Source organism: Adelges cooleyi, unplaced genomic scaffold (assembly GCF_023614345.1).
Source record: "Adelges cooleyi isolate 19-005CV unplaced genomic scaffold, UGA_ACOO_1.1 ACOO_flye_CR_arks_rails_tigmint_CR_PRNA_308, whole genome shotgun sequence".
Lineage (NCBI taxonomy): Eukaryota > Metazoa > Arthropoda > Insecta > Hemiptera > Adelgidae > Adelges > Adelges cooleyi.
Genome location: NW_026095979.1, coordinates 606,489 through 678,577, shown reverse-complemented (window position 1 = coordinate 678,577; position 72,089 = coordinate 606,489). Strand labels below are relative to the sequence as shown.

The window sequence follows — 72,089 nt, the reverse complement described above, 5'->3', positions numbered from 1 at the left end:
AGGTCACAGGTTTGCTGGAACTTTTAAATCTGAAAGTGATAAAATCGTTTTCGAAAAAACGCTTCGATGCAAATCGGTAGTTAGTATTTTCAAGCCAGTACAATCCAAATCAAGCACAGTGTAAGCCAGCAAAGTTAGAAAGTATCAAATTGAATCGTTCGTTTCAAACACATGTATTTACAAATAAGCATCAAAGCGTTAATTTGAAAATGATTTTATGCGAGAGGACTAGTACAGTAGAGTATAGGTATAATGGAATCAAAGCATAGAGGGGACGGAGAGGTCACAGGTCTATAGGAATTATTATAAATAAAGGGATAGAATTGAATACAATAACTTAGATAAACGCTTTGATGCTTATTTGTAATTACAGTATCTCAATTTAATACTTTCTAACTTTACTGGTTTATACTGTGCTTGATTTGGACTGTACTGGCTTGAAAATACTAACTACCGATTTGCATCGAAGCGTTTTTTCTAAAGTGATTTTATCAGATTTAAAAATTCTTGTAAACCTGTGACCTCCCCGTCCCTACTATGCTCCGTCCCCACTATGTCCAACCCCGCTGTACTGGTTTTTGTTTTTTTTTGCAAAAACGTAGTGGACCAAATAACACATATACAATGTCTTGATAAATTTGGTTGGAATGGTCGACGATTCATGTTTCAACCATTTGTACTCCATAGTTACTTATTAGTTAAATACTTATAACGTTTATATCTACTAGGTGTCGGCTGTATCCTGTTACAGTTACATAGTTAGCAATAACTTTTTATGGAGATTTTAAAAATTGTGTTTTTTTAATAATAGTATAGGGGAGCAGTATCACAAAGTTAAATGTTCAGGATATTTGATCTAGTCATAATATAAAGTATTATCATTCATGTCTTTTAGTTATTATTAAAATATATCTTAATTTGAACATAGTAATAAAATAATAAAATATTTGATACCAAATCAGAGCTATAAGTTGATAAACTAAAAAATAGCACGAAGCAGATTATCTAATATTGGATAATTTAAACAATCAAGCGCGAGTATAACAATATGCAATACATTAGTGATCCTTTAAAAAAATTGTGTAATATGAATATAATTTTGGAACGGTAGACCGCATAAAAAAAACCACTTAATCTGGATCCAATAAACAACAGTCCTCTTCATAATTTGCTTATGTTATCAGTTATTATCGTCTGCTCGTTTCTCACTTCTGGTACACCGTGTTTGTAGTAAAAAATTAATTTAAAAAAAAATTAAAGTAAAATCTAAAAGTGGTACTTGAGTATTAAAACCTAATAGAATCATTCTGCATCTACAAAAAAATGTTTTAATAACTTGATACATTTTTTTTAAGATTTTAGGAGTTTTTGTTAAAGTATACGCAATCTGCGAAAACACAGTTTTCCGGAAATTAAAAAAAAACTGTAGTGCCGATTTTTTTTTTCGTTTAATATGTTATGGATACATATAAATACTAGCTACTGACAAATTTTCCACTTAAAGATCTTAAAATTACGGCTAAAAAACTAAAAAAACAAAATAACTTGTACCCCCCTTGTATATAGACACAAAAAAAACACACATCATAATAAAACCAATACCTTCGCTGCTCTGCATCGAAGCTAAAAGTAAGAACAGTGAGTAACTATTTAACATTGCTATGCAAGTACATGTTTCTATAACTTTTCACTGCTCTATTATATTAAATAATACATGGGATTTTTTTCTTACAGATTCAAATTTTTACCAACTACGAAATATGTGCCCCCAAAGCCAGTTTCATTCCCGTGTTGTGTATGGGATTTATCACTTGGATTACAGATGAGTTAGTCAAGTTATAAATGACGACGCCGTAGTCAAGTGGTCCATTGATCTATAACTGTTGATGATGATATTTTGTTCGGCACCTCATTTACGGTTATCAATGATTTCGACAGACGTAGTATTTAAATTTTTTTTTTGTTTTTCTGTGTTTTATTAAGTTGCGTTTGTAAATTGCATTTTTGCATTTCTGAAGATTGAGATAGTGGCGAAGATGGGCAAGACGAATAGGGCGCAGATCGTTTGTTTATAGGTTGTGATTGTAAGGTTTTTCCTTCGATAGGGGTCAGGATTTCAGGTGGATTATAAATATCCATAGGAGTAATTTTGGATGTATCGAAAGATTTCTTTTAAGGAGTTCGATAAATTCATGTACAATATTTTATATTTGATTGTTGTCTGTTGATGTAATGTTAATTTTTCAGAGTCATCTAACTCAGTTATAATTATTGGCGTGTTCAGTTTTAGTGTCATCCGTAACGAAAATTCTAAATTGTATGTCTTTATAATTACAATAGCCACTCCTTCTACTACAATATAAAATATGTATTATGATCATCATAATATACCTCAATTAGAACACTTATCCTATTTATTATTTCTCCTAGAAGCCTCGACGCGGAGTCTACAAAGGAATAATTTTTTTTTTTATTTTACAATAATTATTATTTTTACAATAATGTGTTTTTTTTTGTTTGGATAACTTTAAAAACACTGATCTGTTTTTTTTCGTATGTCAACATTATAGATAAAAAATTGTCCTTGTAAGGTACATTAACATGCATTTTATTTCAAATTTGACCCTTTTTCTTACAAATCGAGAAAAAGATTAAAAATACGTATACATTTTTCAACTTACATTAGTTTAAAATATGTATGAAAAATTGATTTGACATAATATTATTAATACCCTTGATTTTATCGTTTGAGTAAACAATACACAGTCATTTGGATTTGTATTTAAAATAATTATATTGCATAAGGTATCTCAAAATGTAACAATCAAACAATCATGTATATACATATATAGTTATTGATTATTTCACTATCAATGTAGGAACAGAATTTCTAAAATTAACTGTAACATAATTACTACATAATTACACCATTACTATGCTTGTAACTATTATATTTTTAATTAACCAAAAACTCAAACTTATTTTCCATAGTTGTTCTTCAATTATCATCATTTATTATAATCAGTAAATTGTAAAACTATTTGTACCTCAACACAAAATATCTTTATTGAGAAACGTTATTTGGCCATTTCCCTTAACTACATCAATTCCTTATAACCAATATATACATTTAAAACAAAAAAATTACCATTATGTTTAATAGTTAAAACGACATATCACGGACATATCGTAAAAATAAAATAACTAAAAAAAAAAAAAAGCAAAAAAGATTTTGAGGATTTATAAGAAATGAAAAAATTACCGAATTTGACAGGCATACTGTAGCACAAGTATGGAATGAAGTAAGCGAGAGGTATAACATTCATAAGTGTAAAGCTAGATAAATGGTTTTGTCGCAATTCCGAAAAACATCAATTTCCTTCGACAAGAATACTTAACGCAAGCTCATAGTTTAAATTCGTTAATTTTTCTTTTAGAAGATTAAAGCTATCCTTAAATTCTTGAAGATATTGCAGTATCATAGCATAGGTAAACTCGTTTATGTCAACACTGATCCAATCGCACCCATTTGAAGTACATCCATTTAACTCAACTAAAATTTCTTTGACTCTTACCGATATTCTAGGTATAATGCTATCAAAGTTGTTTTGGTGCTCATTTATTGCACTACGAAACTCTGCTACTACATCAGAATAAATTGTTTCAGTATAGTGCATAAACCTGTGTACCATATCAATTGTGTCCAATGCCTCTTCATACAAAAGTTTTAATTGGAAGAGATTCATTTTAGGCATTTCTTTGTTAAATATTACCAACATTACCCACATAAAGGTGTACATCCTCACACTGATAATTTGTTTAATCAACTTGTGATAACTTAAATGTCCGAAAGGTCGTAATATCCATTGGCGGTTTTTAATGTATTCCTTGGTTTTATTCACTTCGACTGCGTGACGTCTTATTGTTGGCCTCCATTCTATGGCTGAGCCTGTAATTTTCCTAAACAGTAATTCGTCTTCATCCCATAATGATTTTAGATACAAATAGTCGATCGATATGAATTGCATGATGTAATCATAATCTACAGCAATAGTTACAGATGTGCGAAGTTTTTGAAAAATGTTATATGCGACATTGGAATTTTTTGAAGCCAAATCAGACTCTGTTCTATTATTGGGAAGGTATTTATTATTTTTGCAGTATTTTAAGAAATTTGTAATATCACTTTGTAATTCCTCTTCTCCGAAAGGAGTTTTCCCAAAGACATTTTTGTTGCTCTCGTATTCAATGATTGCCACGAGTTTGAGAAAATAACTCCAAAACCATTTACCCGCTTTGACTTGGCCTCTTTGAAACATCAAGACCATAAGACCCGCTTCTTCTTTTAATTCGGTTAATTTATTCATTGCGACTTCTATAGCTCCTCCACTTCGCAACCCGTCCAGAATATTGGTCAAGTACACTAGTTTCGTTTTCACGATTGAAGAGCAAGTACATTTAATGTCTTCGATTTTCTTGTCAAATTTATCAAACACCATATTGCGAACTCTGGTATCGTTGGTAATCTGAACGGGAGTTGTCAGAATTGTAAGTTCTCTATCACTAAATTTTATTTCTCTCTCGTTGTAAGTGTCCAAGTTATTCACTGTATTAACGAATGAAAGAGAAAATGTTTTGTTAACAGAATATGACGGCGAAATCTATAAAAAAATATATATGTATTCAATGATAAACAATTATGTAGTCCTGTAAATATATTGTGGATAAATAGTGATACAGAAAACGTAAAAAGTAAATTGAAAGATATTTTCACCTCAAAACAATACGATATCACTCTTTAGTGTTAAAATAATATTTTATTTTTACTTATCCCTTTTTTGCATGGACAAATTGGAGGGTTTTTGTTATGATAGATGAATAATGATTCTATATACTTCCAGCCAACCTTCTAGTTATCAATCGATAAAAGGGGGGAAGCCAGGTCAGCTTAAATTTGGGTTTAATGCTATTGCTGGCTGGAAGCATGTTCAACTAATGTTTTATATAAATGTCTACTTTATCCGTCAGTTTATTGCTGAATTATAACAATTTAAAGTTATAAAAAAATGATAAAAAGTTGGGTCTTCTAAAATTTCTGAGTGTAAAAACGAACTTGATTATAGAAAATAAATTATAGGTACTTACTTTGCTTGTTGATCCAATCATCATAATGTTGACTGTTAGTATGAGATATAATGACAAAAAATTACAGTTGCGTGCGATCATTTTTAAAAAGGTTTACTACTTAAACGCAATTAGTTAAAATGAAGTTATGAATAATTTAGGTAAGCTATTTAAGTGCTGGGAATAACGTTTCATAATGGTAACTTAATATTGGTTCAGTCACTCAAAACATCTGTATCAAATAATTTTGTTTGTATAACGTATTTACTTAATATTTTAATTGTCTGGTAAAATCAGTATATTTAGACAAAATAAAACAGGCTATAGTTTATTTGTCGTATTTGATTTTATAATGTTTTCTAAAATCATGGCGTCATTTTTTTTGTTGTATGCATACGCTCTAAATACTAATATTGTTTTAGTATAACTTTGTAGTTAGTGAAATCTGAAAATATAGGAGAAAACAATTACCAAATACTCATTTAAGATACCCACGCAGGAATTAGAAAACATTGATATTCTATGATTATTTTGTTTTATATATCATAAAAATATATTTTATCAATATTAAATTTTTATATTATTTTACAAATAGTAAATGACACATTTAAAATAGTACAATGTATGAACACAGTTTGAGTTCCTATAAAGAGATGCAGTGCAAATAGGGAAAGAGCCTTAATTAAAGTTGGCGACTAGGAAATAGGGAGTGCATAATATGTGTATTGACCTAATCCAAATGAGATAACGATGTTGTCTTCAGGCTAAATTTCCACCACCATTGTATTACCATAGTTACCCATTTATTATAATTAGCGATATAATAAAAAAATATCATTAACTGTTGACTGTTGATTCCCTTACACGTAGCAAACTGTAATTTTTCCTTTTTGGGGGGATATCCTTAACAAAAAAAAAATTCAAAACAGATTTTGAGAAAATAATTGTTTATGGTATAGTTCCACCTAGATCTACCTTAGGTCTAAATTTTAGGCCTAAACCCCTAAAACTTTGCTTGAAACAGTGTAGTAAAAAAAAATGTATGAGAACATTTCAGTTATTTAAAATATATATAATTATATAAATTCAACTGTGTTAATCAACTACAAATAGTCATTATATTGTATTTGAATCGTTTAGAAAAATGTTAAAAGCCTTGTCCTATTTACAAGATGGATTTCTTTTGAAGATTTTACTTTTTATACTAAATTGAGATTTCATGTATAGGTAAAAAAAACACCGAAACTAATTATTATATGTAATAGATAATACCATTTATATTTTAGATAAAACTTGGGGAAAAAATGCAATACGTGTAAAGTACATAATATGTGCAAAGTTAAATACGTGATTTGGCCTTTTTTGTCACAATATAAGTTAAAGCCAACATGTAACAAATAAAAAAAATAATAAAAAATTCATTATGTAAAATAGATAATACGATTTGTGTTTTAAATAAAATTACAATAATGAATAAAAGAATGTCTCTAATTAAAATAATAAAAGACGTGAAACATATTTAAAGGGTTTTGTGAAAACTACTTTACTTTATCAGAAGAATAAAAAATGATAAAATAATTTATTTGGTCATTATACCCAAAACATTAATTTCCTTCGACCAGAATACTTAATGCAAGCTCATAGTTAAATATCGTTATTTTTTCTTTTAATTGATCAAAACTATCGCTAAATTCTTCAAGAAATTCTAATGTCATAGAATGGGTAAACTTTTTATTTATGTCAATCCTGATATAATCGCTTTCTTTTGAACTACTCCCGTTTAACTCCACTAAAATTTCTTTGACTCTTACCGATATTCTAGGTACAATGCTATCAAAGTTGATTTGACCTTCGTTTATTGCACTATGAAACTCGGCTACTACATCAAAATAAATAGTTTCGGTGTAGTGCATAAACCTGTGTGCCCTATTTATTGTTTGCATTGCCTCTATATACAAACGTTTTAGTTGGTACTGGTCCATTTGAGGCATTTCTTTGTTGAATATTACCAACATTACCCACAGAAAAGTGTACATCCTCACACTGATAATTTGCTTAATCAACCTGTGGTAACTAAGGCATCCAAACGGATTCGATATCCATTGGCGATTTTCAATATATTTCTTGGTTTTATTCACTTCGGCGGCGTGACGTCTAATCGTTGGCCTCCACTCTACGACTGAGCCTGTTATTTCCCCGAATAACAATTTGTGTTCATCCCATAACGGTTTTAGATACAAATAGTCGATCGATATGTGTTGCATGACGCTAACATAATGTCCAGAAATAGTTGTAGACGAACGCAAAGTTCGAAACATGTACATTGTTACATTTGAATTTTTCGAAACCAAATCAGACTCAGTTCTATTTTTGGGAAGGTAGTTGTTTTCTTTACATTTTTTTAAGAAATTTGTAATACCACTTTGTAATTCCTTTATTTCGAAAGGGGTTTCCCCAAAGAAATTATTGTTGCTCTCATAATCAATCATTGCCATGATTTTTAAATAAAAACTCCAAAACCATTTACCCGCTTTGATATTGCCTTTTTGAAATAACAGGACCATATAACCCGCTTCTTCTTTTAATACGTTTAGTTTTTCCTGTGCAACATCGATAGGATCACCTTTTTGCAATCCTTCTAAAATATTTGTCAAGTTGTCTAGTTTCGTTTTCACGATTAATGAGCAAGTACATTTTATTTCTTCGATTTTATTGTTAAATTTATCAAACACCTTATTGCGGCTTTTGGCATCGTTGTAAGTCTGAACAGGATTTGTTAGAATTGTAATTTCTTTTTCACTAAAATTTTTTTCTCGCTCATTGTAGGTTTTTAGAGCATTCACTGTATTAACAAAAAAAGGAGAGAATTTTTCACTTGTGTAATATGACGGCGAAACCTATAAAAAAAAAAATATATATATATGTACTTATATATTTTATAAAAATAAACAGTTTTTTTTAAAAATAAATTCTATATACCTATTAATTTTGAGAACTGTACTCGCTAAGTACATGCATATTTTTTTGTTGTTTTTCAACTTACGTATATGGAAAATTACTAAAAAATTTAAATAATATTATCTCAATTACCCTGTACATTAAGATATTTAAGTATTATAAGTATGGATAAGGTATGTTTATAATATTTATGTATAATTAACAATTGTATTACCTATTTAATTGTGTTAAATATATAATAACCCTCTATACTAATAGTTAAACTTCCAGTATTCAGACGATAAGAAGGGGGTCTGTAAGTTAGCTGAAATTTGGATATAATTTCATTGCCCAGTATTTTTTGTTTTTTGTGTTGGCTGACCTATTTCTTTTATCATTGTTATCTATAAAATCTCCGCAATAAATCGCTGTAAAGGTTTTAACGATACATTTTGTTTTATTCATTTATTTTGGTTGTTTCTAACGTTCTGTTTGTAACTATGGTGCGACTGAGTTTACAAGAACGCGTTTTGGTTGTTAAGACTTTTTATTGCCATAGTGAAAGTTATGCCTTAAGTTTCCACAAACAAAAATAGAATAATATAATTCTATGTTATACTATTTAGTATTTTGTATAACGTTTGTTAAATTGATAAAAAAGTATTATGTTTGGTTATTTTTTTTAATTATGTTATTTCTATGATATTTTTATAGAGATCTAATGTAGATTTAATTCAGGTTTTTTTATATACATTGTTTTTAAACATAAGTATGTTTAATGTTAAGTCAAAAGGATAGACTGAATATTACAAAAAAATAATAAAAAGTTCCTAAAATGGTCTAAATTATTTATTATTAATTATTTATTAACAAAATACAAATATATAAATATAATAATAATTGTAAAATTAAATTAAAAAGTTGATATTTTAATTAACCCTCAACTTGACAAGCCTCTAAATAGTAGAGTGAAAATTATAAAGTAGATATTTTTAGACTTTTTTGAGGCAGTTGAAACCAAAAATGTCATAAAAAAAGTGCTGGACTTGAAAGTTCGAAGTTATGAATTGTTTAATCTTTAATGAATCTTTAAAGATACATTGCCAAGAACTGATATTATAGTTCCAGATCTCCAAGGATACATTGCCAAGATACAGTTAATATTTTCGTATATACTGTTTTTAAACCTTCGGGATTTAGTAAAATTAGTCAAATTGGAATATATTGTACATGAACGTAATGAAAGACACTTGGCAATTTCGACAAAGTGATGAAACAAAATATAGAGATAAAGATGCGCTACATCATGGAGGTTCCTCACTTTACAAAAATTCAGCATTAGAACCATTGGTTGAATTTTATTTTATTAGTAAAATTTAGCGCTTTGCATCTGAAGAATGGCGCGTGGGAAAATTAAACATGCGAATTTAAACGTATATAGCAGCTAATATAATGCTGAAGATTATTTTGTATTATTTTATTCAATACATCACTTATATTTAAACAAACCACGAACAATTGAAGAATTTAAAGAAGAAATTTGTCGTGTCATTGGTGAACTAGGCCCGTAGATGTGTCAGCAAGTGATAGCTAATTTCGTGATCCGAACAGAAGCTTGCCAGCGAAGCTGAGGTGGACATATGCCAGATATGATATTCCACACTTAAATCGGAGAATATATACTACAGGTTGATATAATTTTTTTGTTCAAATAATTTTGTTTAATAAAGTACCTAATAACAAGATTAAATCCGGCGTTCTTAATGAAACACCCAATATTTAGTTGATTGTTCTCTATATTCCATACTATTAAAGACGATTTATTCGAAGAACTATGTTATCCAAATAATTTTTTAAACGAATATTGCAATAAAGGTTTTTTTTTAATTATGTTAACAATAAAATAAATAGCCTATGAAAAATAAGAAATTCAAAATAACTAGGAATTAATCATTTAATCAAAGTTTTTGTTTTTATTTCAACAAAAATTATTTGATTAAGAAAATGCATACGACGGGTAGGGTATTCGAACAAAAAATTTATTTTAATAACTATTTGGATAACGTATTGTCTAAATAATTTACAACTCTGGCTGGGAGCAAGTTTAACTAATGGTTTAGATAAATGTCGAATGGATCCGACCGTTTGTTTTTAAATTTTAACAATTTAAAGTTCTTAAAAAATAATAAAATGTTGGGTCTTCCTAAATTATGTGTGTAAAAAAGAACTTTTATGATTGTAAAAAAAAAATTATACTTACTTTGCTTGTTGATTCAATGTTCATAAAGTTGACTGTTAGTATGATATATAATGCCAAAAAAATGAAGTTGTGTGCAATCATTTTGAAAAAAAAATTACCACATAGGTAAGTGCAATTATTTAAAATGGAATTCTAATAATTTAGCTATGCTGTTTGAGTGCTGGGAATAACGTTTTATATTGGTATCTTAATATTGGTTCAGTCACTCAAAACATCTTTAGCAAATAATTTTGTTTGTATAACGTATTTAAATTTATAATTGTCTGGTAAAATCCAAACATTTAAAAGAAATAAAAACAGGCTAGTTTACTTAAGTATACTTAATTTTATTCGGTTTACTAAAAGCATGACATCAAATTTTTGTGTGAAAATGCTATAAACACTAATAAACACACAGCAAATACATATAATAAAAAAATCAAAGTCATATTAGCGCACGTATATGAGTATTTGTGAAATATGTCCAACAATTAGTGTTTTTAAATATTATTAAGATGTCTTCTGAACCAAAAATGTAATATTTCAAGATTATTTAAGCACAAATAAATCTGTTATATTTAAATAGGAATGTAACACATTATTATCACTAAATGTTCCTTCGCCCAAAATACAAAACTTTGTTTTAACATTCGAATTGAAATGATCTATAAATAGTTACAAAATGTCTTTGTGACAGCAGTTCAATATTTAATTATATTTTAGTTTAATTTTTAGTCTTATTCGCCATTAGTATAGTAAGAGGAAGATTCATAAGAAATATGAATACAAAAATGTATCCCTTATGATTATAATTTTAAAATACGAGTATATACTTAATGATATACCTAATAATAAAAAACGTAGGTATTAGCAGTTTAAAAAAAATATATAATTTTAATATTATCAAAATTATAATTATCCCCAACAAAAACCCAACAGTGGAAAAAGGCCAAGTTCCAGACAAATAAGAGCAGTGTTGTTCATAAAAGTAGGGTAAAGTAAGGTTATGAACTAAAGAAATAGTAGACTTGGCCACAATGTAGATATTACTATTTTGATAGGCTGACATTTTTGGGAGGGGGTCTGGAACTCAGCCTTTTTTCACTGTTAGGTTTTTGTCGGGGATATCACTCCTTTTTGCGGGCTTCATTATCGTGGCCGACGTTTTTTTTTTTACGAGGCATTGAAAGCATATTGTACGTCGTAGATTTTCTCTTGTTTTTACGTGTTATTATATTAACTACGTATATATATATATACAGGGTGTAATGTAAAGTTCTACCGAGCTTCAAATGAGACATTCAGGATGCTCTATGGATGCAATAAATGGTATCCATTTTTTTTTTAGTTTTAAATTTATTTGAAGTAGAGCTAATATATATATATATTAACTTTGTAGTGAAGCTATAAATTTATAAAAGTAGCCACTATGAATCTAGTTAAGTATTATAAACGAAACCTAAACGTTTAGGTATACAATTACACTTTTTAATAGACCACGTGGCACGTGACACGCGTAACAAGAACAAAGAATGCTGCTACACTGCCATACACGTGAACACGAATGACGTGGGCATTAACACCGCCCTGTACCGGCTGTAGCGCGGCAAAGGTCATTAATCCCCACATAGCGCATTAATTTTGAGAAAATTGCAATTTTCAGCATTTTCCCTTTACTCAGACTTTAAGACCCACCTTTGCGCCAAATTTCACGTTTCTACCTATACAGAAGTGTCTTAGAATTTTGATGATGAGTGAGTCAGTGGGTCAGTAACAAAAATAAAAATTTAGAAATCCCCTCATTTTAAAACAGCTAAATATTAAGGTCTCAATTTTAGACAGTGTCTTAAGCTATTTAAGCGTAATTGAGATTTCGACACTGGCATTGCTGGAACTTGGCCGGCGCACTGCCGTGCGCTCAGATAATTATTCTCTCAAAATGGTTTTCATCAGTACATTTTTTTACTAATTGATTTATTATTAATTATAAAAGCAATTACCTTATCCGAAATCGTATTCATTTAAATTGGACGACCTTCATATAACCCAGAAGTCACCATTAATCTCTTTTATCACCTATATTATTTTGTATTATTTATACACGAAAAGCCATTCCGGTTTCCGGTTAGCTGTACAGGGGTATATCCGGCTGTTCAGCATGGCCCGACGAATTCATTAACGTTGACTAATATAAAACCAATTGCCCCCCCCCCCTTTGACATTGGTCACTTTCAAACTACCTAAGATGTCGTTTTGCGTCGTCTAACAATATAACGCCAATTTTTGGGCCTGTGGCTCACGTCCGTGAAAGATGAAAAACTAAAACTACTTGTAGCTACAGCAAAAAAGGTAAGAACGGTAAATAACTATTTAACGTTTCTATTCGAGTACGTGTCTCTAAAACTTTTCACTGCTATATTCAAATAATAGATGGAATTTTTTTCTACAAAATGCGACTTCTTTGCACACGACAAACGATGTCATGCTTTTAATAGACAATACGAAATTTAATAAACGTAACTATATTCAACTTTGTATTGTTTTAACCGTCAATTAATTTTTTTCTTTACATGTACCTAAAAAAAAACCAGTTCCAAACATTATCAAATCAAATACGATTAATAAACTAGACTTTACTTTGTCTAAATATCTGGACTTTACCAGACAATTGCAATTGGCAAATACGTTATACAAACAAAAATGATTTGGTGTAAAGACGTTTCGAGTGCCTATAACAATAAATACTAGGTCACCATTGTTAAACATTATTCTCAGCATTCTAATGACTAGCTACATTTTGAACTGAAATCATTTATGTAGTAAAACTGTTAAAAAATGTATTTTTTTGTCATCATATTTTATACTAACTTTATGATGATTGAATCATCAAACAAAGTAAGCAACATTTATTTTCCACAATCTTAAAAGTGGAAAGTCTAAATCTTATAATTTAGAAACACCTAACATTTTCTCATTTTTAATAACTTTAAATTTAAATAATTTAGCAGCAAACATTCCAAACAAATCGACATTTCATTCCCAGCCAGTATATACAGGGTGGCCCAGGAAGATTTGAAAAATTAAATAACTTTTGTTCTACTGAATATTTTTAAGATTTTTCTTTACGGCGCATTTTTTTACCGCACTCCACCTCCCTTCCTACTCTTTAACCTTTAGTAACTTAAAAAGTAATTGTCCAAATGTGGTTATCGAGCAGTTAAAATTTTCAAGCAAATTATTCTTAACAAAATGGCTATCTTGAATTTTTAAATAAAAAGGTAATAAAAAAAATCAATTTTTTTTTTAAAAAAAGTAAAATAGTTAAGTGCATTAAAAACCGTGATGCTTAAAGCGCAAATGAGTATAAATTATTTTTAAAAGAAAAATCTTAAAAATATTCACTAGAACAAAAGTTATTTAATTTGTCAAATCTCCCTGGGCCACCCTGTTTTTTTAAACAATTTACCGGTTTTTAAACTTTGGACTCGGTTGGGTCCAGTCAAATTATATTGAATATATATTCGATAATACCCCTTTCTGCAATTATCCTCAAATCCAAATTGCAATATCACTGCACCCCCCCCCCCCAGAGGGAATAATATATATTTTTTAGACACAATTTTAAGCTTTACAGCGGAAAATTAGACTGAAAATAGGATTAATTAAAATACAGTAGCTATATATTATAATGTCTATAACATGTATAACAAAAATATGTTCTCTGTTTAGGATTGTAGGTTGTAGGTGAGAGTGTATGTTAGTAACTAGGTAGGTTTTAATAACGCTCTAGTTGTCGCAGTGACAGAAAATGTTTTATTAACATGAACGATGAATGACAATGCATAAAAGTTGATTTAAGACATAAGAGAAAATAACAATGCATAAAAGTTGATTTAAGACATAAGAGAAAACAAAAAAAAGACACGTAAATAATAACGACAACTAAAATAAACGCGACGTCGGTCGTACTGACGGGACGGTGGGAGAGCTGCGTCGGACTGTCGGACAACCGGTGTAATGCCGAAATGACTCTGACTATTACCCCATAGGATGCGACGTGTACGACGACCGATATAATGCCAGAATCACTCTAACTATTACACCACTGGCCGACGCACCAACCGCACGACGAGCTCCCGGGAAACAAGGGAGAAGTCAGTTTACTGCCAAGCGCAAGTCTGCCGCGGGTGGGTTTTGCTACAAGGCAAGTAAACGACTGGATGATTGACCATCGGTCACTCAGCCTTTTATACCCGACCTTTCGGTGATAATAAAGTGACGGACTCGTGTTCTGTACCGAACTTTGTCAGGTAGGACTAGTGTTCTGTGACGGAAACCGTCGCTTTATTATCGCCGAAACGTCGGGGATACAATTTCAGATTAGATAACAAAAATAATAGTAATAATGGATAATGGAAAAGAAACGGGTGGCGTAGACATTCTCAAATTTGTTTTTTTTATTATTAAGGAATCAAGAAAAGTCTTAAAATTTGGAATTTTGTAAGCTATTTTGTGCATGGGAACTTAAAATTTTGTACAAGGACTATTATATGATACTATAATATAACTAAACAAAATTTTTAAAAAAATTAGACAATTTCTTTTGCATATATTTTGTGAGCACTTGCTAATATAACTTGCTATATTCAAATTCGGAGGTTATAAAAAATCATAAGTTGTCAAACATATCATTTTAGTATTTTTGCATGCAGATATTTTAATAAATCGCTTTCAACTACTACTACGAAAAATAAATCAAATTTTTAATAAAATCACGTGTACAAAGGACAAAGGTAAAATTGATTTTAATGTGTACTTGTGTGTGTAATTTGTGCATGTTATTTTTATTAATAATTTAATATATTTTGTTTGATGACTATGACGTGCACCGCATAAACGTGTTTATGAAAACGCGTAAGTCGAACCAAAATGATCATAGAAAAGAAAATGTTGATATCGTTAAAAAGAGAAGAACTTTAACTAGGTTCTCTCATCCGTTTTTTTTAGAAAACTTAAATTTTACCTTAAATACAAACACTTAAAAAAGTAACAAAATGTCAGAATTAAAATATAAATTGTGAAAGTTTGCTTAATAATTTTAAAAAAAAGTTGACGAGAGCACCTAGATAAAGTTCTTATTATTTTAAACATGAAAAAAAACTTGTCTACGATTGTTGTTTAGTCAATTATAGAGAACAATATGCGTAGCCTATATGTTTAGATGAAAAAGCAATTTGAAATCGTTGTCAAGGATGCTGCGACAGTCCAAAAAATAAATTAACATCACAGTTTAACCTTTGAATTAAGATTTAAATGAAAATGAAAAAAAAAATCGCCTCTACCTAACTATTTCATAAATGGGGGTTTGACGTCATCAAAGTTTTAAAACAAAAGAAGAAAAGAATATCAAGTACAAAAATCGGGTTTTGGTAATCTCCGAGTAAACAGTTAATTTTTTTCTAACCCAGTGCATTTTTTTCAATGTCATATAAAATTGTTGTTAAAAATGTTTGGTCAAATCACGGTATGGTTAGCGACGAAAGATATGAAATACTTACCCAAAAACATGTAATAACAACATACTTTTCCAGTGCATATGAAAAGGCGTATTATTTATAAAATAAGAATCACTGACGCCCCTTTGATTATTTCACTCATTTATTTCTTTACAAAATGTCCTTGTACGTAATATTGCAATTTTTTCAAAATTCTATCCGAAATACCAATAGTGTTATCTACACTTAATTATAATTTTCAATATTGTTATTACATAAATATATAGTATTGCACAACGTTAAAAACTATAGTATTCAATACATCATAATATGAATATTCCAATTTCCTTAAAAGTTAAACCCATAAAAATAAAACATATTTTTTTCTTCGCTCCAAGGAAAAACATTGAATCATGGATATGGTGTCACATAATATCTTTTAACAATTATATCTTATCAATTTTCGATTATTATTTACCACGTATCTCCAATATCTTATATCTTATCTCTAGCTGAAAGTAAAAGTGTCACGCGAAAATGGTGAAATGAAATTTCTTGTATCCAGACCAATAACATATCCATGTTAAAATAAAAGTACCTATATAACTATAATATAAGAGATAAAAGATATGGTTATTACTTAGGAACACAACCGAAAAATCGACACCTACATCGAAATCGAAAATTAATTCTTATATATGTCCTTCTATATCCTTATATGTCCTTCTTATGAGGGTGGGAATGGGGAGGGTTATGAGGATGGTAGTGGACTAGGGTGGATATGGGAATGGGGATGGGGATGTTACATTTATATGATAGGATACAGGAGATTGGAAGTAAGATATAGGAGATTAGAGATGAGGGATGAGGTTGGGAATGGGCTTGTAGGTGGAAATGGGGGTGGGGGCATATATGTTGTATTCACAACGTTCAATATAGTAGATATTATGAAGACACTAAAATATTAGCCAGAAACTTTATATGTTTACTAGCCACCTTAGGTACTTAAAAATGTATCCCGTGGTGTTGCGGACTCGTACGCAAACTGTTAAAATATAATATGTAGTACCTATGTAAAAACCTTTAATAGAGCCTTTCTTTTTGTTTAAAAATACCATATCGAAATAAATATTGTAATATTGTAATATTGTAAATATTGTATTTAAATTATCTAATTGTTAATTTTAGCTACATTTTAACCACGCAGCTCTCTGAAATTGATAACCGGATTTTGTTTTTTAGTGCCTTATTAGAATTACTTTGCCTCGTAAATTTGCAGTGAATGTTTCTTTTGTGAGTTTATCGGTCTTGTTTGTGTTAGTACTACTATTGTGTATTGTAATTAATATTTTTCAACACATCGCGCGTGTGACCTACTTTGGCAGAAGTTGTACACGTGCGACGAGTTCTCGGCAACCGATGGTACGACGGAAAAAAATGATTTTTTTTTTATAATAATATTATAATTTTATTGCAATAATAAAAAATACAATATGATACAAATTTGAATATTCAGACGACGATATTGCTGCATCCATTAAAAGCTAAGCTTGTGCACTGGGGGAGCGAAAATACACAATATATGACAATATATATTTTTAATAATAATAATGTAATATCATAGACCTTCTTATAAATTTATTACCTCAGCTTTATTTAAGTATTTAATATAATTTTAAAATTAATATTTAACAAACGACATACGTTTAAACTTTAAACTGGTATGTAGAATACTCTTTTTGTCGAAAAACTTTATGACAACTTAGTAGTGAAAAGTATGTTACTATTGTGTTTATATCTAGTGTTATGTCCATGATCTGATACAGGTATTAAATGCTGATTTTGATATAATTCTACTAATACGGATAACTTATAAATAATCTTAAAATTCTTTACATTAAGTTTATAACAAATTATAATAGAGCTAGTTTGTATAGGATGATTTATTAATTATTTAACAATACAAATTTTTGTAACACATAGCCTAGACAAAGATGATTAAAAACTCTACCCCAAATGGATACACCATAAGAAAAAAATTGATTACACTGAATCTAAATAAAAAACTAAATATTAAATATATACTAAGCTTCATTAAATATGTAGAAAAATATCTGTAAAATACTATTAACGTAATTGATATGACTATTGGTTAAGTCTATAATCTATAATTAGGGGAAGGTATTTCAATTCATTAACACTTTCATGTTTTAAACATTACGAACGACATTTATTATTCAAGTAATTTTTTAATGAGCCTAATAAAGTTACAATATTGTTGTATAGCTTTAATAGAGTTAATACTATTATTAATTAATTTGAAAACCAGAAAACAATGATTATTTATGAAATATCAAATACGGAGTCAACATAAATTAAACTAATATAATTGATATTTAAAATATTATGTAAATTTGATGTATAATTCATTTAAAATTAAATTTGTTTTTAGATAATTCTAACATATTAATATATACTGAATAATTTCTGTAATATTAGAGTTTTCATTTCACACTAGAATATCATCATTGACACTAGAGAAATTTGTATTGTTTTTCTTTGGTAGCTAATCTGGTTTGAGAAAATAGTGTTCTTTTGAATTTTGTTACTCGCTCATTGATGAACACATTTCTTTAGGCCAGTTACTACTTCATCATATTCGTAGCTGCCTTTAAATATTTCTCATTACGAATTATCTGTTTTCGCCAGTCAAGTGTTGCTAATATAGCTACTACTATATTTTGTTTATGGCACTATTTCAATGGAGTGGTGAATACATCCTTTTTGAATTAGTCATTTAGTAAAATTTGAGTCGTTCAGAAAGAAACGTTAAAAACCTTCTACCAAATAAAATAAAGATATCTTTACTAGATTTTGCTTATGCTAAATTGAGATTTAATATAATATATTATTATGTAAAAATATTACCTAAAATATTTTATAGGTATTACTTATATAATATTGGGTGCAATATATAATAACAATTTTATTTTAGATAAAATTGCACGGACATATTGTAAAATAGAAAGTTATTATAATAATAAAAGACGTAAAGGAGATTTAGAGGTTTCATGAAAATGAATGACTAAATTGTGTTTTGCTGGCCTACTGTACCATTAGTAAGTATTACAATAACAATAAAGTAAGACAAATTAAATGATAGATGCATAGTAATGCTAGATAAATAATTTTGTCGTTATCCCAAAAACATCAATTTCCTTCGACCAGAATACTTAATGCAAGCTCATAGTTCAAAGTCGTTAACTTATTAAAGTTATCGCCGAATTCTTGAAGAAATGTTGTTATCATATCCACACTAAACTCTTCGTTTATGTCAATACTAATCCAATCGCTTCCATTTGGGTTACGTCCGTTTAACTCCACTAAAATGACTTTGACTTTTACTGATATTCTAGCTATGATGTTAACAAAGTTGTTTTGGTCTTCTTCATTCATTGAACAACGAAAATCTGCTACTACATCAGAAAAAAAATTATCGGTGCATGGCATGAATCTTTGTACCCTATCAATTATATCCATTGCCTTCCAATAAAAAAATGTTAACTGGTACAGATTCATTTGAGAGTATATTACCAACATTACCCACAGAAAGATGTACATTCTCACACTGATAATTTGCTTAATCAACTTGTGGTAACTAAGGTGTCCGAAAGGTTGCGATATCCATTGGCGGTTTTCAATGTATTCTTTGGTTTTATTCACTTCGACTGCGTGACGTCTTATCGTTGGCCTCCATTCTACGGCTGAGCCTGTTATTTCTCCAAACAGTAATTCGTGTTCTTCCCATAATGGTTTTAGATACAAATGGTCGATCGATATGTATTGCATAACGTAAACATAATCTACGGCAAGCGAAAGAGAGGCACGAAGTTTTTGAAAAATGTTAATTGGTACATTATCATTTTTCGACACCAAATCAGACTCTGTTCTATTTTTGGGAAGATATTTGTTATCTTTACAGTTTTGTATAAAATTAGTTATATCGCTATGTAGTTCTTCTTCTACGAACGGCGTTTCCCCAAAGAAATTTTTGTTGCTCTCGTAATCAATCATCGCCATGATTTTCAAATAAAAACTCCAAAACCATTTCCCCGCTTTGATATTGCCTTTTTGAAACAACAGGACCATGTAACCCGCTTCTTCTTTTAATACGTTTAGCTTTTCTTGTGCAACTTCGATAGGTCCGCCGTTTTGCAACCTTTCTAGAATACTTGTCAAGTACACAAGTTTTGTTTTTACGATGAATAAGCAAGTACATTTAATGTCTTCGAGTTTCTTGTCAAATTTATCAAATACCTTATCGCGGCTTTTGAGATCGTTGTAAGTCTGAACAGGGGTTGTCAACATTTTAATTTCTTTTTCATTAAATTTGATTTCTTGCTGATTGTAGGTTTCCAAAGTATTCACTGTAATAACGAAAAAAGGAGAGAATGTTTGACTGACGTAATATGACGGTGAAACCTATAAAAATATATATGTACATAAATAATTGTATGTATACATTTTTTTTTAATATCTACATACTACTTTTTTTTTGTCCATAGTCTATCAATTTTAAAACTTATATCTATAACTATAATAATAACCGTTAACGTTCATCTTAATCTACATTGCTGGCTGAAGCATGTTCAACTAATGTCTTACAAAAAAATCGACTTGATCGGACGGTTTGTTGCTAAATTATTATAACAATATAAAGTTATTAAAATATTTTAAATTTTCTGGGTTTTTCTAAATTATAAGCGGTGTAAAAATGAACTAAGATCGTAAAAAATAAATTATGCATACTTTTTTTGTTGATTCAACCATCATTGAGTTGAATGTTAGTATGGAATATAATGACAATAATATACAATTGTGTGCAATCATTTTTAAAAAATTTTACTACGTTAGTGCAATTAGTCGAAATGGAATTATAATAACGTAGCAAAGTTTTTCAAGTAGTGGTAATAATGGTTTATATTAGAAACCCAATTTTGTTTGAGACTCTCAAAACATATTTAGCAAATAATGTTGTTTGTACAACGTATTGAAGAATTATAATTATCTAGTGAAATCCAGACATCTAGACAAAATAAAAACAGTTTAGTTTACTCATCGTATTTGATTTGACACTGTTAACTGAAATCATGGCATCATATTTTTGTATGTATAAGCTATAAACACTAATAGTGTTGGAGTTTAATGTTATAGTTTGTAAAATCTGAAAACTAACTGAACCTAACCTAACCAGTTTCTATTAGATCCGTCTTGAATTTGTCTATCTTTTGTTTTGGTCTCCCTAATGTTCTGTAACTACTGGGTTTCAATTTTAAACCCTGATTTGTTATTCCATTAGCCACACACCGTGCTAAAAATGTAATTTTTTTAGAATAAAGCATTAGGGGCCTAAATAAAAAAAAATAATTTATAAACTTTACTTATTTAGTAAATACATTTTACTTAGTTAATTTATGAGTAGGTAGCAAACGAGGGGTGTACCAGGAGTGACAAGCTTAAGGTTACGTAGATTTTTACAATTTGTTGTGGCCAAAGTATAAAAGCTGAAACTTTTAATATATATTTGTAACTTGTAAAAAACGAGCATAATTCTAATGACTGTATAAATTTAAAATAAAATATTATTATAAATACCTTTAATTTTGATTCAAGCAAAACTCTATCTCAGTATTCTCATTGATTGTTACATTAATAACAATTAATGTTTTTTTGGCCAATATATAAAACTTATTTTAGTTTTAATGTTCGAATTGAATTATCCTATAGATACCTAATTATAAAATATCTTTTTATAAAATACAATGCTGTATTTGTGTTTTTGACCTCAATATGTCCAAAGATAATTACTGAAAATCCCTTTAAAGTCATTCATGGAGTTAGAAGCAATAATGTTTAAGCGCTTTCTATTGATTGCCGTAGGACATATAGGTATTTTTCCTTTAACAGTGGGTAAAACATATTTAACTGAATTTATGTCATGTAAATGTTTACTTTGCGGCGGTCAGTTCTTTTGGGTTTCTCTATTGACATTATTAAAATTAAGAACTTATCTTGATCAACTTTTGTTTTAAAATATTTAAATGAAAAAACGTTGGATACAGTCAATTATTTTAGAAATCATGGAGAATGGTTTGCTTACTTCTTTGTGACCACATTCAATAATAACATTGGCTGTGATTTTATTTTTTTTAGTTTTTGTAAAAATTTTTTATTTTCTTCCTCCATCGATTACTTTAATATTTTCTGTGTACTCTAGATCATTCAAAATTTTATCAAAATTTGAAAATTTTGACAACATGAGAATTATTATTTTATAGAAACAATTTAATTATATATTTATACATTGTTTACGTTTCATTTGATATTTTAAATTTCAATTGAATAAACATAATATTTGTTCAAAACAACTAGGCACTCAATTAAATATTAAAAATAAAGAACTAGTCAATTAATTTTAATTATTCTAAATACATATAATTTACACTAGTTACACATAGATACATAACAACAATTATACTTATTAAAATTCTCTCGTTGTGCAATACCAGTTTTTAAAGTAGAAGGCTCATTAACCATTAAAGTATTTGTTTCTGCACAATTTAACTCATTAGATTGCAACAACTTTTCTACGATATCCTAAAATATTTTAAAAATTTAAATAGCATAGGTCAAAAATAAAAACAAAATATATGAGTGCCTATTGTGTTACATACAATATCAGTTTATAATATTTAATTAAAACTTACATTTTGTATGATATCAGTTTTTGAATTGGAAAGCTCAGACATTATTGTTAATGAGCTTATTTCAACAAAATTTTAATTATTATACTTCATCCTACTTTCTGATATTTTATCCTTAAATAACAATCGTTTTGGCACAAAACCCTAAAATTATAAACTTATAAGTAAAATTTTACTAACGTTTATAGCCACTAGCTGTCGGCTGTTGTCTGTTATTTAACCTTTTATGGAGATTTTAAAAATTGTATTTTTTTAATAAAAGTATAGGAGCATAATCACAAAGTTTAATGTTCACGAGATTTAATTTAGTCATAAAATAAAGTATTATCATTCATGACTTTTAATTATTCTTAAAATATATCTTAATTTGAAAATAGTAATAAAATAATGGAATATTTTATACAAAATCAGAGCTATAAGTTGATAAACTAAAAAATAGCACGAAGCAGATTATCTAATATTGGATAATTTAAACAATCAAGCGCGAGTATAATAATATGCAATACATTAGTGATCCTTTAAAAAAATTGTGTAATATGAATATAATTTTGGAACGGTAGACTGCATAAAAAAAACCACTTAATCTGGATGCAATAAACAACAGTTCACTTCATAATTTGCAGGTAGTTCAACCTAATATACTCATAGTCAACCTTCGATACGGTTGTCCGTGGGTGATAAAATAACGAGGTAACGACGGTGGTTTTGCGTGTCAGAACGATTAAGTGTCTTAAGTAAATGTCGATAAGTAGCCGGATCAGTTTTTTTTTCCGATAAATCGTGTATCTACTGTAATCAGTTACACGATTTAGTCGTCTGTGATATCATGTAGTAAACACAATATTATGATACCGATCGTTGGGTCCTAACCTAACCTAACACGGGGCGACGTTATCAACCGACAGTTATTAGCGTCTGTTCGTTTCTCTCATCTAATACACCATGTTTGTAGTTAAAAAAAAAATTTTTTTAAAAATTTTTTATTAAGATTATATGGGTTTTTGTTAAAATATACTCAATCTGCGAAAACACAGATTTCCGGAAATTAAAGTAAAACTGTTGTGCCGAATTTTTTTTCCGTTTAATATGTTATGGATACATATGAGTTCTAACTACTGACAAATTTTCAACTTAAAGGTCTTAATATTACGGCTAAAATGCTAAAAAAACCAAAAACCATTAACCCCCTCTAAGGGGGTGGGAAATGAGTTTAATTTAAATTTGATACAACTGCATGTGAGGGCATACCAAATAAATATTCTTAATAAATTTCAACTCTAGCCGTCTCTTTTTCTCGAAATTATAGCCAGTAAAACTTCTAACTTACAAACTCGAACGGTTTTTTTTGTTTTTTTCAAATTTTGACTGTGTAAAAGTAAAATTTTTCAACTTCTACCCCCTAAATTACCAAATAAATAAAATTTTTGATTTATAGAGCTGGTACTCGAAGGAATTGGTCCAGTATAAAAAAAGACACAGTGTATACAGATAAAAAAACCCACATCAGAATAAAACCAATACCTTAGCCGCTCTGCATCTAAGCTAAAAATATAAAAACAACGAAAAAGATAAGTTTCAAATTTGTATGTTTATTTTTTTACATAATATTACACTTAACTTTATCGTTTGAGTAAACAATACACAGTCATTTGGCATTATATTTTAAATAGTTGCATTGTGTAATGTATTTAAAAATGTAACATTTTAGTACATTTTTTTATTTAAAAAAAAAAAAATACTCTAAAGTATTTCTTGAAAATTATACTTATGCACTGGAATTTGTAATGAAATGTATCTGTATATTATACAAAACTATTTAAAATGTGACTGTATTGTATAAAACTAGAATTTAATAATATATTGCATAATTCAAAAATATAGTTAGCTGTTTAATAACAGATTTTTTTTGTAGACTCAAATAGTCGTATTTTTAGTATTCCAATAATTTTAAACATCAATGGTTTCAGCTTAGATGCTTAACTGTTTTATTTTTTATTATTATTTTTTTTAAAACCTGAATTCACGTTATGTCTACAGTCGCTTAATGATTTCTTGATGTGGCAAGTGTCACGTATGTATAGTAAAATATAAGTAACTAAAATAGTAAAAGAAGCGAAAGTAATTTAGAGTATTTAGTAGAAATTAAATGAATGACCAAATATAGGATTTGACTGACCTACTATTAGTATGGAATGAGGTAAGAACAAATTAAGAAAAATAAAAGTGCAATGCTGGATACATGATTTTGTCGTTATCCTCAAAAACTTCAATTTCCTTCGACCAGAATACTTAAAGCAAGCTCATAGTTTAATACCGTCAACTTTTCATTTAACCGCCAAAAGTTACCGCCAAATTCTTGAAGAAATTGTATTATCATATTATCATTAAATTCTTTGTTTATGTCAATACTGATCCAATCACTGCTATTTGAATTACTCCCGTTCAACTCTACTAGAATTTCATTAGCTCTTACCGACATTCTAGGTATAATGCTATCAAAGTTGATTTGGTTGTCATTTATTGCACAACGAAACTCTGCTACTATATCAAAAAATAAAGTTTCAGTATAGTGCATAAATATTTCTACCATATTAATAATTCGCATTGACTCAGTATACAAATGTTTTAATTGAACCAGATCCCTTTTATGCATTTCTTTGTTGAATATTACCAACATTACCCACATAAAGGTGTACATCCTCACACTGATAATTTGTTTAATCAACTTGTGGTAACTAAGGTGGCCGAACGGTTTCGATATCCATTGGTGGTTTTCAATGTATTTTTTGGTTTTAGTCACTTCGACTGCGTAGCGTCTAATCGTTGGCATCCAATCTACGGCTGCGCCGGTTATTTGACTGAAAAATAATTCGTGTTCATCCCATAGTGGTTTTAGATACAAATAGTCTATCAATATAGATTGCATTCCGTATACATAATCTACAGCAACAGACGTACGAAGTTTTTGAAATATGTAAATTGGTACATTGGAATTTTTTGACACAAAATCAAACTCTGTTATATTTTTGGGAAGGTATTTGTTATCCTTGCAGTGTTGTATAAATTTTGTAATATCGCTTTGTAATTCTTTTTCTCCGAAAGGAGTTTCCTCAAAAAAATGTTTGTTGCTCTTGTATTCAGTTATTGCCATGATTTTGAAATAATAACTCCAAAACCATTTACCCGCTTTGACATTGCCTTTTTGAAACAAAAGGATCATAAAACCAGCTTCTTCTTTTAATACGTTCAATTTTTCCCGTGCAACATCGATAGCTCCGCCACTTTGCAAGCCTTCTAGAATATTAGACAAGTATGCCAGTTTCGTTTTCACGATCAATGAGAATGTACATTTTATATCTTCGATTTTCTGATAAAATTTATCAAACACAATTTCGCGGCCTTTGGTGTCGTAGTAAGTACGAACAGGGGTTGTCAAAACTGTTATTTCTTTTCCACTTAAATTTATTTTTCGCTCATTGTAGGTTTTTAAAGTGTTCACTATAAAAACGTAAAAAGGATTGTATGTTTGATTGACGTAATATGACGGCGAAACCTATAAAACAAATATATCTACTCACATATAAATATTTACATAAGATTTTTTTTTTGTAAATTCCTATTTTTGTATTACATGTTTTAAGTCAGGTTTGTTATGTCTTTTAGGGAAAATTATATAGTGTAACGGACCCACCCTTATCAGGGCTAATAGATACATATATATATTTATTACATTGTACAACTTATCAGGACTAACATATACATATATCTATATATTATATTATATAACTTCTCATTGTTAAATATTGCTAAATATGAATGTACCACACGCGCCGATTTCACATCAGTTTAGTATTGATATTGAAAAGAATTTGTATTAGAACGCTAAACAAATTAATATTCTGAAAATTTTATTTTTACTGCTAAGTTAGAACGGATGGGCAAATAGCATCCTTACACTTATGACAGATTTTATTATAAGGCAATTTCTAACAGAACATAAAAAACCCAATCCATTGGATAAATTTTAGGTATACTCGATTGAGATAATCATAGAATTATAAGTCCATTAATAGGAAAGGTGTTGAACATGGCACTAAACGATAAAAATATTGGGTGTTTCACGGAAACAGTCCCCAAGACACGGTAACATGAATTTTAAACATTAAGTCCGGTAGTCTATACTTTCAATAAAAATGCTAATGTGGATGTTTCACGGAGATAGTCCTTAGTTACGGTAACACGAATATAAAGACGTTAACTCCGGTATTAAACAATGATATAAAAAATAAATTTAGCAGAATCCTACTGCATGTTGATATAAAAAATAATTTGAGCAGAATCCTACTGCATGTTGATATAAGAAATAAATTGAGCAGAACCCTACTGCATATTGATGTAACAAAAGATAAGTTAGGCAGAAACCTACCGCATGTTACTATAACAAACGATAAATTAAGCAGAAACCTACTGCATGTTGATAATGATAAAGATAAATTAAATATACAAGGTTATGATAAATTAAGAGTGGAAAGATCAACCGAAATCGTTGAATTTCCACTAAAAACTAAAAATGACGCGAATTCTAATAAAGAAGTTGGAAAAATTATAAAAAGTAACGAATCTTTGAACGTTTTAAAAAAAAAGACTATCGATAAAAACGGTAACATGTAAATTAAACATTAATCCCGGTACGGTTGAAACCGCTAATATAATTAATGATAATAATGATTTCGATTATAGCCATGAGGTTAAAAAATAGATAGCAGGATATCAAAGAATAACGCGATTAAATTACATAGCAATGATAGAAATATTTCGATGAAACCGAGTAAAATGCTTTATAATAGCGCGGTAAAAAAGCGTGATAAAATGAATACTAAAGATAGATCTATCGAGAACACAAATGAATTAATTAACGCGAGTAATATAATTGAAAAACACGACGCTGCAAATTCTATCGAAATAGATCCAGCTAAAGAAATTAAATTGATTAAAACAAAAAAAATGAACTGGTTAACCGATGTGAACAAATTATTAACGCGAATCGTGAGATAAAAAGTGAAACCATACCTGTATGTAATAGAAAAAAAAAAAATTTTATTGGCTCGCGAATTAAGTAGCAAGTTTAGCATGATAATTTCGACATGAACGACATCAGTAAATTATATAATCATAAATCCATTATCGGAAGACACACGTATTTTAGTGAATAAATTACAATTTACACCTGGTGATTTACCAGCGCTAACATAACTAGTATAATAAAGGATGGCGTTTTGCCAATAAATATATTAAATATAAATGAAACGCAACAAAACCGTTTAGTTTCTCGCAGATAAACGAATTAAATTATGACAACTTAGATGAATTTGAAGTATGTCACGTAAAAAAAAAAAAAAATATATTACCTTTCAGTGCCTATACTATACCGTACGTATAGTATAACACAACATTATTTTACACCGTACAAACGATATTAGTATATTTAATTCTATTCAGATAATCGACTCGTTGATATTTATCAACCAAACCCCGTATTATAATCATATACGAACGAAGACACGTATCGGCGACACGCGATACGAAATAATATTATTATTTCTGTCATATGTTATAATAAACTAAGATATTATGTTATTTTAATACTTTTAAAATAAAATGATAGTTTTCTTTTCTTTCTTTAAAAGCTAAAGATTTAAAATTTAAAACTCTGTTAAACCACTTTTTTTCAATCACTTGGATAAATAGAAAACAAATATAGCAACAAATTGCTATACGGGTTGTTAAGACATATTCTAATACGAAATACAACATTTCAGGGTCATAGGAATGTGTATACTTCGGACAGTCTGCGCGGATTTTCGGTACCACGTTGACACATTATCCGATACCCAATGCGGGTTATATTACGAAAAACTTGATTCTCTTAAGGTTCAAACCAAGGAAGTTACTCTATTGACTTATTTAGACTTAAGTCAATACAATCAGAATGCCCAACTACTAGAGGCAAGGGTTAATGCATCATACGAATATTGTGAACACTTTACTAAATCATTTTCCCCTCAATTAGCATCAATTAATGAAAGCTATATTAATTCTATTCACGATCATTGTGTAACTTTAAACACACAAGCAAGGGTTTCTCTATCTAGCATTGTAAATAAAACTGATTTAATCTTCAGAACTATTGAACCTAGTCGTTCAAAGCGGGGAATTCCTTTTAAATTATTAAGCAAGGCAGCTCGCCTACTATTCGGATTATGCAGTGAGCTATGTATACAAAATTCAGATAAAATAATAGACAAGGCATTATCAGGTGAACATTCGGTTCTACCAATTCTAACAAAGGTCCTTGGCCTTCCTAACATTACTTCTAAGCAGCCGTCTGTTGATACTTTGGAAATGATATCCGCATATGACCAAAATAACACGATAGGAGATTTGGATCGCGTTCGAATAGAAAACGCTTTAGCTCTAAGCGCATTACTTAATCAATTTTCACTAGAAGCGAACACCCTTTTTGAAATACTCCAAAGCGCTAGGTTAGGTTATATACACCCTAGTCTGATTAATGACGAGGCAATTCTAGAACAACTTAAGTCCATTACAGATCAATTCGATCCAAACACCGAATTACCTTACGCCTTATCACTACGAAATATACCTAAATTACTAAAGGTATCCAAACTAGCTATATATTATTCTAACGACCGAGTTGTACTAAAAAAAAGGAATTCCGTTAACATATGATGAAACCTTAGATGTATTTCATATATTACCTCATCCTGTTTGTATTAACCATAATTGTGTTTTTATCAAGCCCAAATTCCATTACATAGCTATGACAGCCTCACGAAAGCTATATTCCACTCGAAAGGATTGATCAAGTAGAATGCCAACAAACCGACGAATTTAGATTATGTCCGGATATTTATCCATTACATCTAACCTCAAATAAACCCTTATGCGAAGCCTTATTATTCCAAGAGTTAGACACAGCACCAGCTGTCTGTGATATAACATTCAACCAATTAGGTACTACGGTGTTCTATAAGTTAACACATCAAAATAAATGGTATTTCATTTCAAACGGGGAGTCAATACTTATTACCTGCAGTAACAGCACCAACAAGTCCCTAGCACTCATTGATATAATGGGTACTGGTATTTTAACTCTTAACGAAACTTGCAAGGCTTATGGTGCCGATCATGTATTAATTCCAAGCACTCCAACTAACGAACAAGATAATTATGGTAACTACATAGCAAATGTAACAATAAAAGAAGCAAACATTTTGACTTCTACTTTAGTTGATCAAATCCTTGACCCTTTTCAATCATCAATAAGGTCCATAACTGATTTTTTAAATACGGGAAAAAACCCTCTCTCAGTTGCAGCTTCAACAAAGTCTACTGCAAGCACCAAACAAACATTTTTATTATAACTATATCCTATTTATAATATGTTCAATTAATTTACTAATGATACTTGCCATAATTTATCTACATGACATTAACCATCGGAATTCTTTACGTCAACCGCGACGTCAAATTGTATATACTCCAGGAGAGGAAGAAGGAGTAGAATTAAGAGGAGTAGATTAACATTTTATAATATATTAACTGAAAGTAAAAGTAGAAATTTAGTTTAGCAGTTAGATTAAAAGATTCACTAATAAGAATCATTTTTATATATATATATTTTAAGGGCCATATGATACAACCATGGCCTTAAGCCTATACATTGACATAGGGGACGATGATGAGTGCGAGTTAGACGCGTGTCTACACGCCCTAGGAGAACGACGCCAGTTCACAACCGGGCCGCAGATACGTTACTTCCCAGAACCACACGTTCTATTAGGGGCTGGAAACATCATATGCCCTGAGATTTGTAGAGATAATAAAAAAAAAAATAAAAAAATATATATATAGATATACATAATCCTCTATTGTAGTATTTATTCTAAACAGTAACTCAAATTATAAACTATCACTACTACATTTCTCCCATCCGGTAATAAACCATTTAGTTAAGATTCAATTAAGTTCTAACGTACTGGGTCTTACTACCATTAGAATAAGGATAATTTGATGTATGTAAATAAGCGCACATGCGAAAAAAAAAAAATGTTCTAATTAATCTAATATATTATAAGTACTAACCACCTTTTTATTGTTCTAAGGAAACCCCATTAATATATATTGTTAACTAACCATTATTAACCTCTTAAGCAAATTAGTTAAGAACACGAAGTATTTTAAACTTTATACATTTTATTATGAATTTAATCATGTAACACAACACTTTATGTAACTATCCCAAGCAAATTGTAACCTTTAATGAAGTTTTTTGTACTACGTCCAAAAAACTTAAAAAAAACGATGGAGATGTAACGGACCCACCCTTATCAGGGCTAATAGATACATATATATATTTATTACATTGTACAACTTATCAGGACTAACATATACATATATCTATATATTATATTATATAACTTCTCATTGTTAAATATTGCTAAATATGAATGTACCACACGCGCCGATTTCACATCAGACCCAAAAGGTCATTACAGCATCTTGCGAAAGCAGACAACTTGCAATTCTGTTCACAGTTGACCTCAAACACGAGGCCAACCACTAAGAGAAACTTAACGTTTTGGCAACTACCGTGCGAATCTCACATCGAAGCTAGCCAATTTCGACCATGCGAAGGCTGCACTCTCATGCCTCTACCCTTCCTCCACCGTTGACATAAGCGGATGTCATGGACGAGCGAGGTCATCCACGCGAGGACTTTCGATAATTGCGAGGATTCCCACGGCCATTCAGCGAGCGGACCAACATATAAGGGGGAACTTCAGTCATAGCAGGGCAGATGTGCTGGGACCACCATACACTACACTTGAAGTTTCTACCTATCATCTTCTTTTGAAGTCTTAAGCGGCTTATAATTGTCTTAATCATCATATTTTTGAAGCATACTGAACTTATGCTATTAACTGTTTGTTGTTGTACATGTTTTATAAGTATATTAAATTAAATGTTTGTGATTTACTCTGAAGTTATTCTATTAAATATCTAAAAACCTATCACCACGATTGTAACAAGACTCAAACAGCCTGCAATAAATACGTACAGGGCTACAGGGTTGCTACAATAGTCAATATTTTCAAAAAATATTGTCTGAATAACTCTATACATTCTCATATGGTAAGTATTTATATACCTGTTTATATACATAACAATTATATTACATATTTTATTATAGGGAATTTGTTTTTAATAATTACCGTTTGCGTTTATCTAAATCCACATTAGTTACTCATTAACATGGCATTTACCGTCAGGTATCATAAAACGTCAAGTTTTTTTTTTTTGGTATAATTTCAACAGAAGTAAGTGTTTATTATAAAATATATCATTTCAGAACATCACACCATACAGTGCATTAGACAAAACTTCTTTTTATTTATATTCTACATGGGATCGGCCACCCTAGTCTTACATATCCTTAGAGCTTGATCTTCTACATGTGGTTCAATCAAACCAGCTATCCTCAAATCACTTTTTATGCCCTCTATCCATATTTTTTTTCAGTCTTCCTTTTCCTCTTTTACCCTCTACATTCATCTTCATAACGTCTCTCACTGCCTCTGCCTCAACTCTTTTCATAACATTACCGAACTATCTCAACCTGTTATTACTCATCATCCCCACAATTGATACAACTCTCATTTCTTATTCTATACACCCTCTTCACTCAACTCATCCATTTTAGCATTCTCATCTCCGCTACATTTATTCTCTGTTCAGTTTTCTTGACTACTGCCCAACATTCTGACTCATATAACATTGCTAGTCCCACTACTGTCCTATATAATTTACCTTTCAATCTTATAGGCATCATCCTGCCATACAGATCACCTGACGCTCCCCTCCACATTATCTATCCACAATTTATCTTATTTTTTGCGTCTTCTTTATACCGACCATTTTTTGTACTACAGATTCTAAGCACTTAAACCTATCAACCTAATATACTTCTTCATCGCCTATCTGCATTACCTGACTTTCCCTATAGCTTTCTCTTAAATCAAACACGATCGTCACGATTGTATAAGACAAAACAAATTATAGTTAAAAGAATAATATTATTGTTTTTCACTATTAGAATACTTTTTAAAATATTTTGTGAAACTCAAATGTGAAAACCGGCATGCACGTTTAAAAACAAGTTCAGACGGTCAGACTGATTTACCAAACATAGAGCCTAACATTCAAGTATTTTGTTATACTTAGCATTGAGTGAACAATCTGTTATCTTATTAACAATTATTTAGTCGTGTATTTAGTTAAACATTGTTCTTTGTGAGTTTGCATACACTTAAATGTAGTTTTATACACGTTTAAACCTGTACAAACCCCATTATAATGGGTATTTTTATGATAATTTGTTTTTGATAGTACTTCTCATGAACTTATTTTACTAGACATTATTTGTAGTAAGTTCCACAATGTGGCACGGTCAATAATTATTTAGAACTATAACTCAAACGAGTTAAGAGTTAATCAAGAACAATGGCTTTGTGGCGGCAATGTTGTGGTTTACATAACTGTTATGGAAATGAAAATATAAAATACAAATTTATGATATCACAACAAAATTACTTCACTTTGTTTTGTGTAAAAAATAGTTAGATAAAACATGTATTCTTTAAGCACTGGTATGCTTAATGATAAAACAAATTTACAAACATTACTAAACTATTACCTATTACTGTGAATGCATTACAATGATAATATACCTATTGTTGTATAGAATACATATGTTTGTAAATATATCGGTAACATTTTCGGTTTACTTAACTTAACTCAACAAAACATGACATACATTATAGTGCTAAAAGAATATTTTTTTTACATGCCTCTTTTTTACACAAAACTAAATGGAGTGTTTTTGTTGTGATAGATGTATAATGAACCTATGTATTTCTCGCCAGCCTTCTAGTATTTGGATGTGAGAAGAGAAGAGAGGGTTGGTAAGTTAGCTGAAATTTGGATTTAATGCTATTGCTGGTTAGGAATAGCCAGCAAAATTTTGGGACTTTGTAACTTATAAGTGTGTAAGAACGAAATTTTAAGATTGTGGAAAATAAAATATGCTTACTTTTTTTGTTGATTCAACCATCATAAATTTGATTGATAGTATAAAATATGATGAAAAAACAATACAATTGTGTGTGGTCATTTTTAAAAAGTTTTACTACATAAGTGGAATAAGTCAAAATGGAATTGTGATAATGTACCTGAATTATTGAAAGTGCTAGGAATAATGTTAAACATTGATAACCTAATATAGTTTTAGACTCTCGAAACATCTTTAGCAAATAGTTTTGTTTGTATAACGTAATTACAAATTGTAGTTGTCTGGGTAAATCCAGCCATTTAGACAAAATAAAATATTCTAGTTAACTTATCGTATTTGATTTATCAGTGTTTACTAAAAGCTTGACGTCATACTTTTTCGTGAATATACTCTAAACCCTAATGGAGTTGGAAGCTGAATTTGAAGTTGTAATCAGAAATCTGAAAATATAAGAGAAAACGATTATCTATCTAATACGAATATAAGATACAGCGCAATAGTTAGAAAATCGTATGTTATTTTACACATTGTAAATGACATTCTTAAGAAAACCAGTACAGTGGTCGGAGTATGTCGAGGACGAAGCATAATGGGACGGGGCGGTCACAGGTTTACAGGAATTATGACAACTGAAAATGATAAAATCTCTTTCAAATAAACGCTTTGATGGGAATCGGTAGTTTTTATGTCCAAAACCAAGCACAGTATAAACAAAGCGTTTATTCGCGCATGGTTTAGATTTCTGCTTTTGTTTTTAAACTTTTAAAAAACAGTTTGGCGAAAAGATAGCCCTCTCATACACTTGATAATATTTGGTTCTACGGAAGGTGTGAGACCACTTGGTAGACCAAGGTTAAGGTAGAAAGACCACGGTTCTAAAAATGTGGAACGGGTTGAACCGGATAAATATTGGAAAATCCTAGCAATGGATAGGGAAAGATGGCATGTCATAATATATTTGTCAGTATGGTCTTGAAGGCCGTTAACTACGAAGAAGTAGAAGAAAAAGAAGGCATACATGTTACAGAAACGGTACACATTAGGGCCCCTGGATACCGACCGTTTTTTTCAGCCAAAACACATACTTTTTTGTCCATCGCACAGGCTGAACCAATGATCGGATAAGCAATCTAAAAACAGATATGAATTCGTACTTGAGATCAAATTTTATTTTAAAATTTGAAATTTTACAAAATGTGCAAACGTGTTTTATGCGTAATAAGAATAAGATATCAAAAAAATATGCCGACTTATCTCAAGTAAACACGTAGAATTCAAATATGTTTTCAGATTACTTATCGGATCACTGGTTCAGCCTGTGCGATGAACAAAAAATGTACTATTGTACTAACTAAAATGGCTTTTACTCGTAGAAATAGTGATTTCAATTAAAAATAATACCATGAAGTTTATACAAATTAACCGGTAAATTAATTGAAATTTTCGAAATTTAATTAAACCATTTTTTTTTTAAATATTGCCTATATAAAACTCCTTAAAAATGGTCGGTATCCAGGGGCCTTAAAAACATTGTACCTATGTAACATTTATACGTTATTTTATTAAAAGTTTAATATTGTGTTGATTTTTTGGAAAAAAATAGTAAATATATAATATTAAAACGTGTGTAGAAATCCTTAAATTTTATGTCTGTACGCCTATGTATGTATGTGAACCTATAATTTATTATAACCTTCGAATTTGAATATATTTAGTCATATTAACACGTGCTCACACAAACGCAAAACAAATTAAATTCAAGGGCAATGGTTTTATACATTGTAAATTCTAAAAAGACAAAATCATTAGACATTATACCAAACTAAATGTTTATTTATTATAACTAATTTTCTTTTAAAAAGACCAAACAAAGTTTCCTGTCGAATAGTATTTTATAAAAAAAAACGTACAAACAACGTAGCCACCGCACTTATAGGCCAGTTATCTTCCTGTTTTACATGTAATAAAAATACAGTAAAAAAAAAAGTATTAGTTTATTATTCATTTATCGACCAAAAATGTCATTAATATATATTATCAAATAACAATCGTACAGTGCGAAACTATTCATATATCTAGTCATAAATCGGTAAAAGAGAAAAAAATAACACTTTAAGTTATTAAAAAAGAAATAATTACATACATTTGACTGTGTTAATCATTCATTTATTTTTGAGTCGTTTAGAAAAACGTAAAAAGCATTCTACCACATACGAAATGGATAACTTTTATAAATTTAACTTTTAATGCTAAATTAAGATTTCATTTCAATAATTATGTTATTTATTTATATATAATTAACAATACTTTAAATATTTATTATGTGTAATAGATAAATAACATTTTTTATTTTAGATCAAATTTGGAGAACGCTTACAGTATAAAGTGCACAGTGCATAATTTATCCAAAGCTAGATTCGTGGTGCAGACATTTTCCTTCATCACATTAATTTCTTACACCCAATAAAGTATAACTTATAAAAACACATTGTGAAAAAGGAAATTATTGTAATAAAAGAAGTGAAGATAATGAGAGGATTTAGAAAGAAAAAAAAATAAAGCGCCAAATAGAATTTGAAATGACTTACTGTACCATTTGTATGGAATGAAATAGGAAACAGATTAGAAAAATATAAGTGTAATGCTAGATAAATAATTTTGTTATTAGCTCCAAAAAATTAATTTTCTTCGACCAAGATACTTAAAGCAAGCTCATAGTTTAAAATCGTTAACTTTTCACTTATCAGATAAAAATTATCATTATATTCTTGAAGAAAATCTATTATCATACCATCATTAAACTCTTCGTTTATGTCAATACTAATCCAATCTATTCCATTTGATTTACACCCGTTTAACTCCACTAAAAGTTCTTTGACTCTTGCCGATATCCTAGCTATAATGCTATCAAAATTTTTTGGATCTTCGTGCATTGCACCATTATACGCACCGACTACATCAAAAAACAAAAATTCGGTAAAGTATATAAACCCTTGTACATTTTCAATTGTGTTCATTGTCTCCGCATACAAAACTTGCGAATGGATCAAATCCATTTTAGGCATTTCTTTGTTGAATATTAGCAATACCACCCACAGATAAGTGTACATCCTCACACTGATGATTTGTTGAATCAACTTGTGGTAAGTAAGGTGGCCAAACGGCTTCGATATCCATTCGCGGTTTTCAATGAATTCCTTAGTTTTATTTACTTCGGCGGCGTGGCGTCTTATCGTTGGCCTCCATTCTACGACTGAGCCTGTTATTTTTGCAAACAGTAATTCGTGTTCATCCCATAATGGTTTTAGATACAAATATTCGATCGAAATGTGCTGCATGATGTCAGCATAATGTACACCAATAATTACAGACCTTTGCAGAACTCTAAAAATGTTAATTGGTACATTGGGATTTTTCGACACTAAATCAACCTGTGGTTTATTTTTGGGAAAATATTTGTTATTCTTGCAGTATTGTAAAAATGTTGTAATATCGCTTTGTAATTCCTCTTCTTCGAAAGGATTTTCCCCAAAGAAATGTTTGTTGCTCTCGTATTCAATCATTGCCATGATTTTGAAATAATAACTCCAAAACCATTTACCCGCTTTGCCTTTGGCATTTTCAAATAATAGAACCATAAAACCAGCTTCTTCTTTTAATACGTTAAGTTCTTCTCGTGCTACATCAATAGTTCCGCCTCTTCGCAACGCTTCCAGAATATTTGTCAAATGCACCAGTTTCGTTTTTACGATCAATGAGCATGTACATTTAATGTCTTCGATTTTCTTGTAAAATTTATCAAATACCTTATCGCGGTTTTTAGTGTCGTTGTAAGTTCGAACAGGGGTTGTCAAAACTGTCATTTCTTGTTCACTAAAAATTATTTCTTGCTGGTTGTAGGTTTTCAAAGTATTCACTGTATTAATGTATGAATAAGAGAATGTTTGACTGACGTAATATGATGGCGAAACCTATAATAAAAGATATGTACTCATCTAAAAATATTTACATAATTCTCTTTTTTAGTAAATTCCTATGGCCTAGAGATCTACTACAACAACTACAATAAATAACAATATAATGAAAAATAATTTTTTTTTACTACTTCCTAGCCGGGTGACGCTGCTGAGTGTCATCCCATAACTGTTAATTTTTCATTGTCATGTATATAATATCTTTTATCAAATTTGCTTAATGTACTCACTGTATAGATTGTAAATATAATTTTAGATAATAAAAAAAAAAAAAAAATTAAATTCCTGACACCTGTCAACTTTTAAAGCAACATATTCTAAACTTTTTAAGTTATACATTTATATAATATAATATATATGGAGGGTTGGTATGTTAGTATAAATTTGGACATAACGATATTAATGGTTGGGAAGATCCATCAACATTTTTAGGACTTTCTAAACAATGAGTGTGTAACAACTATCTTTTAAGATTGTAGAAAATAAATAATGCTTACTTTGTTTGTTGATTCAATCATCATAAATTTGACTGTCAGTATAATATATAATGACAAAATAATACAGTAGTGTGGGTTCATTTTTAAATAGTTTTACTACATAAGTAGAATTAATCAAAAGAGAATTATAATATTGTAGCTAAGTTATTCGAGTGCTGGAAATAATATTTTACATTAGTAAACTAATTTTGTTGCAGCACTCTGAACATCTTAAGCAAATACGATTGTTTGTACAACGTATTTACAAATACAATTGTCTGGAAATCTAAACATTTAGACTAAATAAGAAAAGTCTGGTTAACTTATCGTATTTGTATTGTTTGCTAAATTATTGGAGTGCTGGGTATAACGTTTTACATTGGTAACCTATTATTGGTTTAGTCACTCTAAACATCTTTAGCAAATAATTTTGTTAGTATAACGTAACCAAAAAATGTAATTATCTGGTAAAACCCAGACATTTAAACAAAACGAAAATAGACTAGTTTGCTTATATTTGATTTTATACTAAAAACATGAAGTCAAATTATTATGTGAATATACTATAACCCGTAATAATGTTGGTATATTGTGTATTTGGTGAAATTGGTTTCAAGGTATTCAAATAATTACCTTACGAACACGTGGTTATGCATATCAACCGCATAAAATATTGTTTTTGAAACATTTTAAAAATCAATAAAACAAACTGAAATTTGTAAAACAAATCAAGAAAGCGTTAAAAACTCTTCTTGTTTAATAGCTGGGTAAAATAAAATATGTTTGATTATAAATTGAAATAATCTAGTTAAGTTATAAAACTTAATCAATTTCTTCCACTAAAAGCAGGGTCGAGCGCTTAACGAGTACTCAATATGCTATGATAAATCTGAGTTAAAATTCGTGTCACTCGATCATTTTTGTAATGTTTGAGATATGGTTAAAACTAACGCTGAGCGACAGATAGAATTTGATTTGATTATTGACAATTTATTAATGAACAATCCTAAAAATATATATAAATAATCGGGTACCTAGATTTTATTATTCTTTTTCAAATTAAGAAAGCATTCAAATATTGCCCACTTTCGTGTAGTCGTAAATTGTTTTCCATTTGCAAACTTTGTAAGTACTACTTTGTTATATCTAGATTATTGTATTATTTATTTTCGATATGTTCATAAGCTAATTCTATACTGGATATGTATTGGGATAAACATTTCAGTACATATACGGTTCTTCAGTCCCACTTTCTTATTGTTTTAGAAAATGTCTTAAGCCCTAATAAAATGTAAGTAGTGAAAATGTTGAAGGATTTTTGTAAATATGGGAAAACCAGTATAATAAACATGCAGTTACAGTAATCAAATTACTATTGATGATCTTATTATCGACGGGCTATAATAATACGGGTTTAAACGTGTAGTTACTACATCACGGCTGTTTTAATAATACATACGTTTAATTTTGTATAGTTGAATATAAAAACCAGAAATTTTACACATCTGCCACTCCCTCGTTTGCTCATTACACGGTTTAAAATTAAAAACCAAACTATGCTTTGATGATTTACGTGCAGTCAATCCCGTACTTGAGTTGTTGACTTTGCGTTCTATACCTATTATGCTCTTGCATTAACAATTAATGCAAATTAATTTCTTTGGTTTTTATCAACATTTACTTCTGTTTAAGTACCTGCGGTCGTCGATATTAACATTGTTGATCATATCAAATATTTTTTTAGTAATAATAACGTTACTCACGACATACTTAACCATACTCATTACCATGATCCATTGTTATAAGGATATAAAGGATATGGAGAATGTTTGCAAGGCTCTAATAAAGGTTTTCACATAGGTATTACATACTATATTTTAACAGCTTGCGTACGAGTCCGCTACACCACGGTAACATTTTTATTTATCTAAGGTGCCTAGTAAACATATCAAGTTGCTGACGAACAATTCATAGAGAATTTGTCCTCTTAAATAATGAATTTATTATTCATTTCTGTTTTAAACGTTGTGAATACAAAAAATATTCCCCCACCCCCATTTCCATCCACAACTACAACCCTATCCCTCATCTCTAATCTCCTATCTCTCACCTCTATCTTTTACTCCCTAACTCTTATCCCCTATCTCTCATCCCTTATCTCTTGTTTGAGTAAACAATACACAGTATTGTACACTTTAATTGACATTATATTTTAAATAGCTTCGTTGTGTATTGTATTTAAAAATGTAACGTTTTGGTACATTTTTTTATTAAAAAAAAAAAAAATACTTTAAATTATTTATTGAAAATTATAATGCACTGAAATTTGTAATGAATTTTATCTGTGTGACATGTGAAATGTGACTGTGTATTGTATAAAACAATAATGATGAAATATATTGTAAGATTCAAAATATAATAAGCTGTAAAAAACAGATTTTTTTTTGTAGACTCGAAATAGTCGTCTTTTTAGTATTCTACTAATTTTAAACACCGATGGTCTTGCTTCGATGCATAACTGTCTTATTTGTAATATACACATTTTTTTTAAAACCGAAATTCATGTTATATTTAAAGCCGCTTAACCGATTTCTTGATGTTGCGAGTTGCCAGGTAGATCAGAAATCGTACCTTAATGGTATTTTAATGTACCAAAAATAAAAATAAAAACATCCATATGAAAACCGAAAAAATTACATATTTTTTTTTAACTTAAAATTACAGAGGCTATAACTTTTAATTAAATATAGTCAAAAGAGTTTCAAATTTGTTTCGGTTTTTTTAGTTGTAGTTTTATGGTCTAAATTAAAATCTAGAACGAGCAAAATTAAAGGGGGGAAACTACACTTCGACTACATATTTTAATATGGACTTATTATAATAAGTGATTTGTAAAACTCTCTGGATTTAAACACAAAATTAAGCTTCGAGATCATTGATGATCGATGAGATTTCATATAGGTATAATATTATGTAAAAATAATATCTTAAATATTTATTATGTGTAATACAAAAAAAAATTGTATTTTAAATAAATATATTGAATTACAACGTAAACAGTACATAATATGTGCAAAGTTAGATACATGAATTTCTTACGACTAACATACAACTTAAAAAAACAATATTATTATATTATACATTATGTAAAATAGAAACTTCGATAAGTGTTTTAGATAAAATTCTTAGAAAAAAAAACATCAATATTATGTACACCGATATAAATTTAAAAAAAAAGTAACTAAAAAAATAAAAGAAACGAAAGAGATTTAGAGGATTTAGTAGAAAAAAAATATGAATGATCAAATATAGGATTTGACCGACCTACTATGGCATTAGTATGAAATGAGGTAAGAGGCAGTTAAGAAAAACAAAAGTGCAATGTTGGACAAATAAATTTGTCGTTAACCTCAAAAACGTCAATTTCCTTCAACCAGAATACTTAGAGCAAGGTTATAATTTAATACCGTCAACTTTTCTTTTAACCGCCAAAAGTTACCGCCAAATTCTTGAAGAAATTGTATTATCATATTATCAAAAACTTTTTGTTTATGTCAATACTGATCCAATCATTGCTATTTGAATTACTCCCTTTAACTCAACTAGAATTTCATTAGCTCTTACCGATATTCTAGGTATAATGCTATCAAAGTTGATTTGGTTGTCATTTATTGCACAACGAAACTCTGCTACTACATCAGAATAAATTGTTTCAGTATAGTGCATAAACCTGTGTACCATATCAATTGTGTCCAATGCCTCTTCATACAAAAGTTTTAATTGGAAGAGATTCATTTTAGGCATTTCTTTGTTAAATATTACCAACATTACCCACATAAAGGTGTACATCCTCACACTGATAATTTGTTTAATCAACTTGTGATAACTTAAATGTCCGAAAGGTCGTAATATCCATTGGCGGTTTTTAATGTATTCCTTGGTTTTATTCACTTCGACTGCGTGACGTCTTATTGTTGGCCTCCATTCTATGGTTGAGCCTGTAATTTTCCTAAACAGTAATTCGTCTTCATCCCATAATGATTTTAGATACAAATAGTCGATCGATATGAATTGCATGATGTAATCATAATCTACAGCAATAGTTACAGATGTGCGAAGTTTTTGAAAAATGTTATATGCGACATTGGAATTTTTTGAAGCCAAATCAGACTCTGTTCTATTATTGGGAAGGTATTTATTATCTTTGCAGTATTTTAAGAAATTTGTAATATCACTTTGTAATTCCTCTTCTCCGAAAGGAGTTTTCCCAAAGACATTTTTGTTGCTCTCGTATTCAATGATTGCCACGAGTTTGAGAAAATAACTCCAAAACCATTTACCCGCTTTGACTTGGCCTCTTTGAACATTTATTTATCATTAAACTCTTTGTTTATGTCAATACTGATCCAATCACTGCTATTTGAATTACTCCCGTTCAACTCTACTAGAATTTCATTAGCTCTTACCGACATTCTAGGTATAATGCTATCAAAGTTGATTTGGTTGTCATTTATTGCACAACGAAACTCTGCTACTATATCAAAATATAAAGTTTCAGTATAATGCATAAATATTTCTACCTTCTTAATTATTCGCATTGACTCAGTATATAAATGTTTTGATTGGACCAGATCCCTTTTATGCATTTCTTTGTTGAATATTACCAACATTACCCACAGAAAGATGTACAACCTCACACTGAAAATTTGTTTAATTAACTTTTGGTAATTAAGGTGACTGAACGGTTTCGATATCCATTGACGGTTTTCAATGTATTCTTTGGTTTTAGTCACTTCGACTGCGTAGCGTCTAATCGTTGGCATCCAATCTACGGCTGCGCCGGTTATTTGACTGAAAAATAATTCGTGTTCATCCCATAGTGGTTTTAGATACAAATAGTCAACCGGTATAATTCGCATTCCGTAAAAATAATCTACAGCAATAGACAGTTTTTCAAATATGTTAATTGGTACATTGGGATTTTTCGTAACAAAATCTAACTCCGTTATATTTTTGGGAAGGTATTTGTCATCCTTGCAGTATTGTATAAAATTTGATATATCGCTTTGTAATTCCTCTTCTTCGAAAGGAGTTTCCCTGAAGAAATGTTTGTTGCTCTCATATTCAATCATTGCCATGATTTTGAAATAATAACTCCAAAACCATTTACCCGCTTTGACATTGCCTGTTTGAAACAACAGGATCATATAAGCCGCTTCTTCTTTTAATTCGTTCAATTTTTCCAGTGCACCATTGATAGCTCCGCCACTTTCCAAGCCTTCCCTAATATTACACAAGCGTGCCAGTTTCGTTTTCGCGATTAATGAGCATGTACATTTAATATCTTCGATTTTCTTTTAAAATTTATCAAACACAATTACGCGACCTTTGGTGTCGTTGTAAGTGTGAACAGGGGATGTTAAAATTGTAGTTTATTTTTCGCTAAATTTTATTTCTCGCTCATTGTAGGTTTTTAAAGTATCCACTATAAAAACTTAAGAATAATTGTATGCTTGATTGACGTAATACGACGGCGAAACCTATAAAACAAATATATGTACTCGCATATAAATATTTACATAAGACTTTCTTTTTATGTAAATTCCATATACCTAACACTTTTTTTAATTTAGTTGGTCAAGTAGCAGTTGGTTATACAACACGGAAACTTTCCCAAATATTCGATTATACTGTTATAATATTTTTAAAAAATAGTATTACTTTGACGTGACCAAACTTTTGGTTGTTTTTCGATTTACGTTTCTGTATTTTTTTTTTATTATACGTCTTAAGACATGTTTGTTATGTCTCTTAGAAATAATTATATGTATAGTCAATATTTAAAAAAAAAAATTCTGAATCACTATACATTCTCATATGGTAAGTATTTATATATTCGTTTGTATAACTAACAATTGTATTACATATTTTATTATAGGACATTTTTTTTTATAATTACCGTTAGCGTTCATCTAAATCTATTGCTGGTCCCACTACCATCCTATACAATTTACCTTTCAATCTTATAGGCATCTCCCTGTCATACAGAACACCTGACACTCCCACATCATCTATCCACAATTTATCCTATTTTTTACGTTCTCTTTATACCGACCATATTTTTGTACTACAGATTCTAAGTACTTCAACTTATCAAACTTACATACTTCTTCATCACCTATCTGCATTACCTGTCTTGCCCTAAAACTTTCTCCAAAATCAAACATGATCGTCATGATTTTGTAAGACAAAACTTACAAAATCACGAAACTTTCAAAAATGTCATTATTATAATACTTTTTAAAATATTTTGTTTAACTCAAATGGGAAAACCGGCATGCACGTTTAAAAACAAGTTCAGACGGTCAGACTGATTTTTGACCAATCATAGAGCCTAACATTCAAGTATTTTGTTATACTTAGCATTGAGTGAACAATCTGTTTTTTATTAACAATTATTTAGTTAAACATTGTTATTTGAGAGTTTGCATACACTTAAACGTAGTTTTATACACGTTTCAACCAGTACAAAACCCATTATAATGGGTATTTTTAAGATAATTTGTTTTTGATAGTACTTCTCATGAACTTATTTTACTAGACATTATTTGTAGTAAGTTCCACAATGTGGCACGGTCAATAATTATTTAGAACTATAACTCAAACGAGTTAAGAGTTAATCAAGAACAATGGCTTTGTGGCGGCAATGTTGTGGTTTACATAACTGTTATGGAAATAAAAATATAAAATACAAATTTATGATATCACAACAAAATTACTTCACTTTGTTTTGTGTAAAAAATAGTTAGATAAAACATGTATTCTTTAAGCACTGGTATGCTTAATGATAAAACAAATTTACAAACATTACTAAACTATTACCTATTACTGTGAATGCATTACAATGATAATATACCTATTGTTGTATAGAATACATATGTTTGTAAATATATCGGTAACATTTTCGGTTTACTTAACTTAACTCAACAAAACATGACATACATTATAGTGCTAAAAGAATATTTTTTTTTACATGCCTCTTTTTTACACAAAACTAAATGGAGTGTTTTTGTTGTGATAGATGTATAATGAACCTATGTATTTCTCGCCAGCCTTCTAGTATTTGGATGTGAGAAGAGAAGAGGGGGTTGGTAAGTTAGCTGAAATTTGGATTTAATGCTATTGCTGGTTGGGAATACTATAATTTATTTTACGAAACACTAATTATAATAAGTTCCACAATGTGGCACGGTCATTAATTAATTTATAGTTACATTACATATTACAGTTATAACTCAAACGAGTTAAGAGTTAATCAAGAACGATAGCTTCGTGGCGACAATGTTGTGGTTTACATAACTGTTATAGAAATAAGAATATAAAAAGCCAGTACAGTGGGGTCAGAGCATAGTGGGGACGGAGAGGTCACAGGTCTACAGATTTTATTATAACTGAAAGTGATAAAATCACCTTTAAATAAACGCTTCGATACAAATCTGTGGATAGTATGTCTATAAAAATGTACTATCATAGTTACCCATGTATCGTAATTAACAATATGATGAAAATATTTTCATTACCTTTTGACTGTTGATTCACTCACACATAGCAACCTAGAAACTGACTACGGCCAATGTGTAAAATTACACTATTTTTGGTGTTTTTCCTTAATAATAAAAAATTTGACTACAGATTTCTGAGAAAATCATATATATGTTATAGTTACATTTTAGATCTACCTTTGCTTTAATTTTAAGATCTAAATCCCTAAAATTTTGCTTGAAAAAGTAAAATAAAGAAAAAAATTCTTTCCCTTCTAGGGAAAGTGTTTATGATATTTTTTTGGTTTGTTAATGTTTATCGATAGTACTATGTTTGAAGAATAATTCATATAAATTTGGAACTTTTTCGACTATTTTTAAAAAAACTATAGTGCATCGTAATTTTAAGTTGAAAAATGTGTACATTTTTTGGGTGGTTTTCTAGTATTTAGACGAGAGAAGAGAAGAGGGGGTTGGTAAGTTAGCTGAGATTTGGATTTAATGCTATTGCTGGTTGGAAATAGCCAGCAAAATGTTGGGACTTTTTAACTTATAAGTGTGTAAGAACGAAATTTTAAGACTGTGGAAAATAAAATACGCTTACTTTTTTTGTTGATTCAACCATCATAAATTTGACTGAAAGTATAAAATATAATGACAAAACAATACAGTCGTGTGTGGTCATTTTTAAATATTTTTACTACATGAGTGGAATTAGTCAAAATGGAATTGTGATAATGTACCTGAATTATTGAAGTGCTAGGAAAAACGTTTAACATTGATAATCTAATTTTGTTTTAGACTCTCGAAACATCTTTAGCAAATAGTTTTGGTTATATAACGTAATTACAAATTGTAATTGTCTGGGTAAATCCAGTCATTAAGAAAAAATAAAAATAGTTAGTTTACTTATCGTATTTTATTTATCAGTGTTTACTAAAAGCTTGACGTCATACTTTTTTATGAATATACTCTAAACCCTCATAGAGCTGGAATCTGATTTTCTAGTTGTAATCAGAAATCTGAAAATATAAGAGAAAACTATTATTTATCTAATACGAGTATAAGATACAACGCAATAGTTAGAAAATCGTACACATTGTAAATGACATTCTTAAGAAAACCAGTATAGTGGTTGGAGTATGTCGAGGACGGAGCATAGCGTGACGGGGCGGTCATAGGTTTACAGGAACTATGACAACTGAAAATGATAAAATCACTTTCAAATAAATGCTTCGATACAAATCAGTAGCTAATGTTTTCATATAGTAGTTAGTTAGACCAAACCAGTACAGTCCAAATCAAGCACAATATAAACAGTTCACAAATTAGCAAAAAATGGTTTGTTTGCGCTTGGTTTAGACGTCTGCTTTAGTTTTCAAACTTTTAAAACACGGATTTCGCTATAATGCAGATATAATATTACATTTATGAGTAATCACAAATGTTTTAGTCATAAAACCATTATAAAACTAAATAACAACGTGGAAATTAGGGAGCTATATCAGAAACCAAACATAGTCGATGAGATAAGAAAGAGGCGGTTCTGCTGGGCCGGCCACGCATGGCGAAAAGATAGCCCTCTCATACACTAGATACTATGTAAGTTGTGACACTTGGTAGATCAAGGATAAGGTGGGGAGACTAAGTTTTCAAAGTATCAAAATACCTAACCTAACGTAAGCGATCTCAAGTAAACATGACGAATTCAAATCTGTTTTCAGATTACTTATCAGATCACTGGTTCAGCCTGTGCGATGGACAAAAAATGTACTATTATATTAACTAAAATGGCTTTTACTCATAGAAAAAGTGATATAAATTAAAAATAATACCATAACGTTTATACAAATTAACCGGTATATTAATTGACATTTTCGAAATTTACTAAAACCGCCTTTTTTTAAAAATTTTGCCTTTATAAAACTCCTTAAAAATGGTCGGTATCCAGGGGCCTTAAAAACATTGTACCTACCTATATAATATTTATACGTAATTTTATTAAAAATGTAATATATTATGTTGATTTTTTTTGTAAAAATTTTGTAAAAAAATATATAATTTTTAAAATGTGTGTAGAAATCCTACAATTTTATGTCTGTGCGCCTATGTATGTATGTTTGTGTGTATGTGAACCTATAATTTATTATAACCTTCGAATTTGAATATATTTAGTTATATTAACACGTGCTCACACAAACGCAAAAAAAAATTTAATTCGAGAGCAATGATTTCATACATTGTAAATTCTAACAAGACAAAATCATTAGACATTATAGCAAACTAAATGTTTATTTATTATAACTAATTTTCTTTTAAAAAGCAAATTTTTTATAATTTTGAATGTAACATTTAAAAAAAATCAATCCTTCACCCTCAAAATCAGAAAAACCCTCACTATTTAAGTAAACTGCGTAGATTTATTTTTATCAGCGCGCGTTACCTACCGCACTCAACCTCCCGTCGACAGTCATCCTCACTTTCAAATGAGTATAACTTTTGAACGGATGAATAAAAATACAAATTTTTCTTACCAATTCTTTTTTAAAAATTATTTTGAACAAAATGGCTATCTTGAAAAAAAAAACTATTAAAAAAAGTAAAACAGGTAAGTGCAATTAAAACCACTGTGCTATAGCGCAAATGAGTATAAATTATTTTTAAAAAAAATCTTAAAAATATTCACTAGAACAAAAGTTATTTCATTTGTCAAATCTTCGTGGGCCACCCTGTATACATAATTCTCTTTTTTAGTAAATTCCTGACACCTGTCAACTTTTAAAACAATATATTATAAACTTATTAAATTATACATTTATATAATATAATATAAATGGGGGTTGGTATGTTAGCTAAAATTTGGACCAGTTGGTAGTATCAATCAACATTTTTAGGACTTTATAAATAATAAGTGTGTAAAAACTATCTTTTAAGATATCGGAAAATAAATAATGCTTACTTTGTTTGTTGATTCAATCATTATAAAGTTGACCGTCAATATAATATGTAATAACAAAACAATACAGTAGTGAGTGATCATTTTTAAATAGTTTTACTACATACGTGGAATTAGTCAAAATAGAATTAAAATATTGTAGCCAAGTTATTCGAGCGCTGGAAATAATATTTTAAATTGGAAACCTATTATTGGTTCAGTCACTCAAAACATCTTTATCAAATAATTTAGTTTGAATAACGTAACCACAAATTGTAATTATCTGGTAAAACCCAGACACTTAGACAAAAAGAATATAGACTAGTTTGCTTATATTCGATTTTATACTAAAAACATGACGTTATATTATTATATGAATGTATTATAACCCGTAATAATGTTGGTATCTTGTGTATTTGGTGAAATTGGTTTCAAGGTATTCAAAAATTACCTTAGGAACACGTGGTTATGCATATCAACCGCATAAAATATTGTTTTTGATACATTTTAAAAATCAATAAAAAAAAACTGAAATTAAAAAATTAAATCAAGAAAGCGTTAAAATATTGAGCGTTAAAAACTCTTCTTGTTTAATAGCTGGGTAAAATAAAATATGTTTGATTATAAATTGAAATAATCTAATTAAGTTATAAAACTCAATCAATTTCATCCACTAAAAGCAGGGTCGAGCGCTTAACGAGTACTCAATATGCTATGATAAATCTGAGTTCAAATTCGTGTCACTCAATCATTTTTCTAATGTTTAGGATATGAATAAAACTAACGCTGAGCGAAAGATAGGATTTGATTCGACTATTGACAATTTATTCATTAACAATCCTAAAAATAGATATAATTAAAAGGGCAGATTTTGTACATTCTCAATTTAAGAAAGCATTCGAATATCACCCACTCTCATGTAGTCATAAATTAATTTCCACTGGCAAACTTTGTAAGTACTTCTTTGTAATATCTAGATAATTGTATTATTTATTTTCGATATGTTCATACACTAATTCTATTATAGATTCTATAATATATACACAGATAAGCATTTTAGTACATATACGGTTCTTCAGTCCCCTACTTAAAAAAAAAAAATATATTACTCTCTTATTGTTTTAGAAATGTTTTAAGCTGTAATAAAATGAGGGTAGTGAAAAAGTTGAAAGATTTTGTGCAAACATAGAAAAACCAGTATAATAAACGTTCAGTTACTGTAATAAAATTACTATTGATGATTTTATACTCGGTGGGCTATAATAATACGGGTTTAAACGTATAGTTACTACAAGACGGATGTTCAAATAATACAAACTTATTTTTGTATAGTTGAAAATAAAAACCATACATTTTACAAATCTGACACTTCCTTGTGTAGGTAACTATTTACTTACACGTTTACAATTAAAAACCAAATTATGCTTTGATGATTCCTATGTCCTATACCTATTATGCTCTTGCATTAACAATTAATGCAATTTCACTTATTTTGTTTTCATCAACAATTACATGTGCTTAAGTACTTGTGTCTCACAGTTTATTGCAAGATCAAGAGAGGACAATTCAAACGTCTCCGGGAGCTGACAGAGTAGCTAGGTTTTATTAGATATTATGGCACAATAAGTTTTAAATTTATAAAATAGTAGTCTACTCTTTTTAGCCGTGTTTATAATACGTTGTTGCCATTTAAAGTTAGAATCGATAGTATTTATCAAATATTTCACCGTGTCGACTAGATTTATAGATGTACGGCCTATTGTTTTAATAATCTTTCCATTTTTAATACATCCTTCTCTATAATATTCAACACAATCATTATTATGTACATTAAGAAAATATTATTGTTATTATCGGACTGTTTAGTAATATAATATTGACGAAACATGTTGTATTTGAATTAAGTTCTACCAGATTATTATCAAACCATGATTTAATCATGTTCAAAGTGTTCGTAATTTATTAGCTCCAATGCGCAGCTAAGAAAGAAATGTTTATACAATGATGTGGTTTTTATTGAATTTTAACCTTTCATGCATTTTCTATTTAACTTAAGAAACTGATTTTTAGTAAATTTGTTTGATGGTAAAAGATACTATAAAAAAGAAGAATAAAAAAAAACTAAAAATATTCTATACGACCATGGCTGAATGAACCCAAACCAATTTGAGTACATTTCCGTCATCATACTGCTTCCAATGTTTTACATATAACAAAAATTAAGCAAAATAAAAATGCAGCAGTTAAAAATTAGTTTGTTATTCATAAAGTTACCAAATGTTTCATATGTAAATTATAAAATAACAATCTTACAGTGCAAAACTATTTAAATATCTGGTCATGAATCGATAAGATAGAGAAAAAAAATAATTTAGAGCAAAGATATAGTTATATTAATTTGACTGTGTTATTACAGATAGTCATTAAATTATTTTTGAGTCTTTCAGAAAAACGTTAAAAGCCTTATACTACATACAAGACGGATTACTTATAAAGAATTTATTTTTCCTTCTCAATATAAATTTCTTAAAGTCCACAATTTTTTTTGTGGACTCTACAATACCAAAATATTTGTTATGTTTAATAGATAATACGATTTGTGTGTTAGATAAAATTATATATAAAAAAAACATTAGGATAATGTACTTGGACACATTTTAAAATAAAAAGTAATTAAAATAATAAAAGACGCGAAAACGATTTTTTGGGAATTTAGTAGAAACGAAAAAGGCCAAATTTTTACGACCTACTGTACCATTAGTGGAATCTAGCATAAATGGGTTTTCCGTTATACTCAAAAATATCAATTTCCTTCGACCGCCATACTTAATGCAAGCTCATAGTTAACAGCTTTTATCTTTTCTTTTAACAGATTAAAGAAATGCCTAAATTCTCCAAGAAATTCCAATATCATAGCATAAGTCAACGGTTCTTTTATGTCAATACTGATCCAATCACTTCCATTTGAATTACAGCCATTCAACTCAACTGAAATTTCTTTAACTCTTGCGGATATCCTAGTAATAATGCTATCAAAGACGTTTTGGTTGTCTTTCATTGCATAACGAAACTCTGCTACTACATCAGAATAAAAAGTGTCGGTATATGGCATGAATTCGGGTCCCGTGTCAATTGTTCGCATTGACTCCATGTACAAAAGTTTTAAATGCAACAGATCCATTTTAGGCATTTCTTTGTTGAACATTACTAACATTACCCACAGACAAGTGTACATCCTCACACTGATGATTTGTTGAATCAACTTGTGGTAAGTAAGGTGGCCAAACGGCTTCGATATCCATTCGCGGTTTTCAATGAATTCCTTAGTTTTATTCACTTCGGCGGCGTGGCGTCTTATCGTTGGCCTCCATTCTACGACTGAGCCTGTTATTTTTGCAAACAGTAATTCGTGTTCATCCCATAATGGTTTTAGATACAAATATTCGATCGAAATGTGCTGCATGATGTCAGCATAATGTACACCAATAATTACAGACCTTTGCAGAACTTTAAAGATGTTAATTGGTACATTGGGATTTTTCGACACCAAATCATCCTGTGGTTTATTTTTGGGAAAATATTTGTTATTCTTGCAGTATTCTATATAATTTGTAATATCGCTTTGTAATTCCTCTTCTTCGAAAGGAGTTTCCCTGAAGAAATTTTTGTTGCTCTCATATTCAATCATTGCCATGATTTTGAAATAATAACTCCAAAACCATTTACCCGCTTTGCCTTTGGCCTTTTCAAACAGCAGAACCATAAAACCAGCTTCTTCTTTTAATACGTTAAGTTCATCTAGTGCAACTTCGATAGTTCCGCCTCTTCGCAAGCCTTCCAGAATATTTGTCAAGTGCACCAGTTTTGATTTTATGATTAATGAGCAAGTACATTTAATGTCTTCGATTTTCTTGTAAAATTTATCAAACACAATATTGCGGCCTTTAGTGTCGTTAAGGGTCTGAACAGGGGTTTGCAAAGTTGTAATTTCTTTTTCGTTAAATTTTATTTCTTGCTGGTTGTAGGTTTTCAATGTATTCACTGTATTAACGTAGAAAAGGGAGTATGTTCGACTGACGTAATATGGCGGCGAAACCTATAAAAAATGTATGTACTTATTTATAAATATTATACATATTTTGCTTTTGACATTTTTGTGTCTTTGCTCTGACTCATAACCGAAAATTATATTTGCTTGCGTACGAGGCCGCAACACCACGGGTTAAATTTTTATGTGTCGTTCCGCGAACGCCTTGTTACCACTTGAATTATTTTTCGTTGCTAACCGTGGTCAATTTATTGGCAAAACATTCACTTGGTTATTTTGAATCTATGTAACCATTTATTCAAGTTTATTCATTGTGAAAACAACACATAACTCAAAAAATTTAACATTCCCATTCTCATCTCTATACCCATCTCCATCTCTACACCCATATAATGTTATGTAACGCTGGGGATGAAGGTGGGGATGGGGATGTCAATTTTTTTTAATTATGTGTTGTTTTCACAACGAACAAACTTGAATGAATGGTTAAATTGATTCAAAATAACTCAGTGAATGTTTTGGCAATAAATTGATCACGGTTAGCAACGAAAAATATTTCAAGTGGTTTCGAGGCGTTCGCGGAACGATTCATAAAACTGTATCCCGTGGTGTTGCGGACTCGTACGTAAGCTGTTAAAATATAAAAAAACGTACCCAACCAACCCTACTTTACTTTGTAAGTTTTATATACACATACAGGCTTAAAATGTTTTTTGGTACATTTATAATTCATTAACAGGGTATCAATATTAAAAAAAATTACTAACAGCTGTTAATAGAACTCAGAGACTTTTCCATTTATCCATTTATGTTATTGTTTTCCAATAAACGTATTATTTTTTTTTTAATTTTAGCTTTGATGCTAATAGTTTTATAATGATGTGAGATTTGTTTGTGTCCATGTTCACTGTAACTTCACTGTAACGAGCGATAACTGACCGCGACGGGAGTTATGTCAAATAAACCGGTTATGTTTAGGTCTTGATTAAAAAGAGAGCAATATTTAGCTCAATAATAACAAATGTTAAATAATTTGAAAAAGAACCACGTGATTTTCATTTTATTGTTTTGTTTTTTTATCAAATCAACTTTTAATTTTAATTTTCTTCGTATATTTTAATGCAATTAAAAAAAAAACAAATAATTTACAAAGCCAGTACAGTGGTGTCAGGGCATAGTGAGGTCAGAGAGGTCATATGTTTAGAGGAATTATGTATTTTCAAACTAGTAAAGTCCAAACCGTGTTCAGTATAATCCAACACAGTAAGAAAATATTAAAGTGAGGTGCAGGGTTTACAAAATATCATCAAGGCGTTTATTTTTAAGTGGTTTTATTACTTTTATTAATAATAATTCCTGTAGACCTGTGACTTCTCTGTCCAACTACGATTTGATCCCATTATGTATCTACTCCACTGTACTGGGTTACTCGGAGATAATCCCTTTTTAAATTTATTTTTTAGGTTAATATGATGCTGTAGCTTCTTAGGGAAAATTATACGGTGAATATTTTGAAAAATATTTTCTGAATCACTTTGTACATTTAAATATAAAAGTGGAAATCTTCATGCACGTTTAAAGACAAGTTTCTTACAGACAATTACATTGGTTTTGAAGGACCGAACATAGATGCTTAATTTCAAGCTTTTTGGTATAGCTTTGAGTGAACAATATGTTTTCATACATATATATATATATAATAAACCTATATACTATTATAAACTGCAAAAATTTAGAACATCTTAATTTATATATGTAAAAACGAAATTTTAAGATTGTGAAAAATAAATTATGCTTACTTTTTTTGTTGATTCAATCATTACAAAGTTGACTATTAGTATTAAATATAATGACAAAAAAATACAGTTGTGTGCTATCATTTTAAAAAAGTTTTACTACATAAGTCGAATTGATCAAAATGGAATTGTAATAGTGTAGCTAAATTATTCGATTGCTAGAAATAACTATTTACATTGGTAACGTATTACTGCTTCAAACACTAGAAACATCTTTAGCAAATAATTTTGTTTGTATAACAAATTTACAAATTATAAATGTCTGTTAAAAGCAGAAATGTAATAAAATTATTATTAGTCTAATTTACTTTGATCGTATTTGATTTTGTACTGTTTACTAAAAACTTGACATCACGCTTCTGTGTGAATATGCTATGAACGTTAATAGTTTAGGAATTCAATTGTGTAGTTGGTGAAATCTGAAAATATAAAAAAAAACTTTTACCTAATTCGAATATAAAATAGAGCATTTAGGAACAATTAATATTGTATGATCATAAATATTATTACATTTTTGTATTATTTTTTATTGTTATTTGAAATATCATAAAAACATGTTTTATTAATATTTAATTTTTATGTTAACATGTACTGACCGGTTAATTTGTATAAGCTTCAAGGTATTTTTTTAATTTAAATCATTTTGTCTATGAGTAAAAGCCATTTTAGTCAATATAACATACAATGTTTGTTCCATCGCACAGGCTCAACCAGTAATCCGATAAGTAATATAAAAACAGATTTGAATTTGTCATGAAATTTACTTGAGATCGGTCGACGTACTTTTTTGATATCTTATTCCTACTATATAAAAAAAACGATTGAAACATGAATCGTCGACCATTCCAACAAAATATAACAAGACATTGTATATGTGTTATTTGGTCCACTAAGTTTTTGCAAAAAAAAAAAAACCAGTACAGTGGGGTCGGGGCATAGTGGGGACGGAGCATAGTTGGGTCGGGGCATATTGGGGACGGGGAGGTCACAGGTTTACAGGAATTTTTAAATCTGAAAGTGATAAAATCACTTTCGAAAAAACGCTTCGATGCAAATCGGTAGTTAGTATTTTCAAGCCAGTACAGTCCAAACCAAGCACAGTATAAACCAGCAAAGTTAGAAAGTTTTAAATGAAGGTTCTGTATTTACAAATGAGCATCAAAGCGTTTATTTAAAAGCGATTTTATCCGAGAGGACTAGTACAGTAGAGTATTGGCATAATGTAATCAAAGCAATGAGGAAACGGAGTGGTCACAGGTCTACAAGAATAATTATAAATAAAAGTGATAAAATTGAATAAAATCGCTTTCAAATAAACGCTTTGATGCTCATTTGTAAATACAGAACCTTCATTTAAAACTTTCTAACTTTGCTGGTTTATACTGTGCTTGGTTTGGACTGTACTGGCTTGAAAATACTAACTACCGATTTGCATCGAAGCGTTTTTTCGAAAGTGATTTTATCACTTTCAGATTTAAAAATTCCTGTAAACCTGTGACCTCCCCGTCCCCAATATGCCCCGACCCAACTATGCTCCGTCCCCACTATGCCTTGACCCCACTGTACTGGTTTTTTTTTTTTTGCAAAAACTTAGTGGACCAAATAACACATATACAATGTCTTGTTATATTTTGTTGGAATGGTCGACGATTCATGTTTCAATCGTTTGTACTCCATAGTTTGAATTATAATCGCTTATTCTCAATAAAATTAATATTTATGTATTATATACTTCCATTAAAGCAATCTCAAACCAACTATTTATACTTCACAGATTATATTATTTCAAAGCTATATTATACTTCTATTTTACTAGATTGACAATGTACAAAATAAAATGCAACTAAAAAAACCTTTTCATAGATCCTTAAAATGTAAAGGGTGGGATAGTGAAACGGGTTTTTACCATTTCAATACATTAGAAAATCTCCGTTTTACTGCCTCATCCTGTATATTAATATCTTGTTATTTTCTAAAGAAAAATCGATTTTCTTACATTTAAATTAAAATAAATCGTATACTGGTACTGTGATGGAGAAAACAATAAATTTTACCTACATTTATTACTTATTAGTTAAATATTACTAACATGTATAGCCACTAGCGGTCGGCTGTTGCCTGTTATTTAACAATAACCTATTATGGAGTTTTTAAAAATTGTGTTTTTTTAATAATAGCATAGGAGCAGTATCATGATGTTAAATGTTCACGAGATTTGATCTAGTCACAAAATAAAGTATTATCATATATGACTTAATTATTATTAAAATTTATCTTAATAGTAATGGTACATAGTAATAAAATAATGAAATATTTTTTACAAAATTAGAGCTACAAGTTGATAAACTAAAAAAATAAAATTAGCACGAAGCAGATTATCTAATATTAGACAATTTAAACAATCAAGCGTGAATCTCTTTAAATGAATAACAGTATAACAATATACAAAACATAAGTTTTCCTTTAAAAAAATTGTGTAATAAAAAAAACATTTTGAGGCGGTATACTGCATAAAAACCAACACTTAATCTGAATCCAAAAAACAACAGTCCTCTTCATTATTTGCAGGTAGTTGGACATTAAATACTCATAGTTAACCTTCGGTAAGGTTATATAACGCAGGCTATAAAATAACGAGATAACGACAGTGGTTTTGTCGTATCAGAATCATTAAATGTCTTAATAAGTACACGGATAGGTTTTTTTCCCAATAAATCGAGTGTCTACTATAATCAGTTACACGATTTAGTCGCCTATGATATCATGTAATAAACACAATATTATGATACCGATCATGGACCCTAACCTAATCTAACACGGATAGACGTTACCAACTGATAGTTTTTAGTGTCTGTTCGTTTCTCACATCTGGTACACTGGGTTTTTAGTTAAAAAAAAAAAAAAAAAAAAAGTTGAATTTGTGTAAACTTTAAGTCAAGAGTGGTACTTGAGCACAAAACCTAATAGTATCATTCTGCATAGATATAAATAAAATTGTTTTAATGATTTGATCAATTTTTTTTAAAGATTTTAAGTGTTTTTGTTAAAATATACATAATCTGCGAAAACACAGTTTCCCGGCAATTAAAAAAAAACTGTAGTGCCGAATTTTTTTCCCGTTTAATATGTTATGGGTACATATGAGTTCCGACTACTGGCAAATTTTCAACCCAAAAGTTTTAAAATTACGGCTAAAAACCCCGAAAAACAAAAAAACTTGTACCCCCCCTAGGGGGGCGGGAAATGGGTATATTTTGAATTTGACAAAACTGACGTGCGCGGGCTTACCAAATAAATATTTTTTAAACATTTCAACTCGATCCGACTCTTTTTCTTAATACTATAGCCAGTAAAAGTTCTAACTTAAAAACTCGTACGGTTTTTTTTTTTGTTTTTTCAACTTTCGTCTGTGAAGACTTAAATTTTTTCAACTTTTACCCCCCCAAAGTACAAACTAGACAAAATTTGTGATTTATAGAGTTGCTATTCGAAGGAATTGGTCAAGTATTAAAAAAGTTACAGTGTATACAGCGAAAAAAAAAGCCCACATCAGAGTAAAACCAATACCTTCTCGCTTTGCATCGAAGCTAAAACATTTTTCTGGATTTTTGTGTAAAAGACATCAAAAGTGGTCAAATTATATGTTTTTTGGGTCGGTGATTACGAATTTAATATCAGTTCTCAATTTTAATCATCCGGAAAGAACTTAAGTAAAAAAAAAAAAAAAAAGTTGAATTTGTGTAAACTTTAAGTCAAGAGTGGTACTTGAGCACAAAACCTAATAGTATCATTCTGCATAGATATAAATAAAATTGTTTTAATGATTTGATCAATTTTTTTTAAAGATTTTAAGTGTTTTTGTTAAAATATACATAATCTGCGAAAACACAGTTTCCCGGCAATTAAAAAAAAACTGTAGTGCCGAATTTTTTTCCCGTTTAATATGTTATGGGTACATATGAGTTCCGACTACTGGCAAATTTTCAACCCAAAAGTTTTAAAATTACGGCTAAAAACCCCGAAAAACAAAAAAACTTGTACCCCCCCTAGGGGGGCGGGAAATGGGTATATTTTGAATTTGACAAAACTGACGTGCGCGGGCTTACCAAATAAATATTTTTTAAACATTTCAACTCGATCCGACTCTTTTTCTTAATACTATAGCCAGTAAAAGTTCTAACTTAAAAACTCGTACGGTTTTTTTTTTGTTTTTTCAACTTTCGTCTGTGAAGACTTAAATTTTTTCAACTTTTACCCCCCCAAAGTACAAACTAGACAAAATTTGTGATTTATAGAGTTGCTATTCGAAGGAATTGGTCAAGTATTAAAAAAGTTACAGTGTATACAGCGAAAAAAAAAGCCCACATCAGAGTAAAACCAATACCTTCTCGCTTTGCATCGAAGCTAAAACATTTTTCTGGATTTTTGTGTAAAAGACATCAAAAGTGGTCAAATTATATGTTTTTTGGGTCGGTGATTACGAATTTAATATCAGTTCTCAATTTTAATCATCCGGAAAGAACTTAAGTAAAAAAAAAAAAAAAAAGTTGAATTTGTGTAAACTTTAAGTCAAGAGTGGTACTTGAGCACAAAACCTAATAGTATCATTCTGCATAGATATAAATAAAATTGTTTTAATGATTTGATCAATTTTTTTTAAAGATTTTAAGTGTTTTTGTTAAAATATACATAATCTGCGAAAACACAGTTTCCCGGCAATTAAAAAAAAACTGTAGTGCCGAATTTTTTTCCCGTTTAATATGTTATGGGTACATATGAGTTCCGACTACTGGCAAATTTTCAACCCAAAAGTTTTAAAATTACGGCTAAAAACCCCGAAAAACAAAAAAACTTGTACCCCCCCTAGGGGGGCGGGAAATGGGTATATTTTGAATTTGACAAAACTGACGTGCGCGGGCTTACCAAATAAATATTTTTTAAACATTTCAACTCGATCCGACTCTTTTTCTTAATACTATAGCCAGTAAAAGTTCTAACTTAAAAACTCGTACGGTTTTTTTTTTGTTTTTTCAACTTTCGTCTGTGAAGACTTAAATTTTTTCAACTTTTACCCCCCAAAGTACAAACTAGACAAAATTTGTGATTTATAGAGTTGCTATTCGAAGGAATTGGTCAAGTATTAAAAAAGTTACAGTGTATACAGCGAAAAAAAAAGCCCACATCAGAGTAAAACCAATACCTTCTCGCTTTGCATCGAAGCTAAAACATTTTTCTGGATTTTTGTGTAAAAGACATCAAAAGTGGTCAAATTATATGTTTTTTGGGTCGGTGATTACGAATTTAATATCAGTTCTCAATTTTAATCATCCGGAAAGAACTTAAGTAAAAAAAAAAAAAAAAAGTTGAATTTGTGTAAACTTTAAGTCAAGAGTGGTACTTGAGCACAAAACCTAATAGTATCATTCTGCATAGATATAAATAAAATTGTTTTAATGATTTGATCAATTTTTTTTAAAGATTTTAAGTGTTTTTGTTAAAATATACATAATCTGCGAAAACACAGTTTCCCGGCAATTAAAAAAAAACTGTAGTGCCGAATTTTTTTCCCGTTTAATATGTTATGGGTACATATGAGTTCCGACTACTGGCAAATTTTCAACCCAAAAGTTTTAAAATTACGGCTAAAAACCCCGAAAAACAAAAAAACTTGTACCCCCCCTAGGGGGGCGGGAAATGGGTATATTTTGAATTTGACAAAACTGACGTGCGCGGGCTTACCAAATAAATATTTTTTAAACATTTCAACTCGATCCGACTCTTTTTCTTAATACTATAGCCAGTAAAAGTTCTAACTTAAAAACTCGTACGGTTTTTTTTTTGTTTTTTCAACTTTCGTCTGTGAAGACTTAAATTTTTTCAACTTTTACCCCCCCAAAGTACAAACTAGACAAAATTTGTGATTTATAGAGTTGCTATTCGAAGGAATTGGTCAAGTATTAAAAAAGTTACAGTGTATACAGCGAAAAAAAAAGCCCACATCAGAGTAAAACCAATACCTTCTCGCTTTGCATCGAAGCTAAAACATTTTTCTGGATTTTTGTGTAAAAGACATCAAAAGTGGTCAAATTATATGTTTTTTGGGTCGGTGATTACGAATTTAATATCAGTTCTCAATTTTAATCATCCGGAAAGAACTTAAGTAAAAAAAAAAAAAAAAAGTTGAATTTGTGTAAACTTTAAGTCAAGAGTGGTACTTGAGCACAAAACCTAATAGTATCATTCTGCATAGATATAAATAAAATTGTTTTAATGATTTGATCAATTTTTTTTAAAGATTTTAAGTGTTTTTGTTAAAATATACATAATCTGCGAAAACACAGTTTCCCGGCAATTAAAAAAAAACTGTAGTGCCGAATTTTTTTCCCGTTTAATATGTTATGGGTACATATGAGTTCCGACTACTGGCAAATTTTCAACCCAAAAGTTTTAAAATTACGGCTAAAAACCCCGAAAAACAAAAAAACTTGTACCCCCCCTAGGGGGGCGGGAAATGGGTATATTTTGAATTTGACAAAACTGACGTGCGCGGGCTTACCAAATAAATATTTTTTAAACATTTCAACTCGATCCGACTCTTTTTCTTAATACTATAGCCAGTAAAAGTTCTAACTTAAAAACTCGTACGGTTTTTTTTTTGTTTTTTCAACTTTCGTCTGTGAAGACTTAAATTTTTTCAACTTTTACCCCCCCAAAGTACAAACTAGACAAAATTTGTGATTTATAGAGTTGCTATTCGAAGGAATTGGTCAAGTATTAAAAAAGTTACAGTGTATACAGCGAAAAAAAAAGCCCACATCAGAGTAAAACCAATACCTTCTCGCTTTGCATCGAAGCTAAAACATTTTTCTGGATTTTTGTGTAAAAGACATCAAAAGTGGTCAAATTATATGTTTTTTGGGTCGGTGATTACGAATTTAATATCAGTTCTCAATTTTAATCATCCGGAAAGAACTTAAGTAAAAAAAAAAAAAAAAAAGTTGAATTTGTGTAAACTTTAAGTCAAGAGTGGTACTTGAGCACAAAACCTAATAGTATCATTCTGCATAGATATAAATAAAATTGTTTTAATGATTTGATCAATTTTTTTTAAAGATTTTAAGTGTTTTTGTTAAAATATACATAATCTGCGAAAACACAGTTTCCCGGCAATTAAAAAAAAACTGTAGTGCCGAATTTTTTTCCCGTTTAATATGTTATGGGTACATATGAGTTCCGACTACTGGCAAATTTTCAACCCAAAAGTTTTAAAATTACGGCTAAAAACCCCGAAAAACAAAAAAACTTGTACCCCCCCTAGGGGGGCGGGAAATGGGTATATTTTGAATTTGACAAAACTGACGTGCGCGGGCTTACCAAATAAATATTTTTTAAACATTTCAACTCGATCCGACTCTTTTTCTTAATACTATAGCCAGTAAAAGTTCTAACTTAAAAACTCGTACGGTTTTTTTTTTGTTTTTTCAACTTTCGTCTGTGAAGACTTAAATTTTTTCAACTTTTACCCCCCCAAAGTACAAACTAGACAAAATTTGTGATTTATAGAGTTGCTATTCGAAGGAATTGGTCAAGTATTAAAAAAGTTACAGTGTATACAGCGAAAAAAAAAGCCCACATCAGAGTAAAACCAATACCTTCTCGCTTTGCATCGAAGCTAAAACATTTTTCTGGATTTTTGTGTAAAAGACATCAAAAGTGGTCAAATTATATGTTTTTTGGGTCGGTGATTACGAATTTAATATCAGTTCTCAATTTTAATCATCCGGAAAGAACTTAAGTAAAAAAAAAAAAAAAAAGTTGAATTTGTGTAAACTTTAAGTCAAGAGTGGTACTTGAGCACAAAACCTAATAGTATCATTCTGCATAGATATAAATAAAATTGTTTTAATGATTTGATCAATTTTTTTTAAAGATTTTAAGTGTTTTTGTTAAAATATACATAATCTGCGAAAACACAGTTTCCCGGCAATTAAAAAAAAACTGTAGTGCCGAATTTTTTTCCCGTTTAATATGTTATGGGTACATATGAGTTCCGACTACTGGCAAATTTTCAACCCAAAAGTTTTAAAATTACGGCTAAAAACCCCGAAAAACAAAAAAACTTGTACCCCCCCTAGGGGGGCGGGAAATGGGTATATTTTGAATTTGACAAAACTGACGTGCGCGGGCTTACCAAATAAATATTTTTTAAACATTTCAACTCGATCCGACTCTTTTTCTTAATACTATAGCCAGTAAAAGTTCTAACTTAAAAACTCGTACGGTTTTTTTTTTGTTTTTTCAACTTTCGTCTGTGAAGACTTAAATTTTTTCAACTTTTACCCCCCCAAAGTACAAACTAGACAAAATTTGTGATTTATAGAGTTGCTATTCGAAGGAATTGGTCAAGTATTAAAAAAGTTACAGTGTATACAGCGAAAAAAAAAGCCCACATCAGAGTAAAACCAATACCTTCTCGCTTTGCATCGAAGCTAAAACATTTTTCTGGATTTTTGTGTAAAAGACATCAAAAGTGGTCAAATTATATGTTTTTTGGGTCGGTGATTACGAATTTAATATCAGTTCTCAATTTTAATCATCCGGAAAGAACTTAAGTAAAAAAAAAAAAAAAAAGTTGAATTTGTGTAAACTTTAAGTCAAGAGTGGTACTTGAGCACAAAACCTAATAGTATCATTCTGCATAGATATAAATAAAATTGTTTTAATGATTTGATCAATTTTTTTTAAAGATTTTAAGTGTTTTTGTTAAAATATACATAATCTGCGAAAACACAGTTTCCCGGCAATTAAAAAAAAACTGTAGTGCCGAATTTTTTTCCCGTTTAATATGTTATGGGTACATATGAGTTCCGACTACTGGCAAATTTTCAACCCAAAAGTTTTAAAATTACGGCTAAAAACCCCGAAAAACAAAAAAACTTGTACCCCCCCTAGGGGGGCGGGAAATGGGTATATTTTGAATTTGACAAAACTGACGTGCGCGGGCTTACCAAATAAATATTTTTTAAACATTTCAACTCGATCCGACTCTTTTTCTTAATACTATAGCCAGTAAAAGTTCTAACTTAAAAACTCGTACGGTTTTTTTTTTGTTTTTTCAACTTTCGTCTGTGAAGACTTAAATTTTTTCAACTTTTACCCCCCCAAAGTACAAACTAGACAAAATTTGTGATTTATAGAGTTGCTATTCGAAGGAATTGGTCAAGTATTAAAAAAGTTACAGTGTATACAGCGAAAAAAAAAGCCCACATCAGAGTAAAACCAATACCTTCTCGCTTTGCATCGAAGCTAAAACATTTTTCTGGATTTTTGTGTAAAAGACATCAAAAGTGGTCAAATTATATGTTTTTTGGGTCGGTGATTACGAATTTAATATCAGTTCTCAATTTTAATCATCCGGAAAGAACTTAAGTAAAAAAAAAAAAAAAAAGTTGAATTTGTGTAAACTTTAAGTCAAGAGTGGTACTTGAGCACAAAACCTAATAGTATCATTCTGCATAGATATAAATAAAATTGTTTTAATGATTTGATCAATTTTTTTTAAAGATTTTAAGTGTTTTTGTTAAAATATACATAATCTGCGAAAACACAGTTTCCCGGCAATTAAAAAAAAACTGTAGTGCCGAATTTTTTTCCCGTTTAATATGTTATGGGTACATATGAGTTCCGACTACTGGCAAATTTTCAACCCAAAAGTTTTAAAATTACGGCTAAAAACCCCGAAAAACAAAAAAACTTGTACCCCCCCTAGGGGGGCGGGAAATGGGTATATTTTGAATTTGACAAAACTGACGTGCGCGGGCTTACCAAATAAATATTTTTTAAACATTTCAACTCGATCCGACTCTTTTTCTTAATACTATAGCCAGTAAAAGTTCTAACTTAAAAACTCGTACGGTTTTTTTTTTGTTTTTTCAACTTTCGTCTGTGAAGACTTAAATTTTTTCAACTTTTACCCCCCCAAAGTACAAACTAGACAAAATTTGTGATTTATAGAGTTGCTATTCGAAGGAATTGGTCAAGTATTAAAAAAGTTACAGTGTATACAGCGAAAAAAAAAGCCCACATCAGAGTAAAACCAATACCTTCTCGCTTTGCATCGAAGCTAAAACACGTTTGAACATTTTATAAAATTTAGAAAGGGTTAAAATTAAAAATTGAAAAAAGTTCCTTTCACCGATCCTAAGTAAACTTCATGACAAATTAAAATCTGTTTTTAGATTGCTTATCGGATCACTGGTTAGGCCTGTGCGATGGAATGAAAATTATGTGTTTTGACTGAAAAAATGGTCTGTATGGAGCCCCCTTAACAGCCATACATTAGCAATTTTAAATTTAATATCGCATCTTATAATATTCGACGCTATAGTTAACTCTTTAATACAAATTTTAAACAGCAGTGGTAATTTTTGGAAAGGTGGACCTTCGGTCCTCAGATTTTTAAAATGTTGAATTGATATAAATTAAATTTAAAAATAAACTGTTATTTAATATTTAATTCGATATCTAATTTGTATACTGGATAAATAAATAATATACATGAACGGTTCATTTATGTAATAACGTTTAAAAACCTTCTAAAGTAACAATGGTTGGTACTATTCGTTGATTTTGAATTTATAGAAACGATATTTATTTTGTTTTAATTGATTATGTATTTTTTTGTTAAAAATACATCATTTTGTATTATTGCTAGTCGCTACCTAGGTTTTAAAATATAGTTATTACACTTTATGATTTGTATTGGCTAAAAATAATAAAATTAAACCAATATATTTTTAAATAAGGCATTAGCAACGGGAAAATCGAAATCGCCTAATCAATAAATAAACAATAATTATTACCTACTTTCAGTTTTCTATCGACTCAATCACATTTCTCTTTCTTTATAAAGTCCAGTAACTTCTCTAGAATTGTGCTTTTTATTTTTTGTGTACTTTTACTATTCAAATGGATCAAAAATGATCGAATGGATTAAGTTTGCTTAGACGACAGAATTGTTGCAGGCGGTTGCTGTAGAAAAATTTCATTTGCCTACCAATTTGAATGTATGTTTATTTTTTTAATAATATTATTTTTTTTATACAGTATTTATTTAGTACCAAAACAGGAAAATTTAAACATGATTATGATTATCTAATATAATTTTTTTAGCATTAACCAATTTGTGTCTGATGTGTTTGACAAACAATTACAGATATGTATTATTCTTATACAACTATAGAACATTTTTTTCTACCGGTCATAATCGAATTTTAATTATACCATACGACAAAATAACAATTGTTTTAATAACAATTACAATGATCACTAAAATGTTAGATGAATATTTTTGCTATAACTTGGGCCAAGTTCGTTTCTTATAGAACTGCGCAAAACGCTCATATTCAAACTCGAGTTAAAACTATATGAAATTGTGTTTGTATTTATACTTAAATTATTTAAAAATAGTTAAAATAACAAAATTGAATGTTGTAGTTTTCGGTTGATTCTAACTTAATTATTTTTAGTTCTAATGTTTTTTACAATCGGTTTTTTTTAAAAAAAATTAACCACAATTGCATTTTATAATAGTTTTTAAGTTTAATTATTTATATTGGCTACAAACAATTGTGAAGTACTAATAATATAATAATATTTGTTCGCTATACATGACAGTCGATGTGCTTAGCAACAAAATAAAGCAAAATCACTAAGTATATAAAAATCAGCCATTTTTCAGCCGAGTCTGCAACCACGATAGAACATTTTCATGTCTCGTCGAAGTACCGAATAAATTTAGATTAGTTGTGGAATTATAATTTAAAAAAAAAATTACATGGAGCTTCCAGTAATAAGCATAAGGCCAAGGAGATTGTTGCCGCACGAGTCTGATGTTACGAACATCTGGTGATCGGCACTCACACCTAACATCAGACTCGTGCGGCCGCCGTGCCGTCCTCGTGCAACAACTGTTTCTAAACACAAACAACAACAATGGGACATCAGAAAATGGTACAGTTTTTTTGAATTCATTTTTCTTTGGTTTTAAAGTATTCAATCAAGATGTGCATCAACACAAGGCAGCTACCTACAATTTAGTCAACCAGGTAAAGCAACAACAAATTATAATAATACATAAAAATTAAGCATCAACATTTCTCCAGTTTCCATACTCGTTGGATTAAACTTGGGCAGCGGCTGCGTGTTTCTAAAAGAAAAGACGATTCTCCTTCAGCCAAAATTACATGGCATATTGTAATTATTGGTGTACCAGAAGCAGTCAACCATCAACGTGATCGAATGTTCAGCGGCCCACGCATTATTGTTAGCAGAATCCAAAACCACATGGTATATTGTAGGTGATTAGCTAAAAGGTCAGTTTAAAATAATTGTAAATCGGATCCGATAGGAATAGAGATCTCCTTAAACTGTGAATACTAATGATACATACACGGTACATTGTGTGTTATCTGTTTTGTTTATATTATGAGTTTTTGTATGTTACACGTTAAGTGTGTGTAAAGTTCCAGCAGTCTGTGGCCTTTGGATACTTTAACACACAAGTGGTTGAAGAAGGAAGATGGATGTTTCGTAAATAAAGTTAATACTTTCAATAAAATAGGTAATACATGTATTCCAATATACGCATTAAGTTGATACACAGATAATAAAATAAGTGCTTGTTGCAGGTATTGTCATAATACGCGGCCAAGACACTTCTAAGGTGCTGTGGTGAAACGGCTGGTATTTACGCAAAATGTCCATCCGGTTCCAGTGGAAGGAGTCCTTCGAATCCCCGCCTCGGTGACCTTTTCTCAGTTGTGCAAGCGTTAATCCGGGTTGTTGGTGAATGGCCAAGTTGTCTTCTGCTAAGTGCCTAACATTGTCGGATAGATACAATTTATGTGTTTGTTTGTGCGTTTTTACAATCTTTCAGTTGTACAAAATATATAATTTGCATAAATAAATTGGCTTTTACAATTTATAATTTGGATTTTACAATTTATGACGTTGTTTACATTTTGGTTTTATACAAAGTATAGAATAACTCCTTTCGGTCGTACACATATTAGTATTCAAGGAGAAATCGGTCATGACGTAAACATGGCTGGACTTGGTAACCCATTACATTTCCCTCCCTTAAGAAAGATGTTTTGTACATTTATGGATAAAACATCTTTGACAATACTTAATTACATGTCTGTGTATCATTACATATCGTTAAAATTACAATATAAAAGTTATACATTATATGGTTATACATTTGGATACATAGTGAATATATATAGGTTAATAGTTAGTTTTACATATAGTTTAGTTTTTTTATAACATTCAAAATTAGTGGTTAGTATATAGGTTAGTATTACAATATATTTTATTTCTTACTATTTTTTTTCAATTACAATTACAATATATTTTTTTTTCATCAAAGTACAATACAATATATATATTTTTTTTTTCATATCACATTATATTTTTTTTTTTTAAATTGACATTATAATATTTTTAAAATACAATTACAATTTATTACCTTAGATAATATCTTCAGTTAATTTAGAATCTATGATAAAAGCATCTTTCTCTCTCTATAATTTTGACTGAGTTATAATCTTATTAATTATTATTAATCATAATCTACCTGACGTCGGTGTGTCCTTGAGCTCGGTGTGAGAAAAGACAAGTCCTGCCTTTCCTAGAACCATGGGGAACAACACGTCCGTCTTCATTAAATGAGGTACGAGCAATTCTATTTAGATAAATAAGGAGGGGTGGACTTGATCAAGACAGGGCCATACCAGTTCGGTGTGAAGAGAGACAAGTCCTGTCCCCCTTAGAACTTTTTAGGCATAGCCTAGTCTATGATCTCGTCCACTTCATAATCCATATTAGGTAGTTCCCCCGTAATTTGTGATATTAAATAGTCTTTGTCTTGGACAGCTATGACTAATGCCATGCTAACGTTGTAGGGTCGTAAATTACTAAAACGAGTTCTAAATGTCGTTTTAACTTGTTGTTCGACACCTTTAAGAAATCTATTGGGGAAATCGAATGTATTAGCCTCTACTAATATGTCCCAAAGTGTTCGTCTTCTTTTATAAATAGTGCAGTTTTCAAAGGCTATCCTTAGTATGCTAATAAAATACTTTGTTACATCTGTTACATTTTCATGTTCAAAAAATGTATCTAATAGGTTATCTCTCTCTATGGCCGCGATAACGAGGGCCATTGAAATGTTATATGGTCGTAACGACCCATAAAGTTCCCTCATTAAATTTGTAATTTCCCTTTCACAGTTTTTCAAATACTGCTCATCAAATTTTATAATTAATTCTGAATTTACTTCAGCTATTATGGTTTTCAATGTGTGTCTGGGGGCAAGATGGTTAGTGCAATTGTTTAAAGCACAATTTATGATTTTTTTCATAAAGACTATACGGGGATTGCTCGTACTCATTATGTCTAATGTACTAATGTTAATGTAAGTAGGAAAGTTTTCCATTCACCTAGAACATTAAAACATATATTTTTAGAATTTAAATGTTAGTAATACTTATGCTACTTATTTCGTAATGTTAGTTATATTTTTTTTTCTTTTTTTTGTTTTTCTTTTTTCTTATACTAGGCATATCCTTAATTAATCTGTAAAATCTAATTGGTCTTAACTTTCTAATAATATAATTTAAAACACAGCGGGAAGCCACCGTGTCAAAAACCGGATTGTGGTAATTCATGTGGGGGGGGTGTGTTTCTATACATGTTAATTCGTGAGCTTCCTTTAAGTTCAGATCCCTTCCTCCCTTTTTTACCACCCCTAGAAACTCATCGTAATAGATTTTTCCGGTCTCCATGTTTAGCAATTTTAAATTGAACCGCCCGTCGTTGTTATTATCCCAGGCGGTCATATTCAAGTATTTATAGACATTTTTCAGTCCCATTTGCTTTAATATTTTGTAATCATGGTTACCGTTCCAAAATACTATGATGGGTTTCCTTGAACCTTTGTGGATATACTTTGAAATGGAGGATAAATTCATCGTTGAGGGTCCCTTCTGACACAGTCCTTTATTTAGCTCGTTTAATAACGAGCCAAACGCTGGTTTCGTTGTCTTAAATCTATTGCACTGTCGAGTAAGCGATCTGAGTTCCTGTTCCGTGGCCCGTCGTGGCGCACAAGTTTTGGTTACAACTACCGGAAATCCCGATAGCTTCACGGGGTCATTATTCTTGTGCGTTGACAACAGGCAGCCCGACACAGTGACATATTCACTGTTGGCTTTCGGCAGGAACTCGAAATCGGCTACTATGATCTTTATGTTTGCGCTAAAACAGGTTTCATTATATTATTACAGATATAACGTCATACGTATATTAGTCGTCCTTCACCATGATTTTTCTTATATATATATTTGAATATTTATATGTCTCTACTTGCTATTTGTTATTTTGTTACTTAATATTTTTATAAAGGTATTTCCTCTCCCGCGCGCACGGCTTGCCCAATCCTATTGGCTCGTGCTCGCCTTAAGCGGTTATACTGTAATATATCATTTATATATAACACTACTAGAATTATTATTAAGTTAGCTATGCTGAGACCTAACAAGACGTATTCATATATACTTTGTATAAATGGTACATGAAAAATATCGGCTTCTGCTTCGAGTTGTCTTGTTGACTTTCCGTTAATTAAAAGATCACTAATTGAACGAGCTTGTGTGTGAAAGGCATTTAAAAAGTGGTTATTAAACCTTGAACTCAAATATGTTGGTTCAGGCATGGTGATATTGGCAATAAAATCATTATATCCCTCAGAAATAATTTCTTTTCCCGCAATTAATACATCTTGATCGCTGTAGGCTCTACAAGAAGAATTTAAACTTAGGATCCCATTATTTTCTAATTGTATCCGTTCTGCGGGGTGATCACCACAGACTATAAAAATGGTCTCTCCAGGCGAAATATAAAGCCATTTATTTTTATTTGCAAATTTATAAAAAATAGTACTGGTTATTCTGTTATAGAGGATTTTGCAATTACTAGGAACAATTCTTTGTTGTTTTAATAGTAAAAGCTCACAAACTTGCAAATTGCTGTAAGCATGGAGTGGATATAATTCGTCACATAGTAAGAAATTTGAGCTTCGTTTACAGTTTAACTGATCAATTTTTTCGAATGTCGAATATCGTTCATGATTGTTTGTTACAGCTATATAGTGAAATTTTGGCTTAATATACATACAAGTCTGGTTATTACAAATTGGCAAAGGAAGAATGTGATACAAAAGTAAACGATCTTTTAGAAGTACGGGCAAGTTTATTTTAAATACAATTTTCCCATCAGCATAATAAATAATAATTTGTGACAATTTAATTGTTTCAGCTAAGTGATCAAGACTAGTATCAAATGGAAGCTGAGTATTTGATTCCAATTGGTTTGCTATAAAAACAAATTGCGTCTGAAGTTCGTCAATACTTATTAAACTAGAATGAAGTTGACCTAACCGTGCTAATTGTAGTATTTCAAATATGAGATTAGATTCATAAATGTATTGTGATAATAACAATTCAATTTCAGCGACATTACCTAAGCGGAATAATTCCATTATCCCGGTGGTATAGGTGTCGGAAGGTGGTTTTATTTGTGGTGGCAAAGTTTGACCAGGTTTAACATTCTGTGATATTTTAAATACCCTAGTATTTTGTGGCAAGGCTGCTTCGCCTCCGTCTAGATAATTTTTTATAAGAGATTCGGATTTTTCTAAGCATGTATCGCTACAAAGCCCAAAGATGGTCTTAGCTGTTTTCGCCAAAACTGACCACGGTATAGCACGTCGATTTTTGACTCTAGTATGCCCTACAGATTTTAGACTTAAATCTATTTTTCGCCCAACTTCTTCGCGAATAAAATCTATTTTATCTACTATAAAGGCACATCGCTGTAATAGAGTTTTATCAGTAGTAGTTACATTATTTATTGAATTCCATTCAAAGGTGCGATTATCATAATTTTTACAATATTCTTTTAATTCGGTAATACGTAGTTTTAATTGGTCTGAATTAGTATTATAATAGCTTAAATCTAGATATGCGGTAAAATCGTAAGTTGTTTGTTGAACTCTCATTTGTCCCAAACTTTCATACAGTAAACCCGCAGTGGTTAACAGTCTGTCATCTTGATAAGGCGTGGTTGACTTAACAAGTCGTACTATAAATAGTAGTGGTATTGTGCTGAAATTTTAATCGAATTCTTTTATTATTATAGTGATCAAAACAAAATTTGACACAATAAGAATTGATTCACAAATTTTTTTTTTCATTGGAACAAAAATACAGGTAAAAAAGATTATTTTCTAGGAATGGGAATTAAGTAATTAGATAGTGGAACATTATTTATTAGCTTTTTCCGTTTGTCCAAGTTATTGAAAAGAAATGATATAACAATGCGTTAAAAGACATTTTTTTTTTTATAGAACCCCTTGTTTAAAATTATATAAAATGTCCTAAATGTTTTGGAACCAGAGTTGTATTTTTACGTGTTTTTTTTAAACAAGATATCTGTTATACAGAAAATACCAAACGTTTATAATACTTGAATATTACAGTGCATT

General features: G+C 29.9%; 5 protein-coding genes across 7 annotated transcripts; all 5 read right to left on the bottom strand.

Annotated features, from left to right (window-relative positions):
• Window positions 1–2,891: 2,891 nt before the first annotated feature.
• LOC126839831 (uncharacterized) lies at window positions 2,892–5,268 on the bottom strand. The gene is made up of 2 exons (XM_050575251.1): window positions 5,146–5,268; window positions 2,892–4,661 (listed from the first exon to the last, which is right to left on the bottom strand). The coding sequence occupies exons 1-2, from the start codon at window positions 5,224–5,226 to the stop codon at window positions 3,372–3,374; spliced, it is 1,371 nt and encodes a 456-aa protein (XP_050431208.1). The 5' UTR covers window positions 5,227–5,268; the 3' UTR covers window positions 2,892–3,371.
• A 13,500-nt stretch (window positions 5,269–18,768) lies between these two features.
• On the bottom strand, window positions 18,769–20,750 carry LOC126839833 (uncharacterized). 2 transcript variants are annotated; one of them, XM_050575255.1, is made up of 2 exons: window positions 20,605–20,750; window positions 18,769–20,277 (listed from the first exon to the last, which is right to left on the bottom strand). In XM_050575255.1, exons 1-2 carry the CDS (start codon window positions 20,683–20,685, stop codon window positions 19,006–19,008), a joined length of 1,353 nt encoding a protein of 450 aa, XP_050431212.1. In that variant the 5' UTR covers window positions 20,686–20,750; the 3' UTR covers window positions 18,769–19,005. The 2 variants fall into 2 exon arrangements, with proteins under 2 accessions (XP_050431212.1, XP_050431213.1); XM_050575256.1 differs by having other exon boundaries at window positions 18,769–20,222.
• Window positions 20,751–24,340: 3,590 nt separating this feature from the next.
• On the bottom strand, window positions 24,341–46,881 carry LOC126839832 (uncharacterized). Of its 2 annotated transcripts, XM_050575254.1 has the most exons (4): window positions 46,799–46,881; window positions 46,659–46,724; window positions 46,307–46,338; window positions 24,341–26,112 (listed from the first exon to the last, which is right to left on the bottom strand). In XM_050575254.1, exons 3-4 carry the CDS (start codon window positions 46,328–46,330, stop codon window positions 24,826–24,828), a joined length of 1,311 nt encoding a protein of 436 aa, XP_050431211.1. In that variant the 5' UTR covers window positions 46,331–46,338; window positions 46,659–46,724; window positions 46,799–46,881; the 3' UTR covers window positions 24,341–24,825. The 2 variants fall into 2 exon arrangements, with proteins under 2 accessions (XP_050431211.1, XP_050431209.1); XM_050575252.1 differs by lacking the exons at window positions 46,307–46,338; window positions 46,659–46,724; window positions 46,799–46,881 and adding an exon at window positions 33,733–34,079.
• LOC126839829 (uncharacterized) lies at window positions 35,842–38,396 on the bottom strand. The gene is made up of 2 exons (XM_050575248.1): window positions 38,183–38,396; window positions 35,842–37,682 (listed from the first exon to the last, which is right to left on the bottom strand). The coding sequence occupies exons 1-2, from the start codon at window positions 38,261–38,263 to the stop codon at window positions 36,390–36,392; spliced, it is 1,374 nt and encodes a 457-aa protein (XP_050431205.1). The 5' UTR covers window positions 38,264–38,396; the 3' UTR covers window positions 35,842–36,389.
• Window positions 46,882–50,703: 3,822 nt separating the features above from the next.
• Window positions 50,704–54,628, bottom strand: LOC126839830 (uncharacterized). Its single transcript, XM_050575250.1, has 2 exons — window positions 54,485–54,628; window positions 50,704–52,733 (listed from the first exon to the last, which is right to left on the bottom strand). The coding sequence occupies exons 1-2, from the start codon at window positions 54,563–54,565 to the stop codon at window positions 51,441–51,443; spliced, it is 1,374 nt and encodes a 457-aa protein (XP_050431207.1). The 5' UTR covers window positions 54,566–54,628; the 3' UTR covers window positions 50,704–51,440.
• Between the last annotated feature and the right edge of the window lie 17,461 nt (window positions 54,629–72,089).

What these genes read in the sequence shown, in the direction of transcription:
- LOC126839831 (XM_050575251.1), bottom strand. Translation starts at nt 5,226, where the DNA reads ATGATCGCACGCAACTGTAATTTTTTGTCATTATATCTCATACTAACA. An exon ending in TGATTGGATCAACAAGCAAA is followed by an intron (nt 4,662 to 5,145) that starts GTAAGTACCTAT and finishes ATTTTTTTATAG; the next exon opens with ATTTCGCCGTCATATTCTGT.
- LOC126839833 (XM_050575255.1), bottom strand. Translation starts at nt 20,685, where the DNA reads ATGATTGCACACAATTGTATATTATTGTCATTATATTCCATACTAACA. An exon ending in TGGTTGAATCAACAAAAAAA is followed by an intron (nt 20,278 to 20,604) that starts GTATGCATAATT and finishes ATATTTTTATAG; the next exon opens with GTTTCACCGTCATATTACGT.
- LOC126839832 (XM_050575252.1), bottom strand. Translation starts at nt 33,813, where the DNA reads ATGACCACACACAATTGTATTGTTTTTTCATCATATTTTATACTATCA. An exon ending in TGGTTGAATCAACAAAAAAA is followed by an intron (nt 26,113 to 33,732) that starts GTAAGCATATTT and finishes TTTGTTTTATAG; the next exon opens with GTTTCGCCGTCATATTACGT.
- LOC126839829 (XM_050575248.1), bottom strand. Translation starts at nt 38,263, where the DNA reads ATGAACCCACACTACTGTATTATTTTGTCATTATATATTATACTGACA. An exon ending in TGATTGAATCAACAAACAAA is followed by an intron (nt 37,683 to 38,182) that starts GTAAGCATTATT and finishes CTTTTATTATAG; the next exon opens with GTTTCGCCATCATATTACGT.
- LOC126839830 (XM_050575250.1), bottom strand. Translation starts at nt 54,565, where the DNA reads ATGATAGCACACAACTGTATTTTTTTGTCATTATATTTAATACTAATA. An exon ending in TGATTGAATCAACAAAAAAA is followed by an intron (nt 52,734 to 54,484) that starts GTAAGCATAATT and finishes CATTTTTTATAG; the next exon opens with GTTTCGCCGCCATATTACGT.